The sequence below is a fragment of the Quercus suber genome, unplaced genomic scaffold, assembly GCF_002906115.3.
Source record: "Quercus suber isolate HL8 unplaced genomic scaffold, Cork oak 2.0 scaffold_19, whole genome shotgun sequence".
Classification (NCBI taxonomy): Eukaryota; Viridiplantae; Streptophyta; class Magnoliopsida; order Fagales; family Fagaceae; genus Quercus; species Quercus suber.
In genome coordinates, this window is record NW_027069484.1 from 2,012,612 (window position 1) to 2,084,700 (window position 72,089).

Sequence of the window (72,089 nt, forward strand, 5' to 3'; positions counted from 1 at the left end):
GAAGATGCACTCTTTAAAATAAGAGTCGTTCGTTTAGTCCCGCTGCAAAAAAAAAAAGAGTCGTACACGAACCCGAATCCATTTCTGTCCTCATATTCTTACAGAACAAACCCTCACATGCAATGCACAGATTTCCATATGCCTGTTCCCTCTTGGGCACCGACTCTAATACATAATGAATTGTTTGACCAATGCCAACCATTATTTTTAGGAGTAATATATGCCACGCTTAAGACCACAGTCACCGTTACTCAAAATCACTTCCACCAATGATGACTGTTCTTTTTTTATGCCTTTTAATATAGTATATAATGCTTGGAGTAGTTGATTTGATTTGATTTGATTTAATTGATTAATTTAATTAATATTTTACTCTTTTTTTTCTATGCTTTGTTCAGTTTTATATATATACACACATATCTATTAATTAATTAGTCGAGGAAAATAAATTAAAAAAACGCACAGTTTACAATTGTTATCTAACTTATATTTTTTTTTTTCTAGAACTGCATTGATAACCAAGATATGATCTTCTGGCAGCTGGTAATGGTTAGGCCAAAAGCCCGACTATGTCCTGCAATTTATTTGGTCTAACTATCGGTTTTTCATTGTAACTTAACCTCTTAAAAATTTCCAAGCAATGGCATGCCCCCCTTTTTTTTTTCCTATAAGCAAAATAGCAAATATTCATTAAAAAAATTATTAAAAAATGCAGACCAAAAACCAAATAATAGGTTCAGAAACAATTCATTTGACCACAATGTCAAGACTCAATAAGTGAAATCACCATGTTTACATTATCAAGTTCAAATTAATTTTATTTGAAGAAGAACAAAGCTTCAATATAAAAAAGGTAGGAATTATATTTTCATAATCTGAGGGAGGCGAACAAAAATGACTGCGATACACATACTCAGAAAAAACGGCCACATTTCAATGTACTTCTATGAAACCTTTAAAAAAGAAAAGACTAACAACATCTTCTCCAAAAAAAAAAAAAGACTTTTTTTTTTCTATAAGCAAAATAGCAAATATTCATTAAAAAAAAAAAATATTAATAATGCAGACCAAAAACCAAATAATAGGTTTAGAAACAATTCATTTGACCACAATGTCAAGACTTAATAAGTGAAAGCACCATGTTTACATAATCACGTTCAAATTAATTTTATTTGAAGAACAAAGTTTCAATGTAAAAAAGGTAGGAATTATATTTTAAAAGAGCAACAAACTCACGGACAAAACAATAATTCACAATAGTTTCACACTTTCCCAAACTAGTAACAAAATCCAAAGTGTAATTGTTACTAAGATTTTAAGATATGTTTGGAAGACCTTCCTCGTCTTTTCCTACTTCATTGCTACCATAATTCTTCGTTGTTAAAAAAGAGGACACCCACTTCAACTTTACACATACGCTGCTTTGTCTCAAAAGGAAATTACATAGAACTCAAGTAGTCAAGCCTTTCTTTTTTTTTAACGAGAAGATGGGAAGGGAGGGACACTTTAGCAACAGTGCTTGACTAGTTGACTTGCATTTTACTAAGTTCACTTATGGCCTTATTTAAAATTACTCTATTTTACCATTAAAATCTTATAAATTTCTTAGAAAATTTTTAAATCTTATGATGTTATATATTTTATATTATGTTTAATTTAAGTAGTTGTTGGAGTAGGAAGGTACCTGGAAGATGAGGCGACGTTAGTTTGGGGTTTTTGAGAAATTAACTACAAAATCCAAACAATATTATTAGTTAGGCAACGTTTCAAACATATTGCATTTCTAACAATTCGACTTCAGAGGAGTCGATTTTACTGTTCATAGAGCCTATTTTTACTATTTTTTATACATAAAAATCGACTTCAGCGGAGTCGATTTCAATACAAAGAAAACGACTCCGCTGGAGTCGACTTCAATACAAAGAAAACGACTACAGTGGAGTCGTTTTCTTTGTATTGAAATCAACTCCACTGAAGTCGATTTGCCCAAATATTAACAGAAACACCGAAGAACCCAGGTGAAGAAGCAAACGATCACAGAAGCAAACGATCACAGAAGAAGCAAACGATCACAGAAGAAGCAAACGAACCCAGGTGAAGCACGAAGAACCCAGGCGCCGACGAACCCAAACACCGACCAGCAACACCGACGAGCGAACCCAGCAAACCCAAACACCGACCAGCAACACCTACGAGCGAACCCAGCAAACGAACCCAGGCGAAGCAAGCAAACGAACCCAGGTGAAGCACGAAGAACCCAGGCGCCGACGAACCCAAACACCGACCAGCAACACCGACGAGCAAGCAGGCGCCGACGAACAAGCAAGCGCCGACGAACCCAGGCGCCGATTTCACCAGACCCCGACGAACCCAGCAACACCGACGGCGAAGTACGAAGAATCCAGGCGCCGATTCTGACCAAACCCCGGCGATCGGATCGGATCAGTGGAGGACTCCGTTTTGGATTTGAAGGTTGTGAGTTTTGGATTTGAAGGTTGTGAGGTTTTTTTTCAGGGAGCAACGACGTGAATGGATTTCTTTGAATTTTTATACAGTGAAATCGACTTGAGTGGAGTCGTTTTCAACACAAAGAAAACGACTCCAGTGGAGTCGTTTTCAACACAAAGAAAACGACTCCAGTGGAGTCGTTTTCTTTGTGTTGAAAACGACTCCACTCAAGTCGATTTCTATGTATAAAAAAATGAGTAAAAATAGGCTATATGAACAGTAAAATCGACTCCTCTAAAGTCGAATTGTTAGAAATGCAATATGTTTGAAACGTTGCCTAATTAATAATATTGTTTGGGTTTTGTAGTTAATTTCTCAAAAACCCCCGTTAGTTTCTTACCTGACTTCAGCAATGAGCCAACATTACTCCACGCGGAATTTTATTCTAATAAATTTGGACTTCCTAGTCTTTTTCTTACTTCATTGTTACGATGTTTCCTTGTTGATACATGCATGGTGTGGACGCGCACTGTATTTACACATACGCTGCTTTGACTCACAAGGGAAATTTACTTTAATTAAAGTCCTTTTTTTTTAACCTGGAAGATATGGTGACTAAGGCCAGTTGCAAATTGAATACTGTGTGTCTCACTTTTCTGCTTTGCTTAATTCTGTTTTCCTCTCTCTTCCTCTCTTTGCACTGAATTTTCTTCCTCTCTCTCTCTTCCTATCAACCTGGTTCTACTCCTTCACAGACAACCCAAATCAACTGTGCCAACGTACTCCGATCCACCGTGGTCAACGTCAAATAGAGAGAGCTCCGATCTCCGACAGAAATTTTCTCCTATCTCTGAGCACGTAATTGCAAGTAGACCACACCAGTGCTCTGTCTGTCACTTACAAACACTCCATCCAGTGCTCTGCTTTCTTCTTCCCCAATTTATTTTCCTTTCATGTGTTAATTCTTACTAGTTGAATAATTTTCTTAATACGTATCTTTAGTATATTTCCGATAGCAATTCTATGGGCACAGAAAACACCTCCTCCTCATGTTTTCCTTCTTCTTCTACTTCTACGCCTAGATGGACATACGAATATGATGTCTTTCTCAGTTTCAGAGGCTCCGACACCCGCAAAAAATTTACAAGCCATCTGTACGAAGCTTTGAAATGGAATGGCATAACCACTTTTAGGGACGATGAAAGTCTCAATCGAGGAGCATTCATTAAACCAGAACTCTTGAAAGCAATAGAAGAATCAAAGATTGCTGTCGTTATTTTCTCTAGAGACTATGCTTCATCGAGTTGGTGCTTGACTGAACTAGCAAAGGTCTACGAGTGCATGGGCAAGAAGAAGCTGATAGTTCTGCCTGTTTTCCATGATGTGGATCCTAGTGATGTGCGCAAACTGAGGGGGACTTTTGAGGATGCCTTTGCAAAACATCTCATTGATAACACTGAGAATGTGCAAACTTGGAAAGATGCTGTGACAGAAGTTGCTGGTATCTCTGGATGGGATTTACAGGATGAGTAAGAATTTGTTTTTGTTTTTTGTTTTTTTTTTTACTATTTTTCGCTACTTTTTTTATTTGGCCATATGACAACTTTCATTGTCTCCTGTGTATTTACAAACCTAGGAAAAAAATTATAAGCTTGAATTGTACTTTGGTTGAAAAACATTGCATGCATAATTTGTACCACATATGAGTTCCCCTTTTGCTACTAAACAAAGCTAAGATTTTACTTTTGATGAATGCTTTATCCCTAAATTAATGTATCTAGCTCTGCCTCATCAAAATTAATGTTTTGCTATATTTTTTGCAGGCCTGAATCAACAGTTATCGAAAAAATCATTCAGAGGATAAATAATGAGTTGGATCGTGAAGTCCCAAGTGTTTCCGAGCACCTTGTTGGAATGGAATCTCGTGTGCAGGAAATGCTGGATTTATGTTTGGGCAAAAGGTTAGATTGTGTCCATTTTATTGGGATTTGTGGTATAGGTGGAGTTGGTAAAACAACTCTTGCTCGAGAAATTTATAATAAAATTTTTCGTGAGTTTGAAGCTAGTAGTTTTATTGATAATATTAGAGAAGAATCTGAAAATCACTGTCTAGTTTCTTTACAGAAACAACTTCTTTCTAAGATTCTCATGAGTACCCAAAAAAACATATCGAATGTTTATGAGGGAATCAATGTTCTAAGGAAGCGACTCCGCAATAAGAAGGTTCTTATTGTTCTTGATGATGTGAATGAAGAAGAATAGCTAAAAGCATTAGCTGGGAAAGATGAATGGTTTGGTGTAGGGAGTATAATCATTGTAACTAGTAGAGATAGGCATTTGTTGAGAAGGCATGGAGTGAAACATATATATGAAGCTAAAGAGTTGGATTATGACGAAGCTTTGGAACTTTTTAGTTGGAAGGCTTTCAAGAAACCTCATCTTGAAGAAAATTATGTGTATTTGTCTAATCTTTTTGTGATGTACGCTGACGGCCTTCCCTTAGCTCTTGAAGTTTTAGGTTCTTTGTTATTTGGAAAAAGAATAGATGAATGGGAAAGTGCCCTAGAAAAACTAAAAAAGGAACCTGATAACACAATTTTTAAGATTCTTAAAATAAGTTTTGATGGGCTAACAAACATGCAACAAGAATTATTTTTGGATATTGCATGTTTTTTTAAAGGAGAGTACAAGGATGGCATAATAGATATAGTTCAAAGCTTTGGTTTCTGTCCAAACTACAATATTGGTGTTCTTGTAGATAGATCTCTCATAACCATTAATGGATGTGGAACTTTGTGGATGCATGATTTGTTAGAAGAAATGGGTCAAAACATTGTTCGTTGTAAATCCCCTAAAGAGCCTGGTAGACGTAGTAGGCTATGGTGTTATGAGGATGTCCTGCATGTATTGAAAAATAAAACAGTAAGTTGACAAGTCTAAACTTGAATTTAGAAAAGTATATATATTCTTTAAATATTTCTAAGATTTTTTATTATAATTTTCAAACTTTATTGTTCTTGTTTACTAGGGAACAGAGTTTGTTGAAGGAATAATCTTAAACACACTTGCGGATAAAAAGGAACACTTGAGTGCTAAAGCCTTCTCAAACATGAAAAATTTGAGATTGCTTAAAATTCGTAATGTGCAACCTTTACAAGACCTCACTGGATTTCCTGTCCGAATTTCACAAGGCCTTACCTATCTTCCTAACGAGTTATGCATAATAGATTGGAATGGATATTCTTTAAATTCCATGCCAACTAGTTTCCAACCAAACAAACTTGTTGAACTGAGAATGCATTCCAACAATATCAAACAACTATGGAAAGGAATTATGGTAAAATTTTCACTTATGCAAATGTGTTTTTCCTTAATTATCATTAAGGCTTGAGTTCTCCTAATTATTTCTTGGTTTATAACAGATTTTAAACGAGTTAAAACTCATTAACTTGAGTAACTCTCAAAAATTGATTGAGATCCCAGACCTTAGTGGAGTCCCAAATCTTAAGCAATTAATTCTTCAAGGTTGTACAGGACTATATAAGATGCATGCATCTCTTGGAGATCTCAGAAGGCTTATTCGATTGGATTTGAATGGTTGTAAATGTCTCAAAAGCCTTCCTCACAAGATCAGCTTGGAAGCTCTTGAATTTTTCAATCTTAATGGTTGTTCAAAACTGAAGAAATTTCCAGATATTGTGGAAAATATGCCACGTTTGTCAAAACTTTGTTTGAGTGAGACTGCTATAAAAGATCTATCATTATTAGTGATACACTCAACTAGCCTTATAGAATTGGATCTAAGAGATTGCAAAAACCTGTCAAGTCTCCCTATTGCAATCTGTAGTTTGATGTCTCTAAAAACTCTTAATTTATCTGGCTGCTCAAAACTTGATGAATTGCCGGAAAATTTGGGAAAAATTGAAGGTTTGGAGTTACACTTGAGTGGGACTGCTATAATGAGCCCACCTTCATTCGTTGTTCACTCAAAAAATTCCAAAGTACCATCTCTCTCTGGATGCGTGGGGCTATCATCTAAATCATTTACTAAGCTCACTAGGTTTCCTTTAATGCAACCTAGAAGAAGTCCAGATCCCATGGGCATGCCAGAGCGTTCTTTAAGAACGCTATGCTCTTTGACCAAACTTAATCTAAGTTATTGCATTGTTCAGACAATTCCTAATAGTCTTGGGTGCTTGTCATCTTTAGAAACTTTAGATCTAAGGGGAAATAATTTTGTTTCTCTTCCTGAAAGTATCATTCAACTATTTAATCTGAGATATTTTTATCTGGGTGGTTGCACTCATCTTCGAATGTTGCCCAAGCTTCCGTTAAATATTAAGTATATTGATGCAACAATGTGTACCTCACTGGAAACATTATCATTAAGACCAGAAGACAATTTTTTGCCGTGTTTTCGTCTTCTCAATTGCGACAAATTGATTAAGAATCAGGGCTATGGTGACCTATTTTCAACAATGCTAAGACGTTATATCATTAATCACCAGGTATCTCTCTCTCTCTCTCTCTCTCTCTCTCTCTCTCTCTCTCGTGAAGTTCTAATTATTATGAATTGTATGTTTTAGATTCACGGTAAGGAAGACATACTATCATGCGGTGTCAGGATTCCTGGAATTGAAATTCCGAAATGGTTTACCCACCAAAATGTGGGGGCTTCAGTGAATCTACGAGTGCCCTCAGATTTATCGTGTAACAAATTGATGGGAATTGCTGTGTGCGCTGTTTTTGTATTCCGCCAGCATCATCCACTTCACCAACTTCATATTCAAAATCATGGACATATGATAGGTACGCATGAGCTTAATTGTTTCATTGGTCAATATTATGATTTGGGCATTATTTTATCCGAGGAATTTGGTAAGATTGAATCATCTCAGCTTTGGCTGGAATATTTTCCCTCTACAAACTTTGGAGAGGACTGGAAAGAAATATTGAATCAAGTCGACACTAACGGATTCAGCCAGATTGAAGTTAAATTTAAACCCGAAGGTCCAGGCTTGGAGGTTACAAAATGCGGGGCCCATCTGGTATCTGAGCGAGACATTGAAGACCTAATAAACCAAACTAAGGCTGGGCCTAGCAGCTGCATCACCACTCCTTTTGATGAGGATGGTTTTGAGGACTCAGAAAAAGATACCAAAATTAAGGGAAGCCGTGATGACTCTGATGGGGAAGTGGCTGGACCTAGTGGAGAAGCTACCTCTAATGATGTAAGACTCCCTAATCTGATTGAAAGATTAATTTCACATTTGGGAAATTGGCTTGGGAATTCAAGCACACAAGAACAAGGTGACTCTGATTGTGAGGAAGAGAAATCCCAATGAAATTGGTAGCTTTGATGAAATTGGCTGATCAACTTTCTTGTCTTTGACTTTTTGTAAGTCAATATCTTTTCTCCCTCTTACGGAGCTTGTTGGTAGCTGTATATTTCTTTTTTTCTTTCTTAAAATTCGTTGAATTTCTTTTCTTTTTATTCTATGACAAGGTTCGTTTTAGTTTGGTAATTTTTTTTCTCATTTCTGCCAGCTACCTCATACTGGATACAAAGAAGTATTTATTTGGACTTTGTTGAAAAGGAGAAACTGTCATGTTGCTGGCTGACAAAAAAGCATGTGGAACTGATTGTATGGTAGTCATTTTTGTTCAATTGTGTTGGATGGTATATTCGAAACTTTCTGTTATTGTCTCTTTTTATAGTATTTACTACAACTTTCCATAGGAGAATGCAATTGATGCATGGTACTCCAGTGTTGTAAAATCAAATGGAATGAAGAAAATTTGGGCCTCTGTTTCCAAGTGAAGTTAAATTGCAGCAATGTAGATAAAATTATTTGCAAAGCTTTCTTGTCGTGTACAATAGAACTAATGCAACTATTTTATCATTTAGAAGTAGGACAACTATTTTAAAACTTAAAGTACCCTTCTTTTCTCTTTTTTTATTTTGACTTCACACCACACCGCACCACCCCTTGTTTGGTTGATTGGAAAGCTATGGAAATTTTCCTTTTTGGTATTTGTATTTTGTGCTGAGTTTGTCCGTGAATTAGGCCTGAAACAGTTGAATTAGGTTCCTGAGTTCTGACTTGTTTTTCTGGGTCCCAATATAACAAACCTACAAAATATCATTATTTTATGTTTTTATTTTAATAATTTGATTTAAGGACGAAATTGTCTAGAAGTCCTGATGTGCATTTGTCTATATGACAAGTTAGCTCTGTTGAGTTAATAGAGTAAAGCTATAATATTAATTTCTTTATTTAGAATATTTGCAGTATATGGATACTATGCTATCAATTATATCATTTGTATGGTTATTGCTGGTCAAAATCATATTTTTAATGTACTCGGTACAAAACTTTTATTTTATTTGTTTTTCCCTGTTATCTATGCACTTCCTCATCAGACTACAATCATCCAACTACCATCCTTGTCAACTTGGAATAAGAAACTTCTCGTTGTCATATTTGTCATTTGGAAACTGATGTCAAGTGGTTCCATCTAGGTGCATTGATGTGGCAGTCCTATATATTGTGTGGATCACGTCCAGATTGGTCGAATCAATACAATTGCATGGAAGCTTCTATTGCTAGCAACTGCCAAAGCTTGAATGTGCAGAAGTGTGGTCTTATTTGTCAATTGATGGTTGATAATGGAGAAAGATATAAGCAAAATTGTAATTGTGAGGTAAGACCCTGTAGATTTAGAAGCTATGTTGAAGAAGTTCAGCCAAAAAGACTCAGAATCCACATTGATTCCATGCTTAAGGACAAAGGAAAACGAGATGTAGAATATCTCTTGCATTGCTGCCTTCATTACTTTTGAGCTTTTCCTTCTAAGCTACTGGTATGCATCCACCCCCTAGTGTTTTGTCATAGATTTATTTCAAATAGCTCATTTATTTCCTCTCTTCTTTGTGATTTGATTAAATATTACTTCCTCATGGTGTAACTTCAACTCACAAGTCACATCAGTACTGCCTCATTGGATTTTTTTCAAAATTTCTATGGATGAATACTTCAACAGTGAGCAGAAATTTATACCAAACTTGTGTATTTCCTATATTTAGCTTTCCTGTCGATCAAATTTTCCAAGGTTGCATACCTACATGAACTTGGGCCTAGTTTTTTTTTTTGTTTTTGGATGAATGAAAAATATTATTAAGAAAACACTCAGTACAAAGCCATATGCAGCATAACAATAGCAACAACAGAACAACTAGACATGATATAGACATATTTGAAGCAGAGCAAAACTCTCTTTAAAGAAACACTTTCTGGATTTTCCGAATGCAATATTGACTCTTACCAGGACACCAAATACAATCACAACAGCACCTAGCATAAAAATTATAGATGTAGCAGGAAACACAGTGGCAGGAAACAATTCAGCATGACTGCACAGGATTCCAGGTCTTCATTTTGAGAAATGATAGTGGAATATTCCAACTTTCACATAGAGATATATTCATGCTAGAGTCTATGAAATTCCCTCTAGCTGCCATCCTTACACCAATCTTGCATTTCTTCAACTGCTCCTCACTTTAAGTATTCCTTCCATGAATTCTGGCATTTCTATGACTCCATAAATGGTATGTTAAAAATCAAACACCACCTCTCTCTCTCTCTCTCTCTAGAAATTTCTCTCTTCCTCTCTCTCTGGAATTTTCTTTTTACAAGACTCTCTTGTACAATTAAAGTCCAGCCACAATTTTAGGATGTCTAGAAGCTTAGAGAAAGCAGTTTACTGTTACTGGCCTAGAAATATCAAAGTCGGTGACTTAAGTGACTTGAACCAAGTATAAATAGGAAGTGATGATGCTTATTTGGTGTCTGAAGTGTAAGCACCAATTCCTAGTGTGAGTGTATATGTTCTTACAAGAGTGAGTGTGGTAAAGTAAATTGCATGTGTCTGTTGTGCAGAGCAAGTGCAAGTGAGTTGGTGTGTGCATTGTAAGAATTTAGTTTTGGAAAAGTGTAAAAGGCAAAAGTTGATGTGTGTGTCTATTGTGTAAGCAAAGTGTGGTGTGTGTCAATGCAGAAATGTCTTGTCTTTAATTTTAAATCAAAATTTGTTTTGTTCTTCATTACGTCTTGTGGTCTTTTTCTTTCCTCAACATGGTATATAACACCTGCCATGCTAACTTACATAAGGACTAACTTACACAAGGAAGCTTTAAGACTCTTACCTTTTAACTTTCCAACCCCCATTCAGCAACCTTATTTCAATTTGTTTCGGGAGAGTCTATGAAGAATCTGTTCATAACTTCACTCCACAATCTTTTTGACAAACTGCATTCAAAATATAGTTGGTCTCAACTGTCTCTGCAACTTCTTCAAAATGAATACAGAACATCCCCTTGTACCCCCACTAGAAGTGTTTACCCCAATAGGATAATATGTATCTCATAACAAGCCAATGGATGAAAGCATGTGCGGCATGTCTCTGAATGGCTGTAGAAAACCAGATTAGCACTTATGGTATTGTTAACATCTCGTACTAGGGAACTTACGGTATTGTTAACATCACATTTTTTACATAGCAAACTAGCTTTCTGAAGGGAGACACCCATCAATCTAGGTACAGCTACTGCTTCTGCTCAAGATGAATAATCATGTTAGGACTCTGATTAGAGATAGTGCAGTGATGGGTGCTTGGTAGTGCAGGGTAGGGTGCTTGGGGGTGCAGGGAAGGGTGCTGCTGTGTGCTGTGTGGGCAGGGCAGTGCAGGGCTTGTACATGCAGATAGGGAGAGAGGCAAGGGAGGCTTGTACAGAGTTAGTTACAAGTAGTTTCATTAATTACGGCTGCATTTAAGTGTTGTACTTAGTTAGTTAAGGCTGAGTTGTATTGTACTTTGTTAGTTAGTAAGTAGTATATAAGGACCAGTTCAGATTGTAACAGGGATCATTGATGAATAATACTTTGAATAGCCAATTTTCTTGAATTGCTATTGGAGGTTGATTCCCTCAAAGAATCAAGGAGGCCTAGTTCCCTCGAAGAACTACTAGAATTGAGAGTAACAGAAATTAAAATCATTAGAGTCCTATCAAATCACAAACCAGAATAAGATTTAGAAGTTAAGGAAAAAATAATAAAATCATTTCTCTGTCCAATAAAAACATTTTCCAAATAATAGGTGGTTTCAGAATTTTTCTTGCAGATGAATTCAAAGATTGTTGACTACAACGGATTGATTAGTTTCCACAGAAAGCAATGGATTCTTGGAGTTGAAAAGTTTGTTTTATCTTACATTAAGCTGCAAAGGTTTAAGTTTAATTCACTGAATGATTAGTCTAAGGCCATTGTCTGGTGAGGTCAATGATAGGGAAGGAGGACCGTGCCATGCCTTATTAATTTATTAAGGTGAGAAGGGAAGTCTAAAAATTAGTAACTCTTGAGCATGTTTACTTGGGTGATAGATGAGTGTAAGAAGCTTATTATCATTTTCTCATTTTTATTTTTAAGTTTCAAATGATACAATGGGAAATACTACCTTCTGCTTGATTCTACATACAATATAAGCGTCCCATTACATAGTTCCGACATGTATGATATGTTGACAGGATATCATGGATGCATCTGGTGTGACACTGGTTATAATTGGACCTAACAGCATTGTATAAATGCCCCTTGGCCCTAATAGGACTATCTATTTCTCCAATGTCCACCAGAGGAGGTTTGCTCTGTATAGAAACCAGAGATTTGGACCTAAGTGGATTCCAGACAAGTATTTTCCTTAAATACTCTTAAAAATTTTATTAGTGATGTTATGATCCTATATATAATATTAAGTAGATTTACTAATTTAATTAAGATTTATTTGGTAGATGATTCTTGATGGTGTTCAAATATTCATGTGTTATTACATGAAAATAATTATTTGATACAAATCTATATATTATCTAAAAATTGAAGTGTATCATTTATTACTTTTACGCTCTTGTTGAGCCACATCAGTGTAGCATTTTGGTCCACTTCAGTTCAATTCGGTCCACATTGGCCCTGTTTAGTCCACTTTGGTCTATTCGGTCCATGGAATGCTTGACAGCAAAGATGATCGTCCTACTGCCAGTAGTACGGGTTTTGGTGCTACTACCACCACTACATGGTCTTTGGGTGTCTCTGGGGTTGAGGCTGATGATGATGATGGAGTGGAACAGGTTTCAGAAACTCAAAAGATCAAAAAAGATCCCTCAAAGATCACCTGAAAGCATGTGTATGTATACATATTCATCTAAACATTTGTTTTTGTGTATGTGACTATTTCTCTGTTTGGCTGCAAGGAAACTTGAGGAAAATTAATGTAGAAAGGATACAAAGCTTTGAATTTTATCTCGTTTTGATGTCTTAGTTTCGGGGAATCATAATGCTCGACTAATATGGGCTGAAATAGTGGTGCTGGGCTTAGTTCTTGAGTTCTCAACTTTCTGGGTTTCTTTTGAAACATATAAATTTTGTTTTCTTATCCTATATTTTTCATAGAAACTGGACAAGTGACAAAATTCTAGGGTTTATTCTTTCTTATGGTTTTGTTTTCAGAACACATAAGCACAGCTGCAGCAAGCCAGTTGTGTTTGGCTTTGCTAGAAATTTCTTTCCTCAACATAAAATGCATTTTTTTTTTTAACTAAGAAAGTATAACTTATGGGATATGTTGTTTTGTATATATGTTTTCTGATGGTACCAGTTGGAGCAATGCCAGAAACCTTTGGAGGAGAATTTAATTGTTTATTTGGGGACAGTTTGTGGGAAGACCTACATTGCTGTACTGCTTATACACAAGGAAGCCTAGGAAGAAGATATGCATCTTTTTGCCCCTATGGTGGCTCTGGTTCAGTAGGTAAGCTACTATTTACCATGTTGGTTTTGTAATTTGATGTTCAGTTTTGGGCTGTATTTAAGTTTTGAGGCAATTTTTCTAGTTTATATGGCTGGTACGTTGCACAGTAATGAAGTTGTGTGCTCCTTGGCTTGGCTGAGGTGGAAGGTCTTCAGGCCGTGAGAAGGGGGTTGGGCTATTGGTTGTTAGTGCTTATGTATGCAATTTCTTATTGTGATTCTAGATTTTAATTAGGGGCTTTCTAATTCTAAGTGGTTCAATTTCACCTTGGAATGGAGTTTGGCATTTAATAATTTGAATCATGATTATACTATGAGCTCATTACTCGAAAAATATTTACAAAATCAAAATAAGGCTGGACTACCAGAAAATACATAAGCATCAATTTCTAGCATTGAGGATTCAATTGCTAGAAATTAGTCAACCTTGATTGTGCAGAAGCGTGGGCTTACTCTTCTAACAACATGGTGATATGTAGAGTTTAAGCAAATAATAAGGCATTGCGTGACCTCTTTATCTGATAATTGGGATCTCATTCATCAATTGATGATTGACAATAGCCAAAAAACAAAAATGCAAAACTGTAATTATGAGGCAAGACCTAGTAGAACTAAAATCTCTAAAGAGGAATTTGATCTTGAGAGACTGAGACAACCCCTTGATCCCATTCTTAAAGATGAGGGAAAACAAGTTTTAGAATAACACTTCCACTACTCACACTGCTGCCTTCATTACTTCTGTGTTCTTCCTTTTGTCATAAATTTATATAAAAGATCTCAATTATTTCTACTTTTCTTTGTGATTTGGTGAGAAATTACTTTTCCATCCCTTTTACCCACATTAACACTGCCTCATTTTTCAAAAATATTTATTCATTTTAAATTTCCTTGTAAATCAAAATTTCCAAACTTAGATCTGTCCTACATGATCTGTCATTTATTTTTTGATTTGATTTTAGATTTGTGCACTTCTGTTAAGGACATCACAATTTGATTTTAGATCATATATAGTTTTTGGCCAGTCAAATTGACTCTGGCATTCTGGCTTACTGATTAATTACTGGTGGGATGTGGATGTTGATTATCGAAGTTTTGAAGTTTAAGAAATTTATAAACATGGGGAATTTTATTCCAAAATGTGCAACCTTACTTTAGAAATAGATAGATTGACATTGCCATATGTGTATGCTTTCTATTCTTTTGGATAAACATCATAAACATTTAAAATTTATGAGGTTCATGAGGATTGTTGTTTGTAGGTTATAGTTGAATTAGATTGGCACAGAGAAAAGAAAAAAAAATTAGAATATTTGATTGCCAGTACTTCATATCATTTAAGCGGTCAAGGAAGTAACATATGAGAGAAGCATACTGCTTGTATATATGATCTGGGTGGGATTGGGTACAATGCTGGTGTCCACAGAAATTTTTATGGGACAATGTGCAGATTTGGAATTGTGTTCATCGATCTCATGTGCATGATTTGTACTGTTCTCTGTATCTCAACCTGCAGTACAAAATATATTTTGAAAAGTTATATGAACCCTTATGTATTATTTATTTTTCTTAAACTTAAGCAATGGTTTTTTAATTGAGGAAAAATGATAGAATGAGAAGCTTTATACAAACCTCAATGCTAGCAAACCACAGTTTTTGACATTCTTCATGTTCTGGTTCTCTGGTGGGTTTTTAAACATACCTCAGTAAATGAAACAGCCAAAGAAACTTTGTTCATAGATGCTATGACTTTCAATTAATTCCCAAGCATCTTTGTGTTTTCTAAATTGGTGCTCCATTTTACTAGACATCAATCAGTTCTTCTTACAGTTATTAAGGATGGCCTTGCTGTAAATTAGAATTATGCTAATATATTGGCTCTCAAGCTGTCAATTTTTTTTGTTTGGGGGGCGAGGGGTGTGCAGATTGTTGACACTGCGTCTCCTGCGGATCATGCTCATGTAACTGGGCAAATGCCAGTGAATTGAGTGTTATCTTCTGGAGGTAAAGAGGACTTGCTGATGACCGCAGAAATGGTGGTTGGTTCTGCTTCTGCTGATGACTGTGCTGTCCTTTGATGGGTTCAGCTGCTAAGTGGGGAAAGAGGCTTTTCATAGTATGTATTCCAATTGAAGCTACTATGGATAATGTGCAGTTGCATTTCAGTCAGTTTGGCCATGCTTTGGACTTGTATCTTCCCATGGTAAAAGTAGTGGATTTGCATCTAGGTTAATTGAGAATGGTGTAGAAGGTTTGCTGATGAATATTGCTTTCTGCATTTTTTTCTTGACAACTATTTCAAAATGCTTAAACCATTGCCATGCAGCATGTAGTTGGATGTGTTAAACCTTCCTGGGTTTGTTCAAGGTTTTAAATGGGCTTGCTTGCCAAGAGATACTTGTACCGCCTTGTCTGTATTGCAACAATTCAAAATTGCACAAGACTAGTAATGGCTAAAATCAAGATGGTGAGATGTGACTACAAGGTGGAAAATGAACACATGATTGAGGGTAGCACTAAATGGAAAACAAATGAAAAATATTCTGCAAAATTCATCCTGGGATGCAAATTGAAATTTAGTAACTGTTCAGAGGCTTTTCCTGGTGCTAATTGGTTGCATGGTTTTTTCACGTTGCTATTTGCACACTATGTAATCTGATTTTGTACTGTAATTGCATGTGCTTAGTAGTATGTATCACATCCTTTTGGGTGTTGCCCATATGTTTTTGGCATGACTAATATCATGATGCATTTTTCTTCAGGATGAAAGAATGGGCAGAGGTGTGTCCTAGATGTCATCATGATATGCCTCTTGTCGGATTTGGGATGTGCTTGGGCCTAATAGGCACTCATGTGGGTAGCTGGAGTATCAAAGGAAAGAGCCTCAGAAACTCCTTATTATCTCAGAGAAACTCAAGAATTCTTGGAGAGGTCAAAGCAGAGGAAAAGCATATGAAGAGTTTGAGAAAAGATATCAAGTTTAGGTTGATGTTTAAAGGAAGTGGCTGCAACTTTATCCTAAACAGAGTTCTCCGATGTAACTGGTTTGTGCCTTGTTTCATCCTTCATGACCTCTGGTTAAAAGTTTGCTAGTAGCTGGGTTTGTGATTGTTCTGTTTGTAAAAATAAGATGTTGGGTATGATTAGCACCAATCAGGGGCTGTAGTTTAGTCTAAAGACTCGCATTTCTGTGTAGAAATGAGTTGGGATGATATAACACTGTTTTCATGCTGAGAAAGGAGTTTATGTCAGGGCAGATGCCTTTGTTGTAGTCGACTAGCTAAAGTCTGTGTGTTTCAAGTGTTTCTGTTTGTATTGGTGTGTTTCATATCAATAATAATTTCTGAATTATCCAAAATGATAAAAGCAAGAGTCGTTCACACTTCTTTTGTGTAGATGCAACAATTTTTGAGTCTTGAGGAGTAAGGAGATGCACCTAGACCAGGCGCTTAACGCTATAATTTCTTAATATGTTTGATGGTTGCATTTGTCATTGACTTCCCACTTTAGCACCTTTGTATTTCAACCCTCTTTTGTCATTGTATTTCCCACTTTAGACCAGGAATATAGCTTCTGATGTGCCACACATCAAACCTTGTTCACATGAAAGTCACCATTAAAATGAGGCCATTAGCACTAGGCAATTATTATGAGAGTAGTATATACGAATTAAGTTTTTCAAGGAATTTCAAACTTCAACAAGGAATTCCAAACTTCAAAGAACATATGATGCTGGACAAAAATAAAAGCTAGCAAGGAAAGTAGGGATAGACTTAAGAATCTGCACTTATGGCTTGTTTGGAAGTTTAGAGAGGGAGGAAAGTAGAGGGGAGTAGAGGGGAGGGGAGTAGTGGGGAGGAGAGTAGAGGAAAATGATTCCCCTCCACCTTGTTTGGATGTTTTTAAAATTAGTAAGGGGGAAGGGAGTAATTAGTCCTTCCCCTTGTGTAATTTTGTTAATATAATAAGGGTAAATTAGGTAATTTACTTGGTCAATAGTTTATGTACTCTACTCTCCCTCCAAATCTCTCCAATTTTGGGGAATTAAAAATGGGGGGCTAGAGGGAGTTGAAACCCCTCTAAACCCTTCCAAACCCCTCCCCCTCCTTCCTTAAAAAACTTCCAAACAAGGTAATTAGATTACTCTCCCTCCCTCTACTCTACTCCCCCTCCTTTTTTAAACATCCAAACAAGCCATTAGGGTCACTTGGAATCAGCACCTAAGGTGTTAGGAATCAACACCCAACTATTGAAAAATATCCAATATGAATTTCATTAATCACGTCCATCTTCCAATGCAAATAAACTAGGCTCTTTAATAGAGCTAGAGCTCTCAAGAAATAAAGAGATTGTAAAAGATAACAACTAATAACAACTAATCTTAACTGAACTCAAATATTAATCCCTATCTAATCTCAAATTTAATCCATATCCGAATAAAAGTTCACAATTATCCAATTTCCTATGAGATAAATACAAAAATCTGAAAATGTAAATTCTAAAATAATTTTGGTTTTGTTCTTGCATTAACATAGTTGCATCCTATGCGAGAAAGATTAACTAGCCTATTGGCATTTGAGTGCGGATTAATGTTGCATCTTGTGCATTTGTTATTGTGTTTCCACTGTAGCATGTATGCTCCTTGCATCTAAATTTGTTGAAGCTGCTAATGGACACACATTCTCACATCAAATTTCATAATTTGTAGACTTGTGTGATTATGAGTAGTCAATGAAAAGTGGTGGGTAGAAAGTGTTCACTTATAATCGCACAGGTTAACAATTATGAAATTGGGGTGCAATTAGGTGTGTCCCTAGAATTTTTCAAATTTGTTTTCTTGGAAGTTACTGTTTGGACCTGATGGAGTCATGGAAGATTAAAATACTATTACTTTGCAAATTCACCTATTCAAGAATTATTTTATTGGGTTCTCATGTGAAGTCCAATTGAAGTGAAAGACCTGCCCTTTTAATGGTCTAGGTATGAGTTTTTTGGGTTAAAACAGTTTTTAATTTGGGTATTTATTTTATTAGTTATGGTCAGTTTTATATGGAGGGGCAAACATGTAATTTCTGCTAATTAAGGGTATTTTGGTAATTTAGTTAAGTCTAGAATCTTCCAAGGTACTCTAAGTATCTTAGGTTTATTTAGTTTGGGTCCAAGTTAGCATTTACTAAGTTTTATTTGTAGTCCTAATACTAGTAGAAATCCTATTACTACTAGTACAAGTAAGAGTCTTTATATGTATTGTGCTCAATTTATTCAAAGGTCAATTAATAAAATCAAGTGTTTTGAGCAATAGGCACATTGGCCTTGTTTCTTTCTTCTTCTCTCTCTTTCTCTTCTTTCTTTCTAATGTTATTGTTCATGGGTACTATTCACACAACCCCTAATTAAATAGCCTTAACTTCTCTCTAATTCTTCTTCTTTCTTAACCCTAAACCCACCGCAACTAAAAGTAGACAAATTCCTAATTTGTTCATCATCTGGACCACTTTTCCATAATGTGAGACAGGAGAGAGAAGAAAAACAATTTAGTAGTAAAAAAAGAGAGAGAAGAGAAAGTGACAGAGATAAAGAAGAGAACCGTCACTCAATTAGACTATAAATATAGCTTTTGACATGCCACATTAAACATTGTTCACAAGAGAGTCACCTTTAACCATTATCTTCCAAGCAATTGCTCAATTAGTCTAGGAAAATTGCTTCTAACATGCCACGTCAAACCTTATTCACAATGAAGTCATCAATAAAACAAGGCCATCAATGCTAGGCAAATTATTATAAGAGCCACCGTAAATGTGGGTTAAGATTTTCAAGGAATTTTTCTTAAACTTTTAGAGGATACAAGTATTATGCCTGTGCGATTCACAACTTAATTAAAAAAAATTATATATAAATTTTTAAAAATATTTTTTTGATAATATAATTAAATTTAATAACAAATAAAATAGTAAAAATATTTTAAAAATTATGGCAAATTTTAAATTTCTAAAAGCTCTTAGTAGTAATGTAAGGTTGACTTTAATCAACCATCTTGTTGGCTTTATTCCGTGCCAATTTGCTTGTATTTCAGCACTTAGAAACCCTGTATTTATGTGAGATTCATGTAAGGGTAGTGAGTGAGAGAGTGTGAAGAAATGCTCAAGATTGTGCAAGGATGCAGAGATTCACGGCTGGGACTCACAGGTGACTCGCGACTGGTAAGCCACCAACTGCAGCACACGAGTGAAGCGTGCGAGAAGATGAATAGTCACGCCATCTGGTGCACTACAGGACAAAAGGTCCAGCCTGGCCGTTCTGTTATCTCGCGGCTTGAACTTGCGACTCAGTCAAGTCATGAGGCCAAGTCGCCAACTAGCTCTGTTTTGAAAAACCTGACTCTTCGCATTCCTATCTCACCCTAGTATAAATACCCCTTATACCCACGAAATGTAGAGAGTTTCGAAAGAGAATTTTGAGAGAGAAACCCTAGAGAAAAACAAGATTGATTCATCTACAATCTTCACCTAAGAGACTCTTCAAATTCCTCTACTCTCACCCTCTCCATTGATACATCCTTGAGAGGTTATTGACCAAATTCTTTTCTCACCATACCCACGTCTGTGAGAAGGTCTTTTAGTGCTTAGGGAAGCAGTTTGGAAAGGACCAATGGTTATTGGTTGATGCTATGGGCTATAGCGAAATCCGGTAAGCTAGAAAAGAAAAAGGTTCTTCGCAACCTCGTTGGAGCAAGAAGCTTGGAGGACTTAGGTACACTGGGTAGATTAGGCTTGGAGGGTCTATTGCTGTTCATGTATCCCAACTACATTTTCTAGTGGATTATTGACTGCTTGGAGGGCGGCGAAGAGGTTTTACGCTGAGAGTTTCGGTTTCTTCTTCGATAACACATCGCCGTATTGTCTTTGTGTTTGCATCTCTCTTCCTTTAATCTTTACCATTTAATTTCTGCTGTGGATGTGATTTTAAATTGGTTTAGATTGTTTATCAATTCTGCTATTGGCTAAAATTCATGTTCCGCACATTTATTGTTTGATAATAAGCTTGAATTGATAATTTGTAATTTGGGGGTTTAAACGTTTATTGTGTTTTACACACATTTTGAATATTCAAGTAAAATTGTAATTTGTTTATATATATATATATATATATATATATGTATATATATATGGCACTTAAAAATCTTTCTATTATACTAGCTAACATGTAGAGTAGTAGAAGTGTTCCCCCACTAAGGCATTTGACTCCCAAATACATTCTAAACTTTAGATCTCAGACAATACCCAGAGATGATGTTGCTCTGTTAGGAATGTAGACTCCATAATGAACTTTAGCAGCCGAGCTATTAATATGAAGGGGCTTCAAAATGATGGCATATCATTTGTAGCACGGACTTCACGTCCCCTACCCGTTGATTGCAAACTTTTATCCTAAAAACATAAAACAATGTTCATTACAGAGGCTACATACAAAAATAATTGTTGCTATGGAGGATAGGGATAGAGGGAGAACATTATAATTGATTAATGATAATGAGTGGAAGTTTGAAGTTGTGTTTGTGAGAATTTGTAGGCAGATTTTTTTTAAGTGATAGTTCATCGTAGTTTATCTTATCCAATTGTTAACTTTTTTTTTTTTTTTTTTTCTGGCTATATCAGTGGTTAGTTAAGGAATAAGAAAGAATTTTGAACAATTAAATTTTTTTTAATAAATAAAAGATAATGATTAGAAGTTAAGAGTAAAAAAAAAATTGAATTCAAATAGGAGAATGTGTGTAATTTTTTTTTTTTACCATAAAAAGAAAGAAATTCTAAATTTTAGGAGTTCCCTTTTTTAATTCAAAATGAAATTTTTTATTTAACATTTATGACTCTATTTCTAAATGAAGTTAACCTTCATTAATGAGGATATTTTTGAACCACATAAAAGTCCAGTTGAAAAAGGAGAATCCTCTTATATATAGTATAGATATAAGTTGAAAAAAAAACAGCAACAAAAAAACTTAAACCCAAATGTTTAATATCAAAAACAAAAGCACACGTAAAATGAAGTAGTACACGTTTTTTTGAAATTATAATAGAATGATAATTAATGATTAATATATTAATATATATATATATATATATATTCTTATATATTAAAAATCTATACACGTTTTTTTTTTTTTTTGGGTTGTTGAGAAGAAGTAGTACACGACTACACGTTTTAGATTTTTTTTAAAAAATAGATATAATTTTTTTTCTTATCTTCTTCTCCTATAATTATATTACTACATGTAAAAAGAAAACAGCTAATAAAAAAAAAAAAAAAACATATAATACTACATGTAAAAAGAAAAGCAACCTAACAGCAACGTAGTACGCTTAAAAAATGTCTTTTATAAAATTCTATTCAACTAACATTTTACTAACATTAGACAAATAATTCATAATGAATACCTACAACACAGTTCTTTTTCTCCATTCTTATATTCTTCTGCCTACAATCTCTATTCTTCTTGCAAGTATGTATTACATATTTAAACTTTTACATTTACATTGCAATATTTGTTTTCTCTTTATGTACCTTTGTTTATCTATTATTGAAATTATTCTAAGTGTGGTACCGTAGATGGTCTAGATACTAATGTAATTCAATTATAGCAGAAATTCTATGATTTTCTTATAAAAAAATTTAGATAATGCAATTCATCTTTGATTTGGTGTTTTTAATTGATTATGCTGATTATTTCCTCACTTAAGGCAACATTAAAATAAATTATGTAAACTTTTACATTTACATTGCAATCTAGAAACTCTAATACTTATATTTTTTGTAATTTATGGAATTGGTTTTTGGTTATACATGCAAGAAATTTATATATGATTAGCACTTCTACTACTCTACATGTTAGCTAGTATAATAGAAAGATTTTTAAGTGCCATATATATATACATATATATATATATATATATATATATAAACAAATTACAATTTTACTTGAATATTCAAAATGTGTGTAAAACACAATAAACGTTTAAACCCCCAAATTACAAATTATCAATTCAAGCTTATTATCAAACAATAAATGTGCGGAACATGAATTTTAGCCAATAGCAGAATTGATAAACAATCTAAACCAATTTAAAATCACATCCACAGCAGAAATTAAATGGTAAAGATTAAAGGAAGAGAGATGCAAACACAAAGACAATACGGCGATGTGTTATCGAAGAAGAAACCGAAACTCTCAGCGTAAAACCTCTTCGCCGCCCTCCAAGCAGTCAATAATCCACTAGAAAATGTAGTTGGGATACATGAACAGCAATAGACCCTCCAAGCCTAATCTACCCAGTGTACCTAAGTCCTCCAAGCTTCTTGCTCCAACGAGGTTGCGAAGAACCTTTTTCTTTTCTAGCTTACCGGATTTCGCTATAGCCCATAGCATCAACCAATAACCATTGGTCCTTTCCAAACTGCTTCCCTAAGCACTAAAAGACCTTCTCACAGACGTGGGTATGGTGAGAAAAGAATTTGGTCAATAACCTCTCAAGGATGTATCAATGGAGAGGGTGAGAGTAGAGGAATTTGAAGAGTCTCTTAGGTGAAGATTGTAGATGAATCAATCTTGTTTTTCTCTAGGGTTTCTCTCTCAAAATTCTCTTTCGAAACTCTCTACATTTCGTGGGTATAAGGGGTATTTATACTAGGGTGAGATAGGAATGCGAAGAGTCAGGTTTTTCAAAACAGAGCTAGTTGGCGACTTGGCCTCATGACTTGACTGAGTCGCAAGTTCAAGCCGCGAGATAACAGAACGGCCAGGCTGGACCTTTTGTCCTGTAGTGCACCAGATGGCGTGACTATTCATCTTCTCGCACGCTTCACTCGTGTGCTGCAGTTGGTGGCTTACCAGTCGCGAGTCACCTGTGAGTCCCAGCCGTGAATCTCTGCATCCTTGCACAATCTTGAGCATTTCTTCACACTCTCTCACTCACTACCCTTACATGAATCTCACATAAATACAGGGTTTCTAAGTGCTGAAATACAAGCAAATTGGCACGGAATAAAGCCAACAAGATGGTTGATTAAAGTCAACCTTACATTACTACTAAGAGCTTTTAGAAATTTAAAATTTGCCATAATTTTTAAAATATTTTTACTATTTTATTTGTTATTAAATTTAATTATATTATCAAAAAAATATTTTTAAAAATTTATATATAATTTTTTTTAATTAAGTTGTGAATCGCACAGGCATAATACTTGTATCCTCTAAAAGTTTAAGAAAAATTCCTTGAAAATCTTAACCCACATTTACGGTGGCTCTTATAATAATTTGCCTAGCATTGATGGCCTTGTTTTATTGATGACTTCATTGTGAATAAGGTTTGACGTGGCATGTTAGAAGCAATTTTCCTAGACTAATTGAGCAATTGCTTGGAAGATAATGGTTAAAGGTGACTCTCTTGTGAACAATGTTTAATGTGGCATGTCAAAAGCTATATTTATAGTCTAATTGAGTGACGGTTCTCTTCTTTATCTCTGTCACTTTCTCTTCTCTCTCTTTTTTTACTACTAAATTGTTTTTCTTCTCTCTCCTGTCTCACATTATGGAAAAGTGGTCCAGATGATGAACAAATTAGGAATTTGTCTACTTTTAGTTGCGGTGGGTTTAGGGTTAAGAAAGAAGAAGAATTAGAGAGAAGTTAAGGCTATTTAATTAGGGGTTGTGTGAATAGTACCCATGAACAATAACATTAGAAAGAAAGAAGAGAAAGAGAGAGAAGAAGAAAGAAACAAGGCCAATGTGCCTATTGCTCAAAACACTTGATTTTATTAATTGACCTTTGAATAAATTGAGCACAATACATATAAAGACTCTTACTTGTACTAGTAGTAATAGGATTTCTACTAGTATTAGGACTACAAATAAAACTTAGTAAATGCTAACTTGGACCCAAACTAAATAAACCTAAGATACTTAGAGTACCTTGGAAGATTCTAGACTTAACTAAATTACCAAAATACCCTTAATTAGCAGAAATTACATGTTTGCCCCTCCATATAAAACTGACCATAACTAATAAAATAAATACCCAAATTAAAAACTGTTTTAACCCAAAAAACTCATACCTAGACCATTAAAAGGGCAGGTCTTTCACTTCAATTGGACTTCACATGAGAACCCAATAAAATAATTCTTGAATAGGTGAATTTGCAAAGTAATAGTATTTTAATCTTCCATGACTCCATCAGGTCCAAACAGTAACTTCCAAGAAAACAAATTTGAAAAATTCTAGGGACACACCTAATTGCACCCCAATTTCATAATTGTTAACCTGTGCGATTATAAGTGAACACTTTCTACCCACCACTTTTCATTGACTACTCATAATCACACAAGTCTACAAATTATGAAATTTGATGTGAGAATGTGTGTCCATTAGCAGCTTCAACAAATTTAGATGCAAGGAGCATACATGCTACAGTGGAAACACAATAACAAATGCACAAGATGCAACATTAATCCGCACTCAAATGCCAATAGGCTAGTTAATCTTTCTCGCATAGGATGCAACTATGTTAATGCAAGAACAAAACCAAAATTATTTTAGAATTTACATTTTCAGATTTTTGTATTTATCTCATAGGAAATTGGATAATTGTGAACTTTTATTCGGATATGGATTAAATTTGAGATTAGATAGGGATTAATATTTGAGTTCAGTTAAGATTAGTTGTTATTAGTTGTTATCTTTTACAATCTCTTTATTTCTTGAGAGCTCTAGCTCTATTAAAGAGCCTAGTTTATTTGCATTGGAAGATGGACGTGATTAATGAAATTCATATTGGATATTTTTCAATAGTTGGGTGTTGATTCCTAACACCTTAGGTGCTGATTCCAAGTGACCCTAATGGCTTGTTTGGATGTTTAAAAAAGGAGGGGGAGTAGAGTAGAGGGAGGGAGAGTAATCTAATTACCTTGTTTGGAAGTTTTTTAAGGAAGGAGGGGGAGGGGTTTGGAGGGGTTTTAACTCCCTCTAGCCCCCCATTTTTAATTCCCCAAAATTGGAGAGATTTGGAGGGAGAGTAGAGTACATAAACTATTGACCAAGTAAATTACCTAATTTACCCTTATTATATTAACAAAATTACACAAGGGGAAGGACTAATTACTCCCTTCCCTCTTACTAATTTTAAAAACATCCAAACAAGGTGGAGGGGAATCATTTTCCTCTACTCTCCTCCCCACTACTCCCCTCCCCTCTACTCCCCTCTACTTTCCTCCCTCTCTAAACTTCCAAACAAGCCATAAGTGCAGATTCTTAAGTCTATCCCTACTTTCCTTGCTAGCTTTTATTTTTGTCCAGCATCATATGTTCTTTGAAGTTTGGAATTCCTTGTTGAAGTTTGAAATTCCTTGAAAAACTTAATTCGTATATACTACTCTCATAATAATTGCCTAGTGCTAATGGCCTCATTTTAATGGTGACTTTCATGTGAACAAGGTTTGATGTGTGGCACATCAGAAGCTATATTCCTGGTCTAAAGTGGGAAATACAATGACAAAAGAGGGTTGAAATACAAAGGTGCTAAAGTGGGAAGTCAATGACAAATGCAACCATCAAACATATTAAGAAATTATAGCGTTAAGCGCCTGGTCTAGGTGCATCTCCTTACTCCTCAAGACTCAAAAATTGTTGCATCTACACAAAAGAAGTGTGAACGACTCTTGCTTTTATCATTTTGGATAATTCAGAAATTATTATTGATATGAAACACACCAATACAAACAGAAACACTTGAAACACACAGACTTTAGCTAGTCGACTACAACAAAGGCATCTGCCCTGACATAAACTCCTTTCTCAGCATGAAAACAGTGTTATATCATCCCAACTCATTTCTACACAGAAATGCGAGTCTTTAGACTAAACTACAGCCCCTGATTGGTGCTAATCATACCCAACATCTTATTTTTACAAACAGAACAATCACAAACCCAGCTACTAGCAAACTTTTAACCAGAGGTCATGAAGGATGAAACAAGGCACAAACCAGTTACATCGGAGAACTCTGTTTAGGATAAAGTTGCAGCCACTTCCTTTAAACATCAACCTAAACTTGATATCTTTTCTCAAACTCTTCATATGCTTTTCCTCTGCTTTGACCTCTCCAAGAATTCTTGAGTTTCTCTGAGATAATAAGGAGTTTCTGAGGCTCTTTCCTTTGATACTCCAGCTACCCACATGAGTGCCTATTAGGCCCAAGCACATCCCAAATCCGACAAGAGGCATATCATGATGACATCTAGGACACACCTCTGCCCATTCTTTCATCCTGAAGAAAAATGCATCATGATATTAGTCATGCCAAAAACATATGGGCAACACCCAAAAGGATGTGATACATACTACTAAGCACATGCAATTACAGTACAAAATCAGATTACATAGTGTGCAAATAGCAACGTGAAAAAACCATGCAACCAATTAGCACCAGGAAAAGCCTCTGAACAGTTACTAAATTTCAATTTGCATCCCAGGATGAATTTTGCAGAATATTTTTCATTTGTTTTCCATTTAGTGCTACCCTCAATCATGTGTTCATTTTCCACCTTGTAGTCACATCTCACCATCTTGATTTTAGCCATTACTAGTCTTGTGCAATTTTGAATTGTTGCAATACAGACAAGGCGGTACAAGTATCTCTTGGCAAGCAAGCCCATTTAAAACCTTGAACAAACCCAGGAAGGTTTAACACATCCAACTACATGCTGCATGGCAATGGTTTAAGCATTTTGAAATAGTTGTCAAGAAAAAAATGCAGAAAGCAATATTCATCAGCAAACCTTCTACACCATTCTCAATTAACCTAGATGCAAATCCACTACTTTTACCATGGGAAGATACAAGTCCAAAGCATGGCCAAACTGACTGAAATGCAACTGCACATTATCCATAGTAGCTTCAATTGGAATACATACTATGAAAAGCCTCTTTCCCCACTTAGCAGCTGAACCCATCAAAGGACAGCACAGTCATCAGCAGAAGCAGAACCAACCACCATTTCTGCGGTCATCAGCAAGTCCTCTTTACCTCCAGAAGATAACACTCAATTCACTGGCATTTGCCCAGTTACATGAGCATGATCCGCAGGAGACGCAGTGTCAACAATCTGCACACCCCTCGCCCCCCAAACAAAAAAAATTGACAGCTTGAGAGCCAATATATTAGCATAATTCTAATTTACAGCAAGGCCATCCTTAATAACTGTAAGAAGAACTGATTGATGTCTAGTAAAATGGAGCACCAATTTAGAAAACACAAAGATGCTTGGGAATTAATTGAAAGTCATAGCATCTATGAACAAAGTTTCTTTGGCTGTTTCATTTACTGAGGTATGTTTAAAAACCCACCAGAGAACCAGAACATGAAGAATGTCAAAAACTGTGGTTTGCTAGCATTGAGGTTTGTATAAAGCTTCTCATTCTATCATTTTTCCTCAATTAAAAAACCATTGCTTAAGTTTAAGAAAAATAAATAATACATAAGGGTTCATATAACTTTTCAAAATATATTTTGTACTGCAGGTTGAGATACAGAGAACAGTACAAATCATGCACATGAGATCGATGAACACAATTCCAAATCTGCACATTGTCCCATAAAAATTTCTGTGGACACCAGCATTGTACCCAATCCCACCCAGATCATATATACAAGCAGTATGCTTCTCTCATATGTTACTTCCTTGACCGCTTAAATGATATGAAGTACTGGCAATCAAATATTCTAATTTTTTTTTCTTTTCTCTGTGCCAATCTAATTCAACTATAACCTACAAACAACAATCCTCATGAACCTCATAAATTTTAAATGTTTATGATGTTTATCCAAAAGAATAGAAAGCATACACATATGGCAATGTCAATCTATCTATTTCTAAAGTAAGGTTGCACATTTTGGAATAAAATTCCCCATGTTTATAAATTTCTTAAACTTCAAAACTTCGATAATCAACATCCACATCCCACCAGTAATTAATCAGTAAGCCAGAATGCCAGAGTCAATTTGACTGGCCAAAAACTATATATGATCTAAAATCAAATTGTGATGTCCTTAACAGAAGTGCACAAATCTAAAATCAAATCAAAAAATAAATGACAGATCATGTAGGACAGATCTAAGTTTGGAAATTTTGATTTACAAGGAAATTTAAAATGAATAAATATTTTTGAAAAATGAGGCAGTGTTAATGTGGGTAAAAGGGATGGAAAAGTAATTTCTCACCAAATCACAAAGAAAAGTAGAAATAATTGAGATCTTTTATATAAATTTATGACAAAAGGAAGAACACAGAAGTAATGAAGGCAGCAGTGTGAGTAGTGGAAGTGTTATTCTAAAACTTGTTTTCCCTCATCTTTAAGAATGGGATCAAGGGGTTGTCTCAGTCTCTCAAGATCAAATTCCTCTTTAGAGATTTTAGTTCTACTAGGTCTTGCCTCATAATTACAGTTTTGCATTTTTGTTTTTTGGCTATTGTCAATCATCAATTGATGAATGAGATCCCAATTATCAGATAAAGAGGTCACGCAATGCCTTATTATTTGCTTAAACTCTACATATCACCATGTTGTTAGAAGAGTAAGCCCACGCTTCTGCACAATCAAGGTTGACTAATTTCTAGCAATTGAATCCTCAATGCTAGAAATTGATGCTTATGTATTTTCTGGTAGTCCAGCCTTATTTTGATTTTGTAAATATTTTTCGAGTAATGAGCTCATAGTATAATCATGATTCAAATTATTAAATGCCAAACTCCATTCCAAGGTGAAATTGAACCACTTAGAATTAGAAAGCCCCTAATTAAAATCTAGAATCACAATAAGAAATTGCATACATAAGCACTAACAACCAATAGCCCAACCCCCTTCTCACGGCCTGAAGACCTTCCACCTCAGCCAAGCCAAGGAGCACACAACTTCATTACTGTGCAACGTACCAGCCATATAAACTAGAAAAATTGCCTCAAAACTTAAATACAGCCCAAAACTGAACATCAAATTACAAAACCAACATGGTAAATAGTAGCTTACCTACTGAACCAGAGCCACCATAGGGGCAAAAAGATGCATATCTTCTTCCTAGGCTTCCTTGTGTATAAGCAGTACAGCAATGTAGGTCTTCCCACAAACTGTCCCCAAATAAACAATTAAATTCTCCTCCAAAGGTTTCTGGCATTGCTCCAACTGGTACCATCAGAAAACATATATACAAAACAACATATCCCATAAGTTATACTTTCTTAGTTAAAAAAAAAAATGCATTTTATGTTGAGGAAAGAAATTTCTAGCAAAGCCAAACACAACTGGCTTGCTGCAGCTGTGCTTATGTGTTCTGAAAACAAAACCATAAGAAAGAATAAACCCTAGAATTTTGTCACTTGTCCAGTTTCTATGAAAAATATAGGATAAGAAAACAAAATTTATATGTTTCAAAAGAAACCCAGAAAGTTGAGAACTCAAGAACTAAGCCCAGCACCACTATTTCAGCCCATATTAGTCGAGCATTATGATTCCCCGAAACTAAGACATCAAAACGAGATAAAATTCAAAGCTTTGTATCCTTTCTACATTAATTTTCCTCAAGTTTCCTTGCAGCCAAACAGAGAAATAGTCACATACACAAAAACAAATGTTTAGATGAATATGTATACATACACATGCTTTCAGGTGATCTTTGAGGGATCTTTTTTGATCTTTTGAGTTTCTGAAACCTGTTCCACTCCATCATCATCATCAGCCTCAACCCCAGAGACACCCAAAGACCATGTAGTGGTGGTAGTAGCACCAAAACCCGTACTACTGGCAGTAGGACGATCATCTTTGCTGTCAAGCATTCCATGGACCGAATAGACCAAAGTGGACTAAACAGGGCCAATGTGGACCGAATTGAACTGAAGTGGACCAAAATGCTACACTGATGTGGCTCAACAAGAGCGTAAAAGTAATAAATGATACACTTCAATTTTTAGATAATATATAGATTTGTATCAAATAATTATTTTCATGTAATAACACATGAATATTTGAACACCATCAAGAATCATCTACCAAATAAATCTTAATTAAATTAGTAAATCTACTTAATATTATATATAGGATCATAACATCACTAATAAAATTTTTAAGAGTATTTAAGGAAAATACTTGTCTGGAATCCACTTAGGTCCAAATCTCTGGTTTCTATACAGAGCAAACCTCCTCTGGTGGACATTGGAGAAATAGATAGTCCTATTAGGGCCAAGGGGCATTTATACAATGCTGTTAGGTCCAATTATAACCAGTGTCACACCAGATGCATCCATGATATCCTGTCAACATATCATACATGTCGGAACTATGTAATGGGACGCTTATATTGTATGTAGAATCAAGCAGAAGGTAGTATTTCCCATTGTATCATTTGAAACTTAAAAATAAAAATGAGAAAATGATAATAAGCTTCTTACACTCATCTATCACCCAAGTAAACATGCTCAAGAGTTACTAATTTTTAGACTTCCCTTCTCACCTTAATAAATTAATAAGGCATGGCACGGTCCTCCTTCCCTATCATTGACCTCACCAGACAATGGCCTTAGACTAATCATTCAGTGAATTAAACTTAAACCTTTGCAGCTTAATGTAAGATAAAACAAACTTTTCAACTCCAAGAATCCATTGCTTTCTGTGGAAACTAATCAATCCGTTGTAGTCAACAATCTTTGAATTCATCTGCAAGAAAAATTCTGAAACCACCTATTATTTGGAAAATGTTTTTATTGGACAGAGAAATGATTTTATTATTTTTTCCTTAACTTCTAAATCTTATTCTGGTTTGTGATTTGATAGGACTCTAATGATTTTAATTTCTGTTACTCTCAATTCTAGTAGTTCTTCGAGGGAACTAGGCCTCCTTGATTCTTTGAGGGAATCAACCTCCAATAGCAATTCAAGAAAATTGGCTATTCAAAGTATTATTCATCAATGATCCCTGTTACAATCTGAACTGGTCCTTATATACTACTTACTAACTAACAAAGTACAATACAACTCAGCCTTAACTAACTAAGTACAACACTTAAATGCAGCCGTAATTAATGAAACTACTTGTAACTAACTCTGTACAAGCCTCCCTTGCCTCTCTCCCTATCTGCATGTACAAGCCCTGCACTGCCCTGCCCACACAGCACACAGCAGCACCCTTCCCTGCACCCCCAAGCACCCTACCCTGCACTACCAAGCACCCATCACTGCACTATCTCTAATCAGAGTCCTAACATGATTATTCATCTTGAGCAGAAGCAGTAGCTGTACCTAGATTGATGGGTGTCTCCCTTCAGAAAGCTAGTTTGCTATGTAAAAAATGTGATGTTAACAATACCGTAAGTTCCCTAGTACGAGATGTTAACAATACCATAAGTGCTAATCTGGTTTTCTACAGCCATTCAGAGACATGCCGCACATGCTTTCATCCATTGGCTTGTTATGAGATACATATTATCCTATTGGGGTAAACACTTCTAGTGGGGGTACAAGGGGATGTTCTGTATTCATTTTGAAGAAGTTGCAGAGACAGTTGAGACCAACTATATTTTGAATGCAGTTTGTCAAAAAGATTGTGGAGTGAAGTTATGAACAGATTCTTCATAGACTCTCCCGAAACAAATTGAAATAAGGTTGCTGAATGGGGGTTGGAAAGTTAAAAGGTAAGAGTCTTAAAGCTTCCTTGTGTAAGTTAGTCCTTATGTAAGTTAGCATGGCAGGTGTTATATACCATGTTGAGGAAAGAAAAAGACCACAAGACGTAATGAAGAACAAAACAAATTTTGATTTAAAATTAAAGACAAGACATTTCTGCATTGACACACACCACACTTTGCTTACACAATAGACACACACATCAACTTTTGCCTTTTACACTTTTCCAAAACTAAATTCTTACAATGCACACACCAACTCACTTGCACTTGCTCTGCACAACAGACACATGCAATTTACTTTACCACACTCACTCTTGTAAGAACATATACACTCACACTAGGAATTGGTGCTTACACTTCAGACACCAAATAAGCATCATCACTTCCTATTTATACTTGGTTCAAGTCACTTAAGTCACCGACTTTGATATTTCTAGGCCAGTAACAGTAAACTGCTTTCTCTAAGCTTCTAGACATCCTAAAATTGTGGCTGGACTTTAATTGTACAAGAGAGTCTTGTAAAAAGAAAATTCCAGAGAGAGAGGAAGAGAGAAATTTCTAGAGAGAGAGAGAGAGAGAGGTGGTGTTTGATTTTTAACATACCATTTATGGAGTCATAGAAATGCCAGAATTCATGGAAGGAATACTTAAAGTGAGGAGCAGTTGAAGAAATGCAAGATTGGTGTAAGGATGGCAGCTAGAGGGAATTTCATAGACTCTAGCATGAATATATCTCTATGTGAAAGTTGGAATATTCCACTATCATTTCTCAAAATGAAGACCTGGAATCCTGTGCAGTCATGCTGAATTGTTTCCTGCCACTGTGTTTCCTGCTACATCTATAATTTTTATGCTAGGTGCTGTTGTGATTGTATTTGGTGTCCTGGTAAGAGTCAATATTGCATTCGGAAAATCCAGAAAGTGTTTCTTTAAAGAGAGTTTTGCTCTGCTTCAAATATGTCTATATCATGTCTAGTTGTTCTGTTGTTGCTATTGTTATGCTGCATATGGCTTTGTACTGAGTGTTTTCTTAATAATATTTTTCATTCATCCAAAAACAAAAAAAAAAACTAGGCCCAAGTTCATGTAGGTATGCAACCTTGGAAAATTTGATCGACAGGAAAGCTAAATATAGGAAATACACAAGTTTGGTATAAATTTCTGCTCACTGTTGAAGTATTCATCCATAGAAATTTTGAAAAAAATCCAATGAGGCAGTACTGATGTGACTTGTGAGTTGAAGTTACACCATGAGGAAGTAATATTTAATCAAATCACAAAGAAGAGAGGAAATAAATGAGCTATTTGAAATAAATCTATGACAAAACACTAGGGGGTGGATGCATACCAGTAGCTTAGAAGGAAAAGCTCAAAAGTAATGAAGGCAGCAATGCAAGAGATATTCTACATCTCGTTTTCCTTTGTCCTTAAGCATGGAATCAATGTGGATTCTGAGTCTTTTTGGCTGAACTTCTTCAACATAGCTTCTAAATCTACAGGGTCTTACCTCACAATTACAATTTTGCTTATATCTTTCTCCATTATCAACCATCAATTGACAAATAAGACCACACTTCTGCACATTCAAGCTTTGGCAGTTGCTAGCAATAGAAGCTTCCATGCAATTGTATTGATTCGACCAATCTGGACGTGATCCACACAATATATAGGACTGCCACATCAATGCACCTAGATGGAACCACTTGACATCAGTTTCCAAATGACAAATATGACAACGAGAAGTTTCTTATTCCAAGTTGACAAGGATGGTAGTTGGATGATTGTAGTCTGATGAGGAAGTGCATAGATAACAGGGAAAAACAAATAAAATAAAAGTTTTGTACCGAGTACATTAAAAATATGATTTTGACCAGCAATAACCATACAAATGATATAATTGATAGCATAGTATCCATATACTGCAAATATTCTAAATAAAGAAATTAATATTATAGCTTTACTCTATTAACTCAACAGAGCTAACTTGTCATATAGACAAATGCACATCAGGACTTCTAGACAATTTCGTCCTTAANAAAAAAAAAAAAAAAAATCACAAAATGGCTTGTTCATGTGTAAACAAATCCCTGGTAGATAAACAAATTATAACAAATATGTTATTGTTATATTTTGTGCGTGCACACATGTGCGTCACTCATACATTTTGCCCCCCCTAAACTTAAATTTTGGTTCTGCCCAATTAATATTTATTATCTCGTAACAGGACTCAAGCTGGGTCCTGATCAGGACAATTGTGTTTAGACATATACTTTATCAATATGCTTGTAATTTCCAAAGTTCATAATATGCAAGGTCTAATCCCATATATACTTCTATTCGTAGTAGATTTCTCATTTGGTCATACCTATATCATTTTGCATTTGGCTCACCTACCGTTTAAAACTCTCCCATTCTGTCCAATTTTTATTTTGATGGATGACACACGGCAAATAAATGATATAAAGGTTAGAAAAATGCCATGTCAGACACAATTTATTTCTCACTACGTCCTCCTCTTCTTTGCCTTTCTTTCTTGCAATTACCAAATTTTAATTGTAGTAATGATTTAGACCCCAAGTTGTAATTAAGGCTAATTCAAATTTTTAGCTAATCTATCAATTTATAGCCCAATGGTGTACATCATTAGCCAATTAACAATATAGCAATATCAAACATGGATATTCAATAATAAAAAATAAAAAAAACTCAATCACAAAAAAATAAAGAGCACAATACCACACAATAACACTGCATTTTCATCTAATTTTTATTTCTTGTAGAGTTTCTTCTTTGAGTAGTAAAAATGTTCTGGGCAAATGAATAGGCCAGAAGCATAAATATATAGTAAATAATTAAATAGTTCAACTGGTCTATCTGTTATATCTTTTTTCTTATTGTGAAGATTAAAGAAATAGAAAAAAGGAGTATGAAAATTGAAATCTGAGAAACTTACCAAAAATGACATTAAAATTTGTCACACTCTAACTATCGGCTTATCAAAAAAAAAAAAAAATTAGGAACACTCTTAACTCATTAAACTATTACATTTAGAAGGAGATGCACTGGTAAGCCTGCTAACATCGCCATATAAGGTCCAGTTTCTGGTGAAGTTTATCTCTCCCCCAAGCAACTACTATTTTTTGACTTCAAATGGATTCCAACTGCTCTAAGCTCCTGCACATTGCGAAATGATTGCCATTCTTTGTTGTCAGATTTAGGACTAATGTCATGAGTGCAGCCTAGAAGTCTGTTTCACTGTAGATCCAGCAGATGAATTGGTTCTTTATTGGGTGGCTTTTGCTCTGTTTTTCTGCACATGGTTCTCACAGACTGTCCGATGTGACAAACAAATCAAACCTCAATTACGATGCTATATTATGCACTTTTTGGATTGCCCTTTTGTTAAATGAATCTAAGTTTGTATTTTGAATGTTCAGTCTCCTGTATTTATTCTATATATTATACAGTCATCAAAGTTCTTGTTTTCTACCTTCTTTGCAGGCATGAATCAATAATTATCCAGGAGATCCTTGAAAGGATATCTAGTGAATTGAGTCTTATATTTCAAAGTACCATTTCCAAGGAACTTGTTGGAATAGAATCCCGTGTGATGGAAATGTTGGATTTATATTTAGTTGAAGGGTCGGGTGGTGTTCACTATGTTGGGATATGTGGGATGGGTGGAATGGGTAAAACAACTCTTGCACTAGAAATTTATGAAAGAATTTCAGGCAGCTTTGAAGCTAGCAGTTTTATAGCTGATGTAAGAGAAAAAACTAAAAATCATCATCTAGTTTCTTTACAACAACTTCTTTCTAACATCCTTAAGGGAAGTAGAAAAAATATATCGAATGTTTTTGAGGGGATCAATGTTATAGGAATAGACTACGTAATAAAAAGGTTCTTATTGTTCTTGATGATGTGGATGGAGAAGAACAACTAGAAGCATTAGTTGGGAACCATGATTGGTTTGGTTTAGGGAGTAGAATAATTGTAACAAGTAGAGATAGCCACTTGTTGAGAAGATGTGGTATGGATGATATATATACAGTCAAGGGATTGAATAACAACGATGCTTTGCGGCTTTTTAGTTGGAGAGCTTTCAAGAAACCCTATCCTGAAGAAAATTATGTGGATTTGTCTAAGGACTTGGTGAATTATGCAAATGGCCTTCCTTTGGCTCTTAAAGTTTTAGGTTCTTTGTTGTTTGAAAAAACAATAGATGAATGGAAAAGTGCCTTATATAAACTAAAACAAGAACCTAATAGAAACATTGTAAATATACTTCAAATAAGTTTCGTTTGTTTGATGGATACCCAAAAAGATTTGTTTTTGGATATTGCATGTTTTTTCAAAGGAGAGAAGAAAGACCGCATAAGAGATGTACTAGAAAGTTTTGGATACTATCCAAACTACAATATTGATGTTCTTATGGACAAATCGCTCATAACCATTAATAGAGAGGGGACTTTGTTGATGCATGATTTGCTACAAGAAATGGGTCAAGAAATTGTTCGTCGTGAATCCCCTGAACAGCCTGGTCGTCGAAGTAGGTTATGGCTTTGTGAGGATGTCCTTCATATATTGAAAAATAATACTGTAAGTTGTTTATTCTAGACCTAAACTTATAGAAGTTTATATATTCTTATGATTTCTTCTAAAGATTTGCCAATTACTCTAATTTCATTGTTCTTTTCATTAGGGAACAGAGGTTGTTGAAGGCATAATGCTAAACATGCCTATTGAAGCAAAGGAACACTTGAGTGCTGAAGCCTTCTTAAAGATGAAAAATTTGAGATTGCTTAAAATTAATAATGTGAAACCTCCACAAGGCCTTAATAGAGGTCATGTCCAACTTCCACAAGGCCTCAATTATCTTTCTAATGAGTTATGTGCTATAGATTGGCATGGATATCCCTTAAAATCTATGCCGACCAGTTTCCAGCCAAACAAACTTGTTGAATTGAGAATGCATTGCAGCTTCATCAAAAAACTATGGAAAGGAATCATGGTAAGATTTTCACTTATGCAAATGTGTATTTCTTTCATTTTCATCAAGGCTTTAGTTTGTTTAATTATATATTGGTTTATAACAGATTTTAAACGAGTTAAAAGTCATTGACATGAGCGACTCTCAAAATTTGATTGAGATCCCGGACCTTAGTGGAGTCCCAAATCTTAAGCAACTGATTCTTCGACGTTGTACAAGGCTATACATGATTCGTGCATCCCTTGGAGATCTTAAACAGCTTATTCAATTGGATTTGAATGGTTTCAAGGGTCTCAAAAGCCTTCCTCACAAGATCAACTTGGAAGCACTTGAAATTATTGATCTTGGTGGTTGTTCAAGGCTAAAGAAATTTCCGGAGATTACGGGAAATATGTCACATTTGTTAGAACTTTGTTTGAGTGAGACTGTTATAAAGGATCTATCATTATTATTGGAACATTTAACCAGCCTTACAAAATTGGATCTAAGAGAGTGCAAAAACCTTTCAAGTCTTCCTAATGCAATATGTAGTTTGATGTCTCTAAAAACTCTCAATTTATCTGGCTGTTCAAGACTTGACAAATTGCCAGAGAACTTGGGAAATGTTGAAGGCCTAGAGGTGTTAAAGTGGAACTGGTTTAAGAGGGCTACCTTCATCCATCATTCTCTTAAAAAATCTCAGAAATCTATCTTTTAGTGGATGCGATTTTCTATTATCTAAACCATCCAATAAGCTCCTCAATTTTCCTTTATTGCAAAGAAGTCCAAATGCCGTGGGCATGTTAATGCGTACTTTATCAAGCTTATCCTCTTTGAGAGATCTTAATCTAAGCAATTGCAATCTTAGGGCAGTCCCTGATGTTATTGGCTGTTTGTCCTCTTTAAAATTTTTAAATTTAAGTGGAAATAAATTCGTTAGCCTTCCTAAAAATATCATTCAACTATCTCATCTGAAAAGTCTTGATTTGAGTGGTTGCATGGATCTTCAATTGTTGCCCGAGCTTCCATTGAATATCATGCATATTATGGCAAATGGTTGTATGTCATTGGAAACATTACCCATAAGACCAGAAGATGATTTTTGTCCTTGTCTCTTTTTTCGTAACTGCATCAAATTGATCGACAATCAAGGTTACAATGACATGTTCTTCACAATGCTAAGACATTACATTCAGGTGACTCTCTCTCTTGTTAAGTTCTAAACATCTTGATTTGTATGTTTCAGGGAGCATATTTGGGTCTTGAAACTTTTCTTATTCCTAGAAGTGAAATTCCAAAATGGTTTAGCCATCAAAGTGAGGGGACTTCACTTAATCAGCAAGGGCCTTTAGATTTTATGGGAATCGTTGTGTGTGCTATTTTTGTATTCCGCAAGCATTGTCCGCTTCCCACACCCCCTTAGGGATTTGCACATTATCTTTATTTTTCCTATAATGTTATGGGATCTGAAATTTGTGATAGTCATGGCATTATTTTTTATGAACAATATGGTAAGATTGGTTCATCTCACCTTTGATTAAAATATTTTCCCTTTGAGAATTTCCAAGGGAAATCAGGCAATGAATTGAGTCAGATCTAAAAGTTCAATAAGAGTGTAAAACACCTTTAAGCGTTTTGACCCCAAATTACAACTTATCAATTCAAGCATATTATCAAACAATTAATGTACGGAATATGAATATAAACCAATCACAGAATTGATAACTAATCTAAGGCAAATATAAACACATCCACAACAGTAAATATAAGACAAAGATAAATGGAAGGAAGATGCAAACACACAGACAACACATGATGTGTTATTGAAGAGGAAACCGAAACCCTCGGTGTAAAACCTCTCCGCCGCCCTCCAAGCGGTCAATAATCCACTAAAGAATGTAGTTACAATACATGAACAGCAAATAGACCCTCAAAGCCTAATCTACCCAGTGTACCTAAGCCCTCCAAGCTTCTTGCTCCAACGAAGTTGCGCCGAACCTATTTCTTCTTTAGCTTCCGGGATTCCGCTACTAAACCATAGTATCAACCAATGAAGATTGGTTCCTTCCTAACTGCTTCCCAAATAACCAAATAAACCTTCTCACAGACGTAGGTGTGGTGAGATAAGAATTTGGCAAAAAGGCCTCTCAAGGATTCAACAATGGAGAGGGTGAGAGTAGAGGAATTCGTAGAGTCTCTAAGATAAAGATTGTAGATGAATCAATCTTGTTTTTCTCTAGGGTTTCTCTCACAAAAATTCTCTCTGGAAGCTCTACTCATTTGGTGGGTATAAGGGTCTATATATAGTGAGATGAGAAAGGAATGCAAAGAGTCAGTTTTTGCCAAACAGGGTGTTTTGGGGGCTTGGCCTCGCGACTGGTCTGAGTCGCGAGTTCAAGCCACGAGATAACAGCTTGGCCAGCCTAGGACTTTTGTCTTGTAGTGCGATAGCTGGTGCAACCCTTCAGCTCCCCGCATGCTTCTCACATGCCAGCAGTTGGCGGCTTGCAGTCGCGAGCCACCCGCGAGTTCTAGCCGCGAAACTCTGCTTCCTTGCATAATCTTGAGCTTTTCTTCACATCTTCTCACACACTACCCTTACAATAAACCCACCTAAATACAGGGTTACTAAGTACTTAAATTACAAGCAAATTGGCACGGAATAAAGCTAACATGATTGGTTGATTAAATTCAACCTTACAAGATCGATGCTAATGGATTTAGTCAGATTGATGTTCAAATTGAAACTGAAGGTCCAGGCTTGGAGGTGACGAAATGTGGGGCCCGTTTGGCATACAAGCAAGACATTGAAGATCTCAAACAAACTACGGCTGGGAGCAGTAGGTGCAGCATCATTCCTTATGAGGATGATCTCGATGATTCAGCAAAAGATACCAAAATTAAGTGCAGTTGTGATGACTTTGATGGGGATAAAGCTGGGCCTAGTGGAGAAGCTACCAATAGTGAAGTAGACATACCACACTCAAAGAGGATACGACTCCCTAATCTAATTGAAAGATTCATTCCACATTTGGGAAATTGGGTTGGGAACTCAAGCACACAAGAAGAAGGTGACTCTGATTACGAGGAAGAGAAATCCCAATGAAATTGATAGATTTGATGAATCTGCAAGGCTGATACACTATTTTTCTCTCAATTTTTTTGTAAGTCACCATCTTTCTCTCTCTTCTTTTATGGAACTCGTTTGTGGCTGTATGTTTCTTTTTTCTTTTAATTCCTTGCATTTATTTTCTTAAATAAGGCTTAAGGTAGTTTGGTTGTTAATCCAGCAACAAAACTTACCCCTTAGCTTGATGGACTTGCAAAAGGATTTTGCTCTCAGCTATGAGTGTGGGATGGTAGCCTTTAAATATTTGGTATGGTAGTTTTCATCATCAAAAGTTGCTAAGGGCCCAAATTTATCTAGGTCTTTTTAACTAGTATTGAGAATTAATAAATATGATGATAGCCCAATGAGTACTGACCCTACCCAATTTGAATGGCATGTGATATACCTTTTGGTTTGCCATGCATGTGGCATTCTATTGTTCATTATTTTTTAGCCTAGCTGCATTATGAATTTTCTCAGTTTTTGTTAGGAGCCGTAACTGTCTATAATATTTCACCCTGCTAGCTTGTAACAACTTAAAATTACATAGTATTGGTAAAATTATTCCATACAAATGGGAACTATTGGTTAAGATTACCTAATTTTCTACCTCCCTCACTTATTAGGAGACAGATATTTACATGCGGGAACTATTGGTTATGATTACCTAATTTTCTACCTTCCTCACTTATCAGGAGACTGATATTTACATGCATTGGTTTGATGAGCAATCATTGAGATCACTTTAGAGTTAAATGTTAATCCTATCATGCATTAGATGGTATACATTCATTTTGTTTCCACATTAAATTGTATATGGATGGTGGGTTTCTGCAGCTTTGTGACTAATTGGTTTCCACTATAATTGTAAGATCGCAGAGATGACCTTCTTATGGATTTGGCTATGTCACACTTAGCTCTTCAGAAGATTCTTAGGTATTAAGCTGCTAGACAGTTATATTTAATCAGGGTAGGTTGAGCAAGTGGACATTCTTTCCAATTAAATTATCTGATATTCATGCTGTCAGACTTAAAGAATGCTTGTGGCTCAACATACCCTTAATGGAAGGATACTTGTGGTTTGAGTTTCTACCCCAAAGGCAAGTTCTGCTCCTAGCTTAAAAGAATTCTTAATTTACATGTATTACCCTCTTGTTGGTACCTCCTGTATTATGTTTCAAATCTTTGGTTTTTCATTTTTCTGTTTCCATTGTCTTGTGATATAATTTTCTACAGGGGAAAAAAATTAGACAGCAATTATATGCTTGGTCCTTGTGAGTATTTGGTTGAACTTAAAATAATTGTAAATTATGTTGCTTGGTCCTTGTGACCAAGTGTTAAGACTTACATCTACATGGATGAAGTGTTGCCTAATGTCTTCACTTTCAGTATGTTGATGTTATATTTATGAGGAGCTCTTCAGTGTCTTTCAAATATAGTAATTTTGGTGGAAGAACCTAAATACTGCATGTTAACTAATAAAATTCACCATCTATGCTCTTGAAGCTGACTCATTGGTATCTGTCATGACCAATATGTTACAAAGATCAATTAAGTTGCCTCTTACCAGATAACTTTCTCTTATTATTTTTTAATATTACCATATACTAAGTCAATGACAAAGAGTTTATTCAATAGAGAGTATAAAACATATAATGCTAATGAAAAAGCTAGCCATTAGTATTCCTCCATTATGGATACAATAATAAGCACAACTTAGAAAGAAAAAAGCAGAACAAAATACCAAAATAGTACCACGACCTATGAAGGCATATAATCCCCACGGAGCATCTTAGCAGTGAGTGCACTGCTCTTGGTGAAAAAACTCATTGCCCTTTGACAATAGATTGGACAAATTATGTCTTCACTGCCTGCTTAAAATGTGGATCCATTTCGCTCAAGAGTATAAGCTCAGTATGTTTCTATGATGAAAACCTGTACCAAGTGTTGATCATATACATTGAAACGTTTCTTTATCTCATGGGAAAATGTCAAAATGGCTTATTGCAACAGAATTTGTAAGATTTTTTTTGCTAGACATTCTGTGGGAAAGAAAAACTCCAATTTTAACTTGATAGCCTTTAATGACATCTACACGTTCTCTTTGGCAGACTTCCTGTGACTATTCAAAGCTCAGAGTATAAATTGCAATTTTTCCCATGGGAGTATCAGGAAAACTCCAATTTTCACCTGATAGCCTTTACTGACATCTACACGTTCTCTTTGGGAGACCTCCATGACAATTCAAACTTCAGAGTATAGATGGCTATTTTCCATTCCTAAACTTGGTCTTGTAGAGAATTATTTCACATGAGGTCTGATTGATAAAGAATTACATGTCTATGAAATACTTCCACAAAGCTTGATCTACGAGCACCCTTCATTGTTTGAGTGGAGAATTCTCATAGATTCCCCAAACTATGTAAGAACCATGCAATAAAAGGCTTGAAACTTTTTTTATTTATTTATTATATTTATAAATAAAAGGCTTGAAACATTAATGCCTTTTTAGCCACAAAATAGTTGATTTGCATTTTTCCATTTCATGTTGCATTGTACAGCTACAGAAGTTTGGCTAGGATGATGATAATGTTAATGCACTAATACTTATTTACTCCATGGGGTTTGAAGTTGGCTTTTGCCTTGGCATTCTTCTCCCTAGATAATTTTGTTGCTTCATGGGATGAGCTATTGAAATTGTATTTTACTATAAGTTCATGAGAAAAAGCTGTGTCTATTATTCACTTGTCTTACAAAACATTTACTCTTTGTTTTCAACAGGAAGAAATCGTATCAACTTCCGAGGGTAGAACCCAAGTTTTTGTTGCTAGAAAATACCTTCAAGTATCATATATGATGCTTTTGCATGTATGAAAATTTTCCTTGATCACATTCACCACCTCTTGTGACAATCAGCAATATCTAGCAAACCTAAATGATTTTAGGGTTGCATGCATTACTAATTAATCCTGTAAGATTGTAAAATAATTAAAATTTCATGGGTTGTTGATGATTGTTGCAGTTGCTTTATGAACTATAGTTCATTATAGATACTTATATATTTAATGTATGTGGTATCCTCTTAACTTCAATGGTAATTGCAATTTTTTTCTTTTTATCTTGACATTCCTTTTCTGGTTTTTGATTCCGTGGCCAGGTTAACAGAGTTGAGTGTTTTTGTTGTTTTTGACATTTCCTTTTCAAGTTTAATAAGTACCTACACTAAATCATCATAATGATCAGTTTCTTGTAATCTAATTCGTTAATCTCTTTTGAAGTTTCTTGATTTTATAATGCCCTACATTGAATTGCATTCTTATTATTATTATTTTTTTTTTACATCAAAATGTTTAAATGTGAAGTTGCTTACATGAGGAAGGCTTTTACTTTTTAAACTTTCTAACCCCCATTCAACCAATCTTATTCCAATTTGTTTCCGGAGAATCTATTAGGCATCTCTTCATAACTTCCCTCCATAATCTTTTTGACAAACTGCATTTAAAAAATAAATGGTCTAAACTTCCTATGCAACTTCTGCAGAAAGCACACAGATTATCCCCTTGTACATCCACTATAAGAGTTTATCCCAAGTATGTAATTTGTTTTTCTTAGCAAGCCAAGTGATGAATCATGTCTAGGAATGGTGGTACAAAACCAGATTAGCTTCCACCAATTAACCTCCGATAACCTCAATCAAATTTGATTCCAGGTATCTTAGCTGGCATAAATGCCCCCCTTGACAAGAGCCAAATAGGTTGCTACGTCTCCAATGTCTGCCAGAGGAAGTTTGCTCTGTATAGAAAGCAGAGAATTAGATCTCAGTGGCTTCCAGACATAGCTTTTTTCCTTCAATACACTTGAAAATTTTGCCTTAAGACTACTTGCAACATCATAAACTACTCCATAACCATACCCACAAGATAATATCTTTTTTCCGTCCCCCACAGAAGATCTTATAAATAGTCTTGTTAACTCACTCTGCTAGAGGAGTTTCCTCCATCCCCAAGAGCATTTTTGAGGGAGTTTTAGTTTTTAAAAGGATAGCTCTTAGAAGATTTTTCTCGTCCTAGACATCCCAATTGAGCCAACTTGAGCAAAAACAGTCCATGTATGCCTCATGATTGTTGCCTTGTTCAATTCCGCAACTCTCCTAAGCCCCAAACCTCCCTCACTCTTTGTCAGTATACTGAATTCCAAGCTACTTGCTTCATGAGTTATCACTTCAACTCCATAAAATCTGATAAACTGCTGCTTAATCAACTTAATTACTTTCTTAGGCAGTATGAAGATGTTAGATCAGTATACATTTTTGTTATAAAGCACTAAGTATAGCAATTGCATCCTCCTAGCAACGGAAAGTTTCTTACCTCCTCAGGAATAGATTCTTGAATCTTGGACGTGGTTTTTATTGTTTGATTTCATTTGAATGTTAGTTTAGTTAACAAAAAGAGTGATTCTAGCTGAGTCAATATGCATGCTTTTGAATTTAAATCAAACTAAACATGATGTTATAATTAGATCCAAGTCCATTTCTTGACCCACTTTGTCTATTAACTTGTGTTATTTCTTTCTGTTGATTTTCCAGGAGGAGGGGAATGAAGACATAGCAGGCAAGGACTGTCATTGTATTGATAGGACACAGGGATAGCATTTTCATTGATTATGAACTTCAATGCCTGTAATCTTACAAGTATACTTTTAATATGTTAGAACGGAACAAGATGAATGAATTGTAATGTAGTTTGTAATTTTCTTCTGTTTGCTGTGAAATGCATGCTAATAATGTAATCACATGAAAGAGTTGTATAACTGATCTTGGATAGATATTTCCAACCCTTTTACCATATTGATTGCTTTATGGAGAAAGTTGTAAGAAAGTGGTAAAAAAGGAGTGATGAGTTGAAGGAGAAGGGCTATCCTTATATGTGTACTCTTAAGAACTCATAAATGCATTTTATACACTTGCAGAATGTAGCCTAAGTGTTGTGGGATTTATGGTAGTCAAGTGGTTTCAAGTGACCTGAGTGGCTGTATGGGTTCTTTTTGTCAAAAGGTAGTATTTTTCTATATATTCATTATGTGTTGAATACTATCGTATATAGATACAGAGCAAGGAACCTATTCTAGCCTATACATATCTTGCGGCAAAAAATAAGGACATCCCTTGAAGTATGGGATTTACATAAACATATTTCTATACTTATCTCATTAGACAGCTCATGCCAACACTCCCCCTCAAGTTGGTGCATAGATATCTCTTATGCCTAACTTGTCAAGTAAGTTGTAGAAGTTCCTTGCAGACACTGCTTTTGTGAGTACATCAGCCAATTGGTCTTCTGATTTAACAAATGGAAGCTGAATAATCTTTTCTTCAAGGTTCTGTTTGATGAAGTTCCGATCCACCTCAACGTGCTTAGTGCAATCATGTTGAACCGGATTGTGGGAGATAGCAATGGCCGCCTTGTTATCACAGAACAAGTTCATTTCAGAACTAGGAGCAACACCGATCTCAGCTAGCATTTTTTTCAGCCAAAGGAGCTCACATATTCCCTTGACCATTCCCCGAAATTCAACTTCAGTACTAGACAAGGCAACTACCTTCTATTTCTTACTCCTCCATGTAACCAGGTTGCCTCCCACAAAGGTAAAGTACCCAGCAGTAGATTTCCTGTCCGTGATGTTCCCTGCCCAGTCCACATCTGTGTAGCCAGCAACCTTCAAATGACCATTCTTTGAGAACATAAGTCCTTTCCCAAGAGAGGACTTCAAATAACGAAGTATTTGCATTACGGCATCCATATGGTCTCCACTCGGGTAGTGCATGAACTGACTCACTACACTCACAGCATAAGTAATATCTGGCCGAGTATGAGATAAATAGATGAGTTTGCCCACTAATCGTTGATACCTCTATTTGTCCATTGGTACCTGGTCCACATATTCTCCAAGTTTATGATTTTGGACAATTGGAATATCAGCAGGCTTACACTTTAGTAATCCTACCTCTGCCAGCAAATCTAGTATATATTTCCTTTGGGAAAAAAATATGCCTTGTCTTGACCTTGCCACTTCATTACCCAAAAAATATTTACGCCCTCCTAAGTTCTTCATCTCAAACTCAGTTGACAATTGCTCTTGAAGCCTGGATATTTCTTCTACATCATCCCCTGTAATTATCGTGTCCTCTACATAGACTATAAGAGCTGTTATTTTTCCCAATCGATGTTTTAGGAAGAGAGTGTGATTAGAATTGCTTTGTTGAAACCCATATTTCCTCATTGCTGAACTCAACCTGCCAAACCATGCTCGAGGTGATTGCTTTAGTCCATATAATGCTCGTTGTAACCTACATGCGATCTTTGCCTTTGATGTAGCAGTATAGCCTGGTGGAATATCCATGTAAATCTCCTCTTCAAGATCACCATGGAGGAAGACATTTTTTATGTCAAGTTGGTGCAATGGCCAATCTAAGTTTGCTGCAAGAGATAACAGAACTCTAACAGTTTTTAGTTTGGCTACAGGTGAGAAAGTTTCCTGATAATCTATACCATGTTTCTGTGTATAACCCTTTGCTGCCAACCTCACCTTGTATCGATCAATCGACCCATCTGCTTTATATTTAATGGAGAAAATCCACTTGCACCCCACTGTCTTCCTCCCTTTCAGGCAACACACTAAAAACCCATATGTTAATTTTCTGCAACGCCTCCAATTCTTCTTTTATAGCTTGAGCCCATTTCGGATCCGATAAAGCTTCTTCAACACTACTTGGAATTTGACATGAGGAGAGTGTATGTGCAAATGCCCTGAGAGGTTCCGATGATCTTTGAGTAGACATATAATTGGCTATTGGATACTTGGATCGCCGTTCTTCTATGTCTGGGGAGTATCGATTTGGAGGCTTGCCTTGATTATGTCTGAAAGGTAGAACATAACCCACAGATGTATCTATTGCATTAGTTTGTAAAGGTGTGGTAGGAGAGCTTACCTCAGGAATATTCTCAGTAGGAGGGTCGTCGAGTACTACAGAGTGGAGGGATTCATCAGATTCTGCATCTTCCGATGATTCAGGCACTGGTTCAGCTTCAGTTCTTAGAAGTTCAGGTACAGGTTCAGGTTCAGATCTAGGTACATGTTCAACCATGTCGTTGTCATCATTCAGATGTGCTGGATTGTCACCAAAGTCTAACATTTCAACATTAGACCAATTCTGTTCTTCACCATAGATCTCCCCCTGAAGAGGGGAATTGGATACAGGTGACGGGAAAAAATTTTCAGATTCTAGGAAGGTGACATCCATGGTAAAGTAGGTTCCTTTTGCAATGGGATCGTAGCATCTATATCCTTTTTTGTGTACTCCATACCCCAAGAATAAACACCGGACAACACATGGGTCTAACTTAGTTCGTTGATTTTTATGGAGGTGAACAAAAGCAACACAACCAAAATTTCGGCGAGGAATCATGAAAACAGTAGGTAAGGAGACATGATCAGAAAGCACCTTTAATGGAGTCTGAAATTGTAAAACTTTGGTGGGCATACGGTTCAGTAAATATACAGCTGTGGCAACAGCATCACTCCAGTATCTATTCAGCACATGTGCATTGATCAATAGAGCACGGGCAATTTCTAAGATATGCCTATTCTTCCTTTCAACAGTACCATTCTGTTGTGGGGTTTGGAACATGAGGTTTCGTGGAGAATACCATGGCTATTGAAGTATGTCTGGAATTGTTGATTAACATATTCCCCTCCATTGTCAGAACGAAGGATCTTAATTTTTGCAAAAAATTGTGTCTGAACCATGGTATGAAATGATTGAAAAATAGCAAATACTTCATCTTTGTGTTTTAGGAGGTAAAGCCATGTCATTCGTGTGCAATCATCAACAAAAATTACAAACCAACGATGACCAGAAGACGTAGTTACTGGGGAAGGTCCCCAAACATCGGAATGTATTAAATCAAAAGGAATCATACTTTTATTCATGCTCATGGGATAAGAAGCCCTATGACTTTTGGCTAAGATACAAGTATCACATTTAAAATCTAAGTGTGTTACATTGGAAAATAACCCAGGTAGTAAGTGCTTCAAATACCCAAATAATGGATGCCCAAGTCGATGATGCCATAACCAAATATGTCTCTCCTTGTTACCAACCGTGTGGTGCATGTGATTTGCTCTTCCCGAACTGAAGTCATCCACGTAGTATAACCCCCCCCCCCCCCCCCCCCCCCCCCCCCCCCCCCCCCCCCCCAATTATTTATAATTTTTAACCTAATTTTATAAGTTTATAAATGAAAATTGTTCTATCTAAATAACTCAAATACTATAATTTCAAATATAATTTAATTGCTAAATATTAGTATAGATTTGTGAAGGAATAAAAATTTTTAGTTGCAATGTTTAATATATATGGGAAAATAATAAGTTAATCAACTAGTTTGTGAACAAATTAAATTTGAGCTTGTTTAACAAAAAAATGATCCAAGCCGAAACATGTAATCAACTTTGTTGACAAGATCGAGATCTGCTTGTGTTTGAAATAAAATTAAACGAACAATTTTTAATTTTTAATATTTGTACCATAAAATTTTTTTGGTTCTTCTTCGTTCACAACCCTATATAGACATAATTAACAATTTATACATAAAACATTACCGTAAGAAGGTTAAGTCTAAAATTTTGGTTTTTAAACTAAAATTTTGATAACAGATACAATCAAAATTAAATACAATTAAAATTAGGTGTCTAATTTTCATGATCTCTACCATTCATCTTGCTTATATATAGATATATATATATATATATATATATATATATATATATATATATATATATATATATATAACGTACATAAGAAATATAAATTGATCATTTTGTAGGACAAAAAACAATTACAAATTACTCATAAAAATTCTGCATAATATATCTACAATGCTAGTCCATACACAGGACAAGGTTATAGATTACAATTGATACAGTAGTTTAAAGAAATGAATGGCTTAGTTTGAGGAAAACATTGCAATCCACTTTAAAATATTAATATGATAAGCGACAAAATGCAATTCCCTTAAAAAAAAAATTTATCATTTATTATACTATATTTGTAACATTATTAATTTATTGTATGGATTGCCCCATGTAAAAGCAATTAGCCATATAGCACTATGTTGGCAAATTTTCGTCTTTTACTTTGTTCGTTTTTTCTTTTTCTTTTTTTCTTTTCTTTTTTGTTGCACTTTTATGTGCGAAAAAAAATGAACTTCTGCAGTTGTCCGTATGGGTATCCATCAAGCCGAAAATAGTTTAGAGAAAAAAAGAAAATATAGCTCAAAATTCAGAGAACTGTGTTACAGAGAGGAAGGGAAACCGAGAGAAAAGAGAGAAGAGAGACAAATAGGGAGAAATCTATGGGAAAAAAAGAGACCAGACTGAGTGACAGTGATGGTGTGAGAAGAGAGAGAAAAAGTAAAGGGAAGAGAAGAAGTGAGAGAGCTATAAGTGTTATGCATTACGCAAGAGAGATTGTTTTCCAGTATTTTTTTTTTTTTTTTGGAAAATAGCTTATAGAAAATAAACCTTATTTTTGTTAGAGTTTTCCTTTGACTAAAGATAGTTTTCCGTTGACCAATTTTTTTTTTTTTAATGCTACCAAACACTGAAAAATGTGGAAAACTATCTTTACAGAAAGTTTTCTAACGAAACAAACAGGGCGTATGTTTAAACTTAACTTGTTTAATAATTGCACATAAATTTGAGCTTGAATTTAACTCGTATCTTAAATAAACGAACAAAAACAAGTTTTTTAAAGAGCTGAATCTGACTTTATAAATAGCTTACTTATTTATAGTCCTAACTCTATGAAAGGTTTTAAGTGTAAACTCAATGAGATTTTTTAGTGTAACACAAAACCTCCCTATGATATTGTTTTATGTGAAAAATAATATGGATATGTCCTTCCTTACATAAACAATTCACAGTTTGTTTTTTATAGATTTTTAATGGTTTACACATAAAATAATACCGCATAAAATGCTTGTTGATGATAATCAAAACATTGGAAGCTTTTATGTTTTACAAGATGACTATGGTATCTTTTTCTATATATAAAATAAAATATGTTATAATTGTTTATTTAACTTAATTATCTATCAAGATGTAATTCAATATTTTTTTTGTTAGTATTTAGAAATTGGGTCGGTTTGACCCAACCCATAACCCATGGCCAATGAATAGTCCACATTGGTAACCTAATAGGTGAATTTAAATTTGAGTTCAAACTTAAACTTATATTGATATGAGTTGTCAAGATAAGCACTGAAGTGACTTACTCTAATTGTTGGCTTATTTCCAACCTATTTTTAAATACTCACAATCAGGAAAAGGTACAACTAAGAGATATTGTGAGAATTATATATACCTACAATTCATGAGAACTCCTCTCTCTACCTAGTCATCTCTTTATGGACACCATCAAGAGCATCCTAAAATTTGGAGCGTGAAAATTTTGGAAGAGACACTAGTAGCCTCTTCAGTGGCAATTGACAAAAAGGTGTCCACGAACAGTAAAGGTTAAGTAGAAGAGTTTGTAAAGCAAGCCAATAAAAGATCTGACAAGTGGATAATTATACATCAATAATTAATAAAGTGATCTCTGCGTAGTCGTAGACTCGGAGTCGTAGTCGTGACAACAATAATATCTGGGCTTATTTTCGCATGGTTGTAATAAGTAATTCTCTTCCAAGTTCTTTAGTCAAAGTAACGTATGTGTAAAGTTGGAATGCCTGTCCTCGCCTCTGCCATCGAGGAACCATCCTAGCAATGCAGTGAGAAATCACGAGGAAGCCCTTGCAAAACATATCTTAAATTTGTACTGTCATTTAAAATATTTATGCCAACTGAATTTTGTCACACCATTATAAATTTTACTACTATATAAGGTTATTAATTAGAAGAAAAAAATTTTAGAAATAATATTCTTGTAATTTTTTGTTCTGTTCATAACTTTATTCTTCTTTTGAATAAACTTTGACCATCAAAATTTTAGAATGTGATAATGTGTTAAATTATTGATAATGTTAAAATTAAATTACTCATTTAAAAAAAAATATAAATGGATAACATCATAAGATTTAAAATTTTTCTAAGAAATCTAGAAGATTTTAATGGTAAAATAGAGTAATTTTAAGTAAGGCTACAAGTGAACTTAGAAAAATGCAAGTCAAGCACTCAAGCTAAAGTGTCCTCCCTTCCCATCTTCTCATTAAAAAAAGAAAGGGCTTGACTACTTGAGTTTATGCAATTTCCTTCTGAGACAAAGCAGCGTATGTGTAAAGTTGAAGTGACGTCCTCTTTTTTAACAACGAAGAATTATGGTAGCAATGAAGTAGGAAAAGACGAGGAAGGCATTCCAACCATATCTTAAAATCTCAGTAATAATTATCCTAAATATACCGATTGGATTTTGTTACTAGTTAGGGAAATGAGAAACTATTGTGAATTATTGTTGTGTCGGCAAGTTTGTTGTTCTTTAATAAGCATTTACCATCGCAATATTAGAATTTGATAATGTGTTAATAATTACAATAATGTGTTAAAATCCACTCTATTCATTTAAAAAAAAAAGGATAATTGTCTTATATTGCTTAATAGAGTATTGTATGTAGTATAACTTGCTCCACATTCCCTTAAAAGTTACCGTGCCTTTAAGAAGTCAACAAACAAGTACTCCGTTCCATTAAATTATCACTTACATTATAACGATAGAGCCCTCACAGTTCCCGACTGTCGTGTGCACATACTTCAACCCAGGCTTAGGTCCCTGAGTTTGCACAAGCTTTTACCCTAGAAGCTGTGAAAACTCGGGGACCTAAGCCGGTTGAAGTATGTGTACACGGCAGTCAAGAACTGTGGGGGCTATGTCGTTACATACATGATTCTCAAAAAAAAAAAAAAAAAATACCATTTACTTTTTTTATTTTTTGCTAAACCATTTACATACTAATAGAATTATGTCATTTTTTTTATCTCCCTAATTTTTAAATANTTTATTTGATTTCATTTAATTTATTTATTTTATATACAGTATTATATATTTTATTTTTTTAATATATGTTTTTGTTCAATTAATGTTTTTAATTAAAATAAGTTAAGGAAAATAAATTATAACAATGCAGGTTTACAATTGTAACCTAATTTAAATATTTTCTAGAACTACATAAATAAGCAAGATAAAGTGTTGAGACAAACTGTTATGATACAGCCAAAAGCCAAATAATATGTGTAAGTTTGGGTATCTCATAGCTTTCTATAGTTTATTCACAAAGTATTTATTAAAATATATATTTTTATAATTTTTATACTAAATGTGTGATAAAAAATTAAAAATTACTAACTTATTTTTAGGATTAAAAAAAAAGGTTTTGTTAAATTTTGAAACAAAAAAAAATTGAGACAAAAAACAAAAATCAAACAAATTTTGCTAAACAAAACTCTTGAGAGCACATTCTCCAACATGTTTAATGAGTACATTTGTCATAGTATTTTCACTTCATTATTGTTCCTTAGGTTCTTTTAAATTTCAGTAATTTGTCTAATTAATAAACTCAATAAATTGAGTTAAAAAAGAACTTCTCTTTCTATTATCTTTTTTCTCTCTTTTTTTCTTTTAGTTCATAAAAAAAATATGTCAATTGGTTGAGTTATAAAATATTAAAACCTTTGGCTAGCTCTAAACTTATCATTAATATTATTTTATCAACTACTTTTAAATCTGCCACCTTAACCAATATGAAATATCTCGTAAAAATCAAATCAAATCAAATATACTATTCCAAACATACCAATAAAATCAGAAAATGTGAATCCAAACCCGGTTGGTAGGAAATGATAATTGATATGTTACATTTTTTTCAAAAGTTATAACGAATAGTCATACATTGATCAGTGATTTTTGTCTTGAGTCTTGACTAACCAAAAAAAAAAAAGAGACCTTATCAAAAGAAAAAAAAAAAAAAGAGACAGAAGGTACAGCATTCACGTGTCAAGTATTCAATCTTTTTCGACATTAATCAATCAATTTGCAAGTGGCCTCTCATCTTCCAGGTATCTTCCCGGTAAAATAAGACTTAGAATTATTGAATTTAGCCAAAAAAAAAAAAAAAATAACTTAGAATTATTGAAAGGGCATATATATATATATATATATATATATATATATCTGTGTGTATGTATATGTATATGGGTTTTTATTGAATTTTCATATTAAGTTTCAAGTATATAAAGACGAAGTGGGTGTCCTCGCCTCTGACACCAGGGAAATGTCGTAGCAATGATGCAGGAAAAGACGAGGAAGTCCTGCAAACAGACTATAGGTAACAAGTAAAGACTGGTAGAAATTAAAGTGAATAGCAATACAATCGAGGAACTTAATGGAATTGAATTCCGTGTGGAGGAATGTTGGATTCATTGGTTACATTAGATAGGAAACTAACGCAGCCTACAGAGAGAAGTAAAACTCAATCTGGCAATAAAATGAAATTATATGTTTATTTTATTTATATATGCACACACAAAATTGGAAATTCTCATGTGATTTTTTTCGCCAAATACATAATTTTTTGAAGTTTTGAATGTAATAACAAATAGACTTAACCTTCTTACGGTAATGTTTTATGTATAAATTGTTAATTATGTCTATGTAGGGTTGTGAACGAAGAAGAACCAAAAATATGTTATGGTACAAATATTAAAAATTCAAAATTGTTTGTTTAATTTTATTTCTAACACAAGCTGATCTCAAGCTTATCAACAAAGTAGATTACATGTTTCAGCTTGGATCATTTTCTTGCTAAACAAACTCAAATTTGTTCACAAACTAGTTGATTAACTTATTATTTTCCCATATATATTAAACATTGCAACTAAAAATTTTTATTCCTTCACAAATCTATACTAATATTTAGCAATTAAATTATATTTGAAATTATAGTATTTGAGTTATTTAGATAGAACAATTTTCATTTATAAACTTATAAAATTAGGTTAAAAATTATAAATAATTTTTATTATGAATAACCTTTTTTTTTTTTTTTTTGAGAATATGAATAACTATTTATATTACCAAAAAAAGTTACAATTATAATTTGATATCTTATGAACTTGTTTATAAATATACAAAATCTAATACCAAGTTATACCTAATAAAAAATAATCCAATTATACATATATACTTGAACATATAATGTTATATATACTTAAATTAAGTATTATGTTCGCGAGGTTGTTCACGGGCAAATTATTATGTGAGTTTGACTTGTTTAACAATTGTGCTAAATTAGAGCTTGAGTTTAGCTTGTTTGCTAAATAAATGTAAATATATAAACAAACTTTTTTTTTAGTTGAGCCCAAATTGTTTATAAATATCTTGATTAATTTATACCTCTAACTCTATGAAGGTTTTGAGTGTAAACTCCATGAAATTTCGAATGTAACACAAAACCCTCATGTAGTATTGTTCTATGTGAAAATAGTATCAATACTTGTCAATATATGAACAATTTAGTTTGTTTTTACAAATGAACTCCATGGGATTTTGAGTGTAACACAAAACCCTCACGTAGTATTGTTCCATGTGAAAATAATATCGATACTTGTCATCATATGAACAATTTAGTTTGTTTTTACAAATGTTCAATGATTTATACATGATGGGACTGACGAACTCAATTTCCCTGGACGATCTCATCAAACATACTCGTCCACCTCAGTGTGACACGGACGAACACAGAAGAACCATTAATAAGAACATTCAATGCCTGGGGCAGTTACTAAACAGTTGGTAGACCGTTGGAGCCTCATCAAAACTCCTATTCATGAGCCTTGAGGCATTACAAAAAGGGCACTAAAGCCACAATTAAGGCCCTCAACGGCTAGGAACCACAAAGCTATATATATACACTTTGATCAGCTACAAACCAGGTATATAGATACACCTAAAATCATTCATAGTCACTTTGATATTCTGTGTTATTCTCTAAAGGCTTCCTTATACTAACTTTGGTATTGGAGACGCTGTGGCAGACACCACACCAGTGACCACCTAGAGAGAGCCATCTTACCCTATTTGCAAGGACACAGACGAAGAACTTAGCTCCATCTGGACGCACTTACAAAAATTGACGATTTGCACTTCATCAATACATATAATACCACATTTTTCTAGAAAAAAAAAATACCACATAGTGTGATCTCTTAGTTTAATGGTTCATAAATATACAATGCCACATGTTTCTTAGAAAACAGAAAACCACATGGTGTGATTTCTTTCTTGAAGGTCTTCCAACATTCTCTGTCGGACAAGTGACTTAGTTATTTTCTATGCGTCATCACAGACAGTCATAAACTCTCTAATATAAAAAAAATTGTTGTCATATCCTATTTGGAAACCAATTTTAATAATAATAATAATAATAATAATAATAATAATAATAATAATAATAATAATATTTTTAATAGATTGGATAGAATTTTGACCTATCCCGTTAGCTCCATAATGATTGCTACCTATTATTATGTTGAGACACCAGTTTATTTTTCGTGTCGGCGGAATTTGAACTCAAAATCTCTTATTCGAGTACAAAAGGCTTTTGTACGGCCCCGTGATATGCGAGCCTGTATGGGCCTTGGACAATGGATCAACAATATGGCCCAAGGGCCTAACCTTCTCTCTGCCCCAGATTCCAGCCCAAACCCACCAAAGCTACGAGCCCAGGCTGAGTGTTGTTCAAAGGCCTGGGGAGCAACCCAGGATGGATGTTGCCACGTGGGTAGTTGCTTAGCAAGTATTACCGAGCAAGGTTGCGGTCGTTCGGCCACACCTCCCTTTACGTACCCGGCAGTGCCTTAGGGAATAACGCTGCCGAGCACATCTACTGAAGTGGGAATCATTTCCAAAGCCACTCTTACCTAAACACCCACTTACCATTAACAATATTGGACCTCTCATTGCACTAATCTTGAAAGTAATCATGATTATCCCACTGATAGCTGGCTATATATAGGAGAATCAAAAGAAGGAAAGGTGTGGGAAACGGGAGAGAGAAAGAGAGAGGAATGAAAGAGAGAAAAGTGATCTCATTGAGTCTCTGTATCAAGAATGACCCAAAGTAGGAAATCCAAACCTACTATACAAATAAGTTGTGAGCCCAAGTAAGGCCCAGTTCGATAGCTTCATCCTTGGTGTGCCATAATTGGCACCATCTATGGGAATCTCCTACAAAGCTGTGGTTCAATTGAGACTCACGCACGGGAAAATGTCTGGAAGACGTTCTAAGAGTGACGCTGAAAGTGGTTCAGTGGGATCTTCTCGGGGATTCTCCTAGCGAGAACAGAGGCAAAAGAGGCATGAGGACAGGGATTGTGAATGAGAGGAAGAATGGTCCGGTCTTGGAGAGGGGTCATACCAAACACAACGAATAGTATCCAGTGCTTCAAGGCACAGGCAATTTGACGAAATGGATGAAGAGCTCAAATGGTTGCGTAGGCTGATGAGAAACCTAGAGTTGGAAGCAGAGAACAGGCATCGTAGAAGGGACTTAGACAACCAAGGAAGAAGATCTAATATGAGGGAAGATCATCACGAGACGGGGTCCAATCAATCTGAATCCCCCCGTCACCGAGAACGTTCACATTCGTAGGAATCCCGTCAACGCCGAGACCGTTCACGTTCACAGGAATATGTAGATCGGGGTTCGAATTCGGTAGAAGAATGACAGCCCCATAATGCGGCCATGGATGCGATGAGTCGTGCACTACATAGAGCTGCTCAGTCACCATTTTCAAACGACATTGAGCGAGCCCCGATGCCGGACAGGTTTATGCGCCCTCTGTTCAATTCCTACGATGGGAAAACGGACTCGGTAGAGCACGTCAGCCACTATATCCAGATGATGTCTCTGCATACTCGTAACGATGCGCTAATGTGTAAGGTATTTCCCTTAAGCCTTGGCCCCACTACTTTGAGATGGTTTAATGGGTTACGGAAGGGCTCCATCCACAATTTCGTCAAGCTGATACAGGAGTTTGGAATCCGATTTATAACTTGTAGCTGGGTACCACAACCGATTGACGCATTGCTATCCATGAAAATGAGGGTGGGGGAAACCCTCTTCAATTACGCCAGCCGATACTGAGAACTTTACAATGAGATCAGTGGGGGCAACGAGAAGATTGCTGCTAACACTTTTAGGATGGTATTGCCCAAGGATTCTGGGCTAAAGGAATCATTGACTAAGAAGCCTCCTGAGGACATGAGACAACTGATGAGACGCATTGAGGAGTACAAGCGGTTAGAAGATGACCGGTTGCAAAGCAAAGGTAAGGTGCCGATGATGAATCATCCTCGGTAGGGCAGTTTTCCCTCCAGGACCTAAGGGAATTTGAGGATCCAAGAGCCAGAGCCACGATCGGGGGAAGTGAACGTAACTTTTAAAGAGCCAGTGCATAGGATTGTAGACAAGATTAAAAACGAACCGTACTTCAGATTGCCGAACAAGATGGGGGGTGGCCCATCTATGAGGAATCAAAGCTTGTATAGCACTTACCATAAGGATAAGGGTCATACTACCGAGCAGTGCCAGGTGTTGAGGGACCATCTCGAGCAACTGGCTAAGGCCGGGTACTTAAAGGAATTTATGATAAATGCAGGGGATCGAGGAACAGGGCAAGGCGCTCCACAAAGAGGAAACCCCCTCCTCGCCCCCTTTAGGGGTAATCGAGGTTATCCATGTTGCCCTGGGGGACCTCACTCTGGCAGGAAAGAAAGAAGTGTTGACGGTTGTGCCTATGGAAGGCAGTTTAGGCATACAACTGTCCAGGAAAAAGATGAAGCTTGCTCGGAAGCTTATCGCTTTCGATGACAACGATTTGGAAGGAACGGTGCAACCACACGATGTTGCGTTAGTAGTTACGGCCCGGATAAGTGGCTTCCTAGTGAAGAGAGTGATGGTAGACCAGGGAAGCGGGGCTGAAGTGATGTATCTGGACCTGTTTCGAGGGCTCGGGTTGAGGAACAAGGACCTTTCAAAGTATGGTACACCCCTGGTCGGGTTTGATGGCAAAGTCGTAGTCCTTGAGGGGCAAATCTCTCTGCTCGTGAATATGGAGGGTAAGGAGGTGGTAGTAACGTTTATAGAGGTTGCTTCATTCTTCCCGTACACTGTGATACTCGGAAGGCCGTGGATCCATGCAATGGGGGGTATTCCATCCACCCTGCATGTAAAGGTCAAGTTCCCTACTGAGCACGGCATTGCTGTGGTAAGGGGGAACCAGCAGATGACCAGACAATGTTTAGTCACCATAGTCAATTGGAGGAAGGAGAGAGCTGAGCAAGAGGAGTAGGCCGAGCAAAAGAGCCCGCCTCGGGGGGGTCCCTTTATAGCAATTACAGGATCCTCGAGGAGAGAAGGGGGGTGGCCTTGCCGAGGAAATGATGAGGGTGAGGATATTGCCAGGATAAAATAGAAATGTTGTTACTCCTAATCCAGAACGTGGATGTGTTTGCATGGAGTCCATATAAGGTGCTTGGAGTGGATCCTGAATTCATTGTCCATAGACTTAGAGTTGACCCCTCATTCCCTCCTAAGAAGCAGAAGCCGAAGAGATTAGCTACGGAACACGTTGAGGTAGTAAAGGCAGAAGTCCAAAGGCTAAAGGAGGCTGGGGCGATAAGGAAAATCTTCTTCCAAGAGTGGTTAGCAAATACCGTGGTAGTAAGGAAGAAGAACGGCAAGTGAAGGGTTTGTGTGGATTTCACAGATTTGAACCAAGCATGTCTAAAAGACCCGTTTCCCATGCCGAAGATCGACCAGTTAGTGGATGCCACATACGGACATCCGAGGATGAGCTTTTTGGACACCTTCCAAAGGTATCATCAGATCGCCCTAGCACTCGAGGATCAAGAGAACACGACATTCATCTCTTCGGACGCCAATTACCATTACACTGTGATGCCTTTTGAGTTGAAAAACGCTGGGGCCACGAACCAACGAATGATGACGAGGATGTTTCGAGGCCAGATAGGACACATGATTGAAATGTACATTGATGACATGGTGATGAAAAGTAAACGTGAAGCACGGCATGTAGAGGATCTTCAGGGGATATTTAAAGTGCTTCGGCAACATAAATTACGCCTTAATGCTGAGAAGTGCGAGTTTGGTGTGGGAGCTGGAAAATTCTTAGGGTATCTAATCACTAATCGGGGAATAAAGGTAAACCCCGACCAAATCGAAGCCATGAAGAGACTAAAGCCGCTAAGCAATCCGAAAGAGGTACAGGTGCTGACCGGGATGCTAGCTGCCTTTAATCGGTTTATCTCCAAATTCGCAGATCGCTGCCGACCATTCTATCAGCTTCTGAAGAAATGGAGAGGGTTTTAGTGGAACGAGGAATGTGACAGAACTTTTCAGGATTTGAAGGATTATTTGGTGCAAGCACCCATGCTGACAGCTCCGGAGCCTAGTAAGGATTTATTCATGTAGTTATCAGTGTCTGATCATGCTGTGAGTGTCGTGCTACTGAGGGACCAAGGGGTGCAGCAACCCATGTATTACATTAGCAAGACTCTAGTTGATGCCGAGACGAGGTACTTACCTCTGGAGAAGTTAGTGTTAGCCCTGATCCATGCTACGAGGAAGTTGCCGTATTACTTTCAGGCTCATATGGTATATGTGTTGACCGAGTATCCCTTGCAGTCATTGTTGAAGATATCAGATTTCACGGGCCGAATAGCTAAGTGGGGAACTCGGCTTGGTTCTTTCAACATACGATACAAACCGCAAAATTCAGTGAAAGGCCAAGTCCTTGCGGATTTTGTTGCCGAGTTTACGCCTAAGAACAACAGAGACATGGTTTGCCATGTGGAGAATCGCTCATCGAAGGTATTCGTTGACGTGGCGTCAAGTGCCCTAGGTGCTGATGCCGGGTTCGTTATTATCACTCCTGAAGGAATACGACTAGAGCATTCTTTTAGGCTAGGGTTTAGGGCCTCTAACAACGAAGCTGAGTACGAGGCCTTAATCGTCGGATTGAGGGCTATTTCGAAAATGGGAGCCTGGGACGTGGAGATGTATTTGGATTCTCGGTTGGTTGTAAACCAAGTGCAAGGCAACTTTGAAGCTAGAGATCCTCAGATGAAAGCATACTTGTAGGTGACAAAGAAAATGATGAGCAAGTTTGGTAAGGCGAAGGTATCCCAAGTGGGCCAGACACAGAACAGGCATGCTGACTCCTTAGCTACGCTAGCATCATCAATGATCGAAGATGTTCCTTGATTAATCAAAGTGGAGCTTATAGCAGGGCCTAGCATTTGTGTGGCAGAAAGAGTGACTGTGGTTTTAGCGACTGGGCCGTGTTGGATGGACCCAATCATTACCTTCTTAGCCGAAGATCGAGTCCTGGATGACGAGAAGGAGGCTAGCAAGATTTGCCGAGCGGCTGCTCAGTATTGGTTGTCAACAGATGGCAAGTTGTACCGAGGGTCTTTCGAAGGGCTGTACCTTTTGTGCTTACACCCCTAGAAAGTTGGGGAACTTTTAGCCGAGCTGCATGATGGGGTGTGTGGAAATCATATAAGGGGATGCTCGTTGGCACACCGAGCGATGACTCAGGGGTTTTAGTGGCCGCAAATGCGGAAGGACGCCGCCGAGTATGCACGGAAGTGTGAACAATGCCAAAACATGCCCCCCTAATTCATCAGCCAGCCGGCCAGATGAACCCGGTCAGCAGTCCATGGCCCTTCTCGCAATGGGGCTAGATATTCTCGGCCCCTTTCCCCAGGTAACCGGTAATCACCGGTTTGTGCTTGTGGCTATTGATTACTTCACCAAGTTGGCGGAAGCCAAGGCATTGGCCAATATCCAGGACGTAGATGTAAAGAAGTTCGTGTGGAAGAACATAGTCATAAGGTTTGGTGTGCTAGACTCACTGATATCTGATAATGGGTTGCAATTCGACAGTAAAGCTTTCCGCACCTTTTGTAGTGGTCTTGGTATTAAAAACTGGTACTCCACCCCAGCGTATCCACAGAGCAATGGTCAAGCTGAAGCCACCAACAAGGTAATCTTGAATGGGCTGAAGAAAAGGTTGGATGGTGCAAAGGGCAAATGGGCCGAAGAGCTACCAAACGTTTTGTGGGCATACCGAACGACCCCCAGAAGATCCACAGGGGAGTGCCCGTTCTCTTTAAAATACGGAGTGGAAGCCATGATACTAGCCAAGGTGAATCTATGTAGTGCATGAGTCATAGGGTTCGATCCCGCCCAGAATGAAGAAATGATGATGGAGCGCTTGGATAGGTTGGAAGAACGCCGTGAAGTGACAACCATATGGCTGGCAAAGTATCAACAAAAACTGGCCCAACGCTATAGCCGAGATGTAAAAACAAGGGAATTTGGCGCCAGAGATTTGGTACTGAGAAAGGTTGTAGGGAATATACAAGATGCGAATGTTGAGAAGTTGGCATAGACATGGGAAGGGCCTTACAGAGTTACTGCCATTGCTGGCGCAGGGGCGTAATACTTGGAGAACCTGGACGAGAGACCATTACCTTGGCCGTGGAATGTCCATAATCTGAGGAAGTTTTATCACTAATCAGCAATATGCTAAGTTGTAAGTTGAGTGTAATACCGTGTATGTGTTCTACTAATGAAAATAGTGATATTTACTCGTGTAGATGTACTTCATTCTATCATTGATCCTCGGTTCGATCCCTATCACCAAGCGGGTGGAAACCTTAAAAATATTTCTAAGGACAGAAGCCTGATCCTCAGTTCGATCAGTATCACCGAACAGGTGGAAACCTTAATAATCACACCAAGGACAGAAACCTGCTTCTCGGTTCGACCCTTATCACCGAGCAGATGGAAACCTTAAAAATCTTTCTAAGGACAAAACCCTGATCCTCGGTTTGATCAGTATCACCGAGCAGGTGGAAACCTTAATAATCACTCCAAGGACAGAAACCTGCTTCTCGGTTCGACCCTTATCACCGAGCAGATGGAAACCTTAAAAATCTTTCTAAGGACAAAACCCTGATCCTCGGTTCGATCAGTATCATCGAACAGGTGGAAACCTTATTCTAAAATTTCCCTAATGGTTGAGGCCTGCTTCTCAGCCCTATTCCTATCGCTGAGCAGGTGGAATCCATGTGCTAAAAATTCTTCCTAAGGACAGGCATGTCTCTCAGCTCAATCCCTACTGCTGAGCCGGAGGGAATCTTGTGCTAAAACGTAAAAAGGCCGGATGCCTTCCACTAATTCAGCTTTTGACTATTAATACCCTAAGTCTTGCTCATGGGAGCCAACATGTACTGTAAGATTTCTGAATGCCGAGGGGCCGACCAACCCAATTCTCTCCAAACGATCTTCCTTACCTATTCATCAGGGGCATACACATGCATGGAAAAATAGAGATACAACAAAAAGGCTAGTGTATTACTAAGCATTCATAAGATAAATGTTTGGCAAATAAACCATAATCGAAATCAAACTTAAAAAACCAATTGTTTTGTCACCAAAACCCGGTGACGTGAAGATTAAACCCAGGAATTAAATAAGTGTTTAGTCGCCACAGCCCGGCAACGAAGGCAAACCAGCTCAAAATAAAAGTTACTTAAACAAAGTAGAATGATGTAAAACAAATTCGGTAATCAATCGATAAGATCCACGGGCTATCTCTCGGCCGTCATCTCGGGAGGCTGACGTTTGGATGCAGGATTTTGAAACTCAGCATTTTCACCGGACTGGTCTTTAGCAAGAGGGTTACTGGTAGCTTCGGTCCCGATCAGCTCCACATGAGTGTTAATTTGCTCCACCAACTCCCTCACGCTGTTCGTCTCCTTCTCATCAATAGGCCCTGTACGGTTCTGTTCGGCTTGAGAAGAGTCCGGAAAGGGAATCTGGCCAGGGTCCCTTAGGGGGGAGTCTTCGGGCACTCCTAAGGTATGCAGGACAGCCATCCAGCCATTTTGAAAGGATAACTGCCGAGCTTCCTTGACAACTAGTTCCACACCTCTCTCGGCATCTGCAAATCCTTCATTGTACCATTTATTTTCGCAAGCCTCCAAAGTCGCTCGTAAGTTGGTTATTTCCTCAGCTAGGGCAACGTTCTGGCTCACCGCTTCAGCTAGTTTTAGGTCCATTTCGTTTTGCTTCATTTCCAACTCCGCCGACCTTTCCTCCGCGGCAGTAGCTCTCTTCTTGGCGGTGTCAGTGGCTTTTGCTTTGTCTTTCACCGATTTAGCAGCCGCCTCTCTGCCGGCCTTTTCCCAATCAACATCCTGAGTGAGGTCCTTCACCCGTTCGTTCAGGATGTGAGCTAGCTGAGTGGCCTGATGAAATGACGATAATCAGCACGGCAATGTAAAGAAATAATATGTACAACAATAGTAGGAATGTTTGCGAAAATAAAAGTACAAGGAAAAAGGGTTACCGCAATGGTGTGCCACTGAAGCCTCCTCCCCATGGATTCCTCGATCCCATCCGCAAAGGCGCTCACGTCCTCGAGCAGAAGGAGGCCATGCACCAAGCATTCAGTTACACGACCCCCTTCTCCTTTCTCCTACACCCGTACGTTGGCGTCAGCGAAGAAAGGCCTGCCGTCTAGCTCAAAGGTGGGTTGCCATGCTAGTACAAGTCAGGAGGAAGTTGCCACATTTTTCCCCACCTGGGTCGAGGGCTCCTGGACAACAATACCTCTAGATGATTAGGGGGGAGTTCGGGCTTGAGCCTCACCCGGGTTGGTGGAGGTCTGTTCTACGGTTCGTTTTCTTTTACGGGTTCGTGCAGGAGGGGGATGAGGAGGAGGATGAGCAGGGGGAGTCTGGCCACGTCCCTGAGCTGGCTACTGCTGTGCGGTCTGACATGCGCTAGGAATGAAGTGGCTAACTATTAGAGTCTTGCGAGTCACCATTTCTTCACCACCAACGGAATGCGTTCTGGAAGAATTACTGGATTCTGCGGCTGCATGTTCGACTTCTTGATTGGGAGCCTTTGGTGCGGCAGGAGCCTCAAGTTCAGCGGGGAGCACGTTCCCGGAGACTTCAAGACACTATTTCGGCTGATTTGTCTACTATAGAAGCGAGCTCATATGAGCAAGTATATCGACAGCCGATGTCCTGAGCTTCACCTACTGTGAAATTTGGATGGAGGAAGTTCGTGTGACGAACATCTATATAGAGTACGTGGACAAAAATCTCGGACCTGTGTACGAAATTTAGATCCCGTACGTGGACTGTTCTAATGTAATGGGTAAACACTGGACCGTCTGCAACAAAAAGGGAACAAGTCAGTGTTTGAGTAAGGAAAGTAGTTACGAGAAGAAAGGAGAAAACAAATTAAAGGTTGGAACAAACCCATTTCACGCCGTGAGAGGGGGGGAGGGATACCACCGGCAAACCAATTACCGCGCACCCGGACGAATTCCCCGACAGAATTTCTATTAGAATCTGGCAAGCATGAAATTAGCCGTACCCTCATGTCTCTAACTTTTAAATAGTAATTGGTTTTCTTCTTTCCACACAGGCTGTACATGTGGTTTATGTCATGATGGCCTAATTGCAGACCAAATGTTTGATTTAACTTACTCACACAACTCACTACCCGATAAAAATTAGGGGGAAGTTGGTTGGGACACAACCCATAGTATCTAAGGGTGCTAAGTAAGAAAGGGTCAATGGGAAACTTGACCCCACCCTCCAGAATTGACATCAATGGGAAAACGGCAGTGTTCGCCCCTCTGTGGAGAGCAATGTCACTTTCATGCAATACATCACTTCCACATCATCAGGAACGTTATAATCTCGCCTAAAGGTAACTAGGGACACTTCAGTATTCAAAATATAAGCATAACCCATCTTAAAGGCTAAGAATTAGGAGGAACTTGGGGAAAAGAAATTAAAGCAAATAAAAGAGGAAGGAGACTTACTTTTGGTTCTAAGGGAGAAGTAGATTCTGGGTTGGTGAACAATAGCGCAGTGAGTGCTCGGTAGAGAGAAGTTTCGAAAAATGAAGAGCGAAAAAGTGAGAAAATGAGTTGAAATGGGCTATTTATAGAAGCCAGGGAAGAATGGGCGTCGGTTAATGGGCAATAATGGAGGTTAATTAGCAATAATAAAGTGAAGAAAAAGAGAAAAAAACCTTACAAATACCAAGGACGGACGACGCGCGCGCCTCGGTTCACGAACTGACAGGCAATGATGACGGCTGAGTCAGAAGGTCAGACACAACGCGCCTTTTAAGAAATGCATTAATGGATATCTGAAACCACCCAAATTGCACCCATTGAGTTTCTCGGGTAAACGCTTCCTCTTTGGCTCCTTGATTCGTTCCCGAGAGCTGAGCACGAATCAAGGGGGGGCTAATGTATGGCCCTGTGATATGCGAGCTTGTATGGGCCTTGGACCATGGATCAACAAGATGGACCAAGGGCCTAACCTTCTCTCTGCCCTAGATTCCAACCTAAACCCACCAAAACTCCGAGCCCAGGCTGAGTGTTGTTCAAAGACCGCAACCTTGCTCGGCAAGTATTACCGAGCAAGGTTGCGGTCGTTCGGCCACACCTCCCTTTACGTACCTGGCAGTTCCTTAGGGAATAACGCTGCCGAGCACATCTACTGAAGTGGGAATCATTTTCAAAGCCACTCTTACCTAAACACCCACTTACCATTAATAATATTGGACCTCTCATTGCACTAATCTTGAAAGTAATCATGATCATCCCACTGATAGCTGGCTATAAATAGAAGAATAAAAAAAAGGAAAGGTATGGGAAATGGGAGAGAGAGAGAGGAATGAAAGAGAGAAAAGTAATCTCATTGAGTCTCTGTGTCAAGAACGACCCAAAGTAGGAAATCCAAACCCACTATACAAATAAGTTGTGAGCCCAAGTGAGGCCCAGTTCGATAGCTTCATCCTTGGTGTGCCACAGCTTTAATAGTCAAGCTAACTAGAATCTAAAAAAAAAATCAACTTTAAGTGCAAAACAAAATAATTATTTTTTATTTTATTTTTATAATTCGATCATTACAACAATAGGAAGGGGAGATTGGAACCCTAACTCTTCTAATAAAGGAGAGCATTACAACAATAACTTGTCAACAATAGGGTTAGGGGATTGGAACCCTAACCCTAACCGAGGGGTACTACTTGATTCAAAAGTTTAAATTTATAAGTTTGGACTCACTTATATTATAACTACTCATTTTTCTCATTATTATTTGAAAAGTTGAATTTATTCAACTATGTGTTGGGTTTATTCCATGCCAAATTTGCTTGTAATTCAGTATTTAGAAACCTTATATTTAGGTGAAAATAATGTAAGGGCTGTGTGTGAGAGAGTGTGAAGATTTGATCAAGAGTGTGTAACAAGAAGGTGACTCGAGACTGGACTCGTGACTGATTCGCAAGTGGTGACTCGCCAAAATGCACATGTGTGAAGCATGCAAGAAGATGAAGAGTCAAGCCAGCTGGATCACTACAAGATAAAAAGTACAATCTAGCCTAGTCTGGTAACTGGCAACTGGAACTTGCAACTCATACCAGTCGTGTGTGACTCGCCAGTGTACCCTGTTTTGCTGAAAAATAACTTTTCTCATTCCATCCCATACCCTACTAAAAAAATACCCTCATACCCACGAAATGTAGAGATCTTCCAGAGAAAATTTTGGGAGAGAAACCCTAGAGAAAAACAAGATTGATTCATCCACAATCTTATACACTTGATTCTCCAAATTCCTCTACTCTTACCTTCTCCATTGTCATACCCATGAGAGGATCATAAACCAAATCCTTACCTCACCAAATTTAGAGTAGTGAGAAGGTTCTTGATGTTTGAGAAGCAATTCAAGAGAGAACCAATTCATATTGGTTGATGCAATGGGCTAATTGCGGGATTCGGAAAGTTAGAGAAGACACGATTCGGCATAACCTTGTTGGAACAAAAAACTTGGAGGGCTTAGGTGCATTAGGTAAATTAGGCTTGGAGAGTCTATTGCTATTTATGTATCCCAACGAATTTTCTAGTGGATCATTTACTGCTTGGAGGGCGGCGAAAAAGTTTTTCACCGAGTTCTTCAGTTTTCTCTTCGATAACACGTGCCGGTATTATCTTGTATTTGCATCTCTCTTTCCCTTACTCTTAGCTTTTAATTTCTGCTGGTTGTGATTAATTAATGGCTTAAAGTAGTTTGCTAATTTGGGTATTGCTTATATTTTATATTTCACACATATATTGTTTGAATATAAGCTTGTATTGGAAAATTTGTATTTGGGGGTCTAAAAATTCACATGTGTTTTATACACTAAGTGAGTTTTCATTATTCAATATGAAACTCCACTTCTCAACTCTAAGAATAGGAAGTTTGGCACAACCCTATGTAAAAGGAGGTCCCTAGGGGAGCTAAAAAGAAGAAAGGGACTGGACCAGGATACCTTGGAACTACCAAAGCCAGGGGGATCCTCGGGAAGTGTAAGAAAGAATCAGCTGGGATGTGAACAGCTCAAGGAGGCATGCCTATGGGCACAAGGAACGAAGGAAGTCATGTCCCATCAGCTGCCCACAACTCAAAAGAAAAGCTTTGGGAACAGGTGATAGCTTAGGAATTAGCACCTGATAAAGGAAGCCTACAATCTCGGTAAAAGCAAGAAGGGGAACTAAGAAAGAAGGTAGCTAGGAGTCTTTCAACATGCCACGAAGGAATCTACCTATTTGAAGGAAAGAGACAAAGGGTGGTACAGCCAAAAAGGCTTTGAAAAGTCTTTTTATAACTTTAGGAGAAGGATTGTAAGCCTTGCTTTGGAAAGGTATTTGAACTTGCCTCATCAGGATATCCCAAAAGAGGAAAGTCAGCTGGGCACTTTTGGGAGACAAATCTCAAAAGAAGAATACAATGAAGAAATATTGGTTCTGGTACCTAGAGCAGCAAAAAGATGGAATCATGGCATGTCAAAAACCCTAGAATGGTACTTGTAAAGTTGTTATTTACAACATTGTGCTTTGTTGGCTTTTATTCCGTGCCAAATTTGATTGTAATTTTATTTAATCTGTTGTACCTTGTATTTGTTGTGGGATTTCATTGTAAGGGTTGTGTGCTAGAGAAAGAGAGTGTGAAGACTCAAGCAATTGAAGAATGAAGTGTTCTTGCGGGTAGCTCGTGACTTAGCATTCCGCGAAGTAACTCATGTGCCCTACACATGCTCGAATGTGAAGAGTCAGGCCAGACGGAGACAGCTGTGCCTCACGAGTATCTCGCGGGTAAGGTCTTCCCGCGAAATACCCGCGAGGCATTCTGTTCTACTAGCCTGTCTAGTCTAATACACATTTTCTATGCCTACACTATTTATACCCACATTACCCACAAATGTTGAAGAGTGCTTCTGAGAGAAAATCCTAGCCAAACACCTTGAGAATTAGAGATTGTCATACCCACAATCCTCTACATATTTGCTAGTGGAAATTTCTCAACTCCTACCTCTCCATTTCCATACCATTGAGAGGTTGATAGTCCAAACACTTACCACACCCTTTCAAAGTATCAAGTGAAGTTTTGGTGCTGCTAGGAAGTATTGGAAGAAGCCAAGGATGGCAGATGCAACATGGAGCTTGTTACGGGATTCGGAGAACTAAGACAAGACACGGTTCCGAGAAGCTTTGTTGGAATAGGAGCTTAGAGGGCTTCAGTACATCGGGTAGATTAGGCTTGGAGGGTCTCTTGCTAACCCATGTATCCCAACTGATTGTTTAGTGGATTGATTACCGCTTAGAGGGAGGCAGAGAGGTTTTTCGACGAGTTCTTCGATTTCCTCTTCGATAACACATTAGCGTTTTATCTTGTATTTGCATCTTTCTTCCCTACTCTTTTACATACCATATTATTGCTGTGTTGCTTTGATTATGGATTAGAGTAGTTTATTTGTTTATCCGCTCGCATTTACACTATTCCGCACTTAGTATTAAGTTAGTGTATAATCTATCGAGTCATAACTTTAATTTGGGGGTCTAAGCAGCTCTTGTGTTAGGTTCTAAAGACTTAGGATTTGATGTATTTAGAACTCTAATATGTAATGTTGGCAAACCATGATCAAAATAATATGTTTAGTCTTGTTTAGGCTTGCTCAAAGTTGTTTAATTATTGTAAAGTTGGAATCAAGTGGCTGCAAATATATTAGTGCATTTCGGCCTGGCTTGATCGATCGAAGGATAGACTCGATCGATCAAAAGTCGACCAGAATGCATTTTCTGCAGAATTTCCAACTCAGCCCTACCTCATTAAACGTTTAGGGTTTTATGTTTTTGCCCTAGGTATATAAGGCAAAACCCTAGCCACGTTTTGTGAGTAGCTCTGGTTGTATTGTTGCTCATACTTTTCTGTTTTGTGTAAATCTCTTGTGAGATCTAGAGGAGCTTTCCTTTACACAAAACTTAGGGTTTTCAAGGTAGAGATATTATCAACACCTTGATGATCAACTCAATTGCTGCCATTGGAGCTTAAAGAATAACAAGCGTGGGTGCTTGTAGCTGATTGGAGAATCCAAGAAAGAAGGAGTACATGGATTCGGAGCTTGCACATGGTCGTGTCAGTAAGTTTTACTGGTGGGTAGCATTAGGAAGTCAAGCGGGGAGCTTGTAAGTCCTTTTGTATGAACTTCAATTCTTTCATAGTGGATTCAGGTTTACCTCGAGGATAGATAGGTTAAATCCTCCCCAGGTTTTTTACCGGTTTGGTTTTCCTGGGTGATCATATCATTGTTTTATTTATCTTTCCACTGCTTTATATTTGATATGATTATTTGATTGTGTTAACCTAAATTTGCATAATTTGACTAAGTTAATCACTTGGCTAGGTTAATCCAATTGTGGTTTAAGGGGTCTAAAAACCAACATCTTGTGTTTTTAACACATTTTCGAGCTTTCAGTACTATAAAAGGAGGATCAAAGCACCAACAAAGGGCATTCAGCCACTATTAACCAGAGCATAAAGAGCATCAGAGAGACTCATTAAGCATCAGAAAAATAAAGAGAAAACAAAGGCATTGTGAAGGATCCTGTAACAAGTGCTTGAGGATACAATTGGAAGTCTTGGAAGTCTAAAAAGAGCTATCCAAGTCTGTAATTTTTGAACTTATTTGAACCTCATGACATATCCCAGTGAGAAATAGGGTCCAATATGCTAAAACTTAATACAATGACCTATTACTTTATTTTCTGAGGATCCCTGGCGTTCTTGCTTGCATTTTCTTAATAATTTTTTTATTGTTCCTTAGCCACTCATTTTACAATATGTGTGTGTGTGTGTGTTGTAGGGCCCATGTTTTGTGCACAAACTGGTTTGACTTGTCCACTAGAGGACTGTATAATTTCTCATGCATGAGGGCGCCAATTAATCTACAAAGCTCTTGGCATGTATTTATTAATTAATATGTCTTTATATTTTGAGGTGCCATAAATTTTGGCTAGTTTTTTTTTTTTTTCTCAAATACATAGATCTAATCAGCCATTTTTTCTTTTCACACCATTAGTTCTACATATTTGAGAAAAGAAACAAAGTTAACTTTATACTTTGATTCGTACAGTTAAAACTAATTTTAGGTCATGAACAAAAATTTACAACAATAGTATTTCTAATTTTTTTTATAATTAATAAACATATATATATATATATATATGGTCCTATCAAAAAAAGAAATTAAACTTATATGGTAGCAAAATCTATAATAATGTGACAAAATTCAATCGGCATATTTTAAATGATAGTAGAAATTTAAGATATGTTTTGGAGGACATTCTGGCCTTTTGCCCTTAATTTTTTAAAAATTTAGCAATATGCCCATGTTTTGAAACTATATAGGCAAATGCCCTTGTTTCGATACTCGATTACCTTAAAATCGAGTTTCAACGCAAAACTCGATTGGTTTAAAATCGAGTTTCAACGCAAAACTCGATTAGTTTAAAATCAAGTTATGCCCGATCAAACTTAAAAAAAAATAAAATAAATAATAATAATAATAATAATAATAATAATAATAATTTGCATAGAACTCGAGTTCTAGGAACTCAAGTTTCATGTAAATTTTTTTATAAGTGTATTGCTCCATACCAAGTTCAGGGGTTCTATAGCGGTGTTTTTAAGCTCTATAGTGACATTTTTAAGCTCTATAGTGGCGTTTTTCTGCGGAAAAAAAAAAATTATAACTGTGAATACCAGCTTCAAGGCCCCTATAGTGACGTTTTTTAATCCCTATAGTGGTGTTTTTTTGCAAATTTTTTTTTTATAAGTGTGAATACCAGGTTAAGGGGCCCTATAGTGACGTTTTTTAATTCCTATAGTGGCGTTTTTCTGCAAAAATAGTGTGAATACCAGGTTCATGGCCCTATAGCGACGTTTTTAAGCCCTATAGTAACGTTTTAAAGTTTTATAGTGGCGTTTTGGAACTCGATTTCCATTAACTCGAGTTCCATGCAATTTTTTTTTTTTTTTTTTAAGTTTGATCGGGCATAACTCGATTTTAAACCAATCGAGTTTTGCATTGAAACTCGACTTTAAGGTAATCGAGTTTTGAAACAGGGGCATATTCCTATATAGTTTGAAAACAGGGGCATATTGCTAAATTTTTTAAAAATTAAGGGCAAAAGGCCAGAATTCCCATGTTTTGGAAGGGCTTCGTGATTTCCTACTACATTGCTAGGATGGTACCTCGTGATTTCTTACTGTATAGTATGCCTGTTCCTCTCAATCATTATAATGTCACTTCCAAACACTCAACTCAGGCGCCCGTTCCAGTTCCTTCTTATTTATAAAGACACATTAGATGCTCTGCCTCTGATTCTAGCGTTATTTCAAAAATCTTTTTCTGTCTTCTCTGCAATTTCGTAAATCTGTGAACTCATTTTTCAAGCACTTCTATCTCTTTTTTATTTCTTT

At 36.6% G+C, this 72,089-nt stretch overlaps 3 protein-coding genes and 1 long non-coding RNA gene across 10 annotated transcripts; 3 read left to right on the top strand and 1 right to left on the bottom strand.

Annotated features, from left to right (window-relative positions):
• The first annotated feature begins 3,057 nt into the window (after positions 1-3,057).
• Positions 3,058-5,185, top strand: LOC136062637 (disease resistance protein Roq1-like). Its single transcript, XM_065761942.1, has 2 exons — positions 3,058-3,977; positions 4,272-5,185. Exons 1-2 carry the CDS (start codon positions 3,472-3,474, stop codon positions 4,708-4,710), a joined length of 945 nt encoding a protein of 314 aa, XP_065618014.1. The 5' UTR covers positions 3,058-3,471; the 3' UTR covers positions 4,711-5,185.
• Positions 5,186-5,988: 803 nt separating this feature from the next.
• LOC136062640 (disease resistance-like protein DSC1) lies at positions 5,989-44,772 on the top strand. 6 transcript variants are annotated; one of them, XM_065761968.1, is made up of 7 exons: positions 5,989-6,956; positions 7,035-7,846; positions 7,996-8,128; positions 8,972-9,312; positions 11,629-12,684; positions 13,156-13,308; positions 16,067-17,006. In XM_065761968.1, the coding sequence occupies exons 1-2, from the start codon at positions 5,994-5,996 to the stop codon at positions 7,791-7,793; spliced, it is 1,722 nt and encodes a 573-aa protein (XP_065618040.1). In that variant the 5' UTR covers positions 5,989-5,993; the 3' UTR covers positions 7,794-7,846; positions 7,996-8,128; positions 8,972-9,312; positions 11,629-12,684; positions 13,156-13,308; positions 16,067-17,006. The 6 variants fall into 6 exon arrangements, with proteins under 6 accessions (XP_065618040.1, XP_065618031.1, XP_065618022.1 ...); XM_065761959.1 differs by lacking the exon at positions 16,067-17,006 and adding an exon at positions 15,230-16,060; XM_065761950.1 differs by lacking the exon at positions 16,067-17,006 and having other exon boundaries at positions 13,156-13,621.
• LOC111993444 (uncharacterized) lies at positions 25,685-33,371 on the bottom strand. 2 transcript variants are annotated; one of them, XR_002880982.2, is made up of 3 exons: positions 30,007-33,371; positions 27,184-29,535; positions 25,685-26,624 (listed from the first exon to the last, which is right to left on the bottom strand). It is a non-coding gene; the product is annotated as an uncharacterized LOC111993444 (long non-coding RNA). The 2 variants fall into 2 exon arrangements; XR_010624367.1 differs by lacking the exon at positions 25,685-26,624 and having other exon boundaries at positions 26,631-27,461; positions 29,383-29,535; positions 30,007-31,524.
• LOC136062799 (disease resistance protein RUN1-like) lies at positions 35,719-40,105 on the top strand. Its single transcript, XM_065762361.1, has 5 exons — positions 35,719-36,629; positions 36,733-37,041; positions 37,127-37,656; positions 38,246-38,315; positions 39,704-40,105. Exons 1-5 carry the CDS (start codon positions 36,063-36,065, stop codon positions 40,103-40,105), a joined length of 1,878 nt encoding a protein of 625 aa, XP_065618433.1. The 5' UTR covers positions 35,719-36,062.
• Positions 44,773-72,089: the final 27,317 nt, after the last annotated feature.

Coding starts and splice junctions, on each gene's coding strand:
- LOC136062640 (XM_065761972.1), top strand. CDS start 5,994: ATGCATGCATCTCTTGGAGATCTCAGAAGGCTTATTCGATTGGATTTG. Junction 6,957..7,034: donor GTTATATCATTAATCACCAG/GTATCTCTCTCT, acceptor TGTATGTTTTAG/ATTCACGGTAAGGAAGACAT.
- LOC136062799 (XM_065762361.1), top strand. CDS start 36,063: ATGGATGATATATATACAGTCAAGGGATTGAATAACAACGATGCTTTG. Junction 37,657..38,245: donor GAGGTGTTAAAGTGGAACTG/GTTTAAGAGGGC, acceptor TGTATGTTTCAG/GGAGCATATTTGGGTCTTGA. Junction 38,316..39,703: donor AAAATGGTTTAGCCATCAAA/GTGAGGGGACTT, acceptor CAACCTTACAAG/ATCGATGCTAATGGATTTAG.
- LOC136062637 (XM_065761942.1), top strand. CDS start 3,472: ATGGGCACAGAAAACACCTCCTCCTCATGTTTTCCTTCTTCTTCTACT. Junction 3,978..4,271: donor GGATGGGATTTACAGGATGA/GTAAGAATTTGT, acceptor TATTTTTTGCAG/GCCTGAATCAACAGTTATCG.